This window comes from Phoxinus phoxinus, assembly GCF_949152265.1.
Source record: "Phoxinus phoxinus genome assembly, chromosome: 9".
NCBI classification, from domain to species: domain Eukaryota; kingdom Metazoa; phylum Chordata; class Actinopteri; order Cypriniformes; family Leuciscidae; genus Phoxinus; species Phoxinus phoxinus.
The window spans coordinates 34133341-34205429 of NC_136884.1; the positions used below are offsets into that span (position 1 = coordinate 34133341).

Consider the following 72089-nt stretch of genomic DNA (forward strand, 5'->3'; position numbering starts at 1 on the left):
TCTCATACAATACCCGCGGGCTGCGAGTAGGTCATACTGCTACTGATATATCAAAACGTTTGGTTGTGGATACATTGCTGGATGAATGTGACATTCTGAGTTTGCAAGAAACTTGGCTGGCGAAACAAGATCTGGATAAGCTGAACACTATACACACAAACTTTCATGGGGCTGGAGAGTCCACTACTGGGCGGCAGTGGCTCAGTGGTTAATGTAGATTGTCTACAAACCGGAAGGTTGGTGGTTCAATCCCCGGTTCCACCTGTCCATGAGCAAGACACCTAACCCCAGCTGCTCCCGACGAGCTGGATCGCCTTGCATGGCTGACACCGCCGTCGGTGTATGAATGATTGAGTGAATGGGTGAATGTGAGGCAATATTGTGAAGCGCTTTGGAGTCCATTGGGTCTGTGAAAGCGCTATATATATGCAGTCCATTTACTGACCTCAGTACAAAGCTGGTTCGAGGTAGGATAGCTGGTGGTGTAGCAATATTGTGGAACATCAAATATGACTCAATGGTGAATGTGGTGCGCTTAAAAGTTGACTGGGCCATAGGGCTAGAGTGTAATTTTAATGATAAGAAATGTATTGTCTTAAATGTTTATACACCGTATGAATCATATGAGCATGAGGATGAATTTTTGTACAGGTTAGCTTTTATTCAGTCATTCATAGAGGAGAATAGTTCATCTTGTGTCTATGTTATGGGTGATTTTAATGCTGACATGTCAGATAGCAAATCTTTATTTGCAACATACTTACAGCAGTTCTGTAATGAGTCTAATTTAATTTTATCGAGCAATGCTTTGTTGCCTGAATCAAGTTTTACCTATGTTAGTGATGCGTGGAACACAACATCTTGGTTAGATCATATTGTGACCACAGCTGATGCTCATGCCTCACTGTTAAAGGGCATATTGCAGGTTAGAGTACCCAGTGCGCCAATGTATAGAACAATAATGTAGGAACTAGATTTAAATATAAACATATACTTATAAAACGCTATTTAGGCTTCATTTTTGTGAGAAAATTTTACTTCCGCATTTGAAAACCGCCAAACCGGAAGTGACGTAGCATGAGGGAGAGCGGTCAAAGTAAACAATAGGAAAGCAATGGATCGCAATGACAGTTCGGACGCTGTGGAAATTGTAGCCTAAATGTTTACTCGTATGACGGACCTCAGCCATATAATAATGTGCCTGATATGAAGCCAAGAGAGTAAACAGGCCAGGATTAGACTGAACAACGGTCAGAGGAGACGCATTGAGCTGTGGTGTGAGGAGAACGGGGCAGGAGTCGGGTCTCGATGAGAGAACAGTGTTAGCTTATAGATGTATTCACGGTAGCCGACGATATGTATAACACTATGCTCAGATCACAATATTGTAATTATGTGTCAGGCAATAGCAAAGCTAGTATTTAGACCCTTACCTGCATGTGTGTGTCAGCCATTAGGAGACAGTTTCCAGAGAAAGAGGGACATTATAAAGGCTTTGAATAGCCCCACTTGGTGATAATGATTAAAAAATAGGGATGGCCCGATACCGATACCAGTATCGGGTATCGGCCCGATACTGAGCTCATGTACTTGTACTCGTAATCGTAAAAGCGCCCCGATACCAACAACCGATACCAGGCAGCGTGTGTATAGTGTTTGTGTCCAGACAAAGAAGCACTGACAACATAAAGTATAATGGGGATAAAAAAGAAGACTGTATGAAGTAAATGTATCATATTAGTGAAATATTAAACAAAATATAGTAACGCCTATATAGCTGTGGTGCACCAGCTGATAAGAGAAAAACGCGCAGTGGATTGAGCGCGCCGCGGCACCGAAGCGCGAGCTAGTTGAGCGCATCAGACGTCAGTGGAAAGTTTGTAGTTCAGTCGGATGTCAATGGCAAAGAAAGTAAAACGAGGCATGTAGCTTATTATTAACATTAACTGACCAGAGAGAGAGAGAGAGAGCGCGCGCGCGAGAGGGAGAGAGCGCGCGCGCGCGAGAGAGAGAGAGAGAGAGCGCACTTCCTGTTGAATGCTCTGGATTGCTGATCGTTCACTCGGCACGTATATTTGGATTACAACTAAATCGTATATGTAAGTAAAACATGAACTGTTACCTTATTTATGTTTAACGACATTATTACAGGACATTTGCAGGTCAAGAAGTTACATGAACTTCAAACATCCAAAGCGCGCGCCCCGAAAACCATCGCCTCAGCGCGCGAACACTGAGTGGAATTCTTTCACTATTGCGCTTGTACGGATGAATTCACACAAAACTATGTAAAAACGCCTGTCTTGGCGAGTATCCTAGTAAACAAAGTATATTATATGTCAAGTGAACGTAGACGGTATAATTCAAATGGGGTCCGTGCGTTCGGTCTTAAAGGGGCAGCAGTTGAATTAATCTGCTGCTGTGTTTTAATGTTAACCAGACAAAGGATTATCTCTTGACTAAATAGCCTACCTTTTTTTGTAACTTCACAAAAAGATCCATCTATATTTAATTTATACAGTAATGAATATGCAGTGCATTAAATATATTTGATGAACAAATTAAGTTTACATTTAATAAACAAATATGATTTGACATTCTTTTGGTTTCTCTACCAATACATTTAAAAATGACAAATGCATGAATTAAATTAATTGAAAATAAAAATACAGGTATCGGTTCCGGTACCAAAAATGAAAGTATCGGTATCGGACTCGGCCTGGAAAAAGTGGTATCGGGCCATCCCTATTAAAAAAATAATCACAATCACAACTTTCTTACTGTATAAAAAATTTATATGTAGAAACAGCCAACACAAACAGTAAAATTCAGAGTACAGATTGAAAATTAACATAATATATTATATAATAATAATAATAAGTGTCGGCTGCAGACTTGCAAGACATTACAAGTTTATGGAGGATACGTTAATTAATTAAATTAAGACAAGGCACATTTTGTAAAACAAATGTACAATAAGTGATCTCTGACGGATCCGTGAGCGTCATGTTTCCCACCGGTGGCCGACCCACATGCTGACGGCGGACCGGGCGACCCGATGAAGGAGCCGGGACAGTGTGCACATATCGCCGTCATCATATAACGTAACGTTAACTCATCATATCGCCGGGGTTATAATCATGCAGTCTATAGTGAACGCTAAAAGCAGACGCAGAAGCGAAGTCCCGTCTCTTACCCTGCACAAAACGCACACAAACACGGAAGATAGCACCGTCCTTTATCTTGTTCGGAAACCTGTGGACTCGATGTCCTGACAGGCCATAATTCACAGTCATTTATCACGATAATTATTAATTGAAATACAATAACCCCCGAAAACACACTGAATCACGACCGCTTCAACATAATACCAGCCTACTCTGCACTGAGCGAACGCAGAGCCGGCAAACGACTCCCCCATGTGACGTAATATGACGCGGTGGTGAAAAAAAAAAGTTTTTTCAACACGGTCAAGGAAACTGTCACGTTTTCTACTAAATTTGTGCCCTTATGTCTGGCAAAACAATTTTTAATCATGCATTTACTCTTCATATGGTATTTTCATACAAGGTTATATATTAATTCTGAAGAAAAAAAACCCCTGCAATATGCCCTTTAAATGTGGAGATTTGCTATGAACTTGCCACCTCAGATCATATACCTATTGCTGCTTTGTTAGATGTTGAAAAACTCCCCCTGTTGTCCAGGAATAATAATGCAGCTTCAAGTAAACTGGACTGGTCTAAGCTGAGTAAAGAGGAGGTGGGTGAATACTCATTGCGAACTGAAAGTTTTCTAAATAATATTCCTCTGCCTTATGAAGCCCTAAGGTGCTCAGACATTAATTGTAAGGATGTGCTACATGTTGAAAAACTCTGTGCCATGTATGATGATATTGTGAAATGTCTTAATGCCTCCAGTGAACCATTCTGTAAAAGAAAATGTAAGGTGCTTAACATTAGACCTGGGTGGAATGAGTTTGTGGCTGAGCAGTATGCTGAGGCAAGAGAGGCCTTTAGATTCTGGTCAGAGGCAGGAAGGCCAAGACATGGGGAATTGGTAGATAGAAAAAAACTGACAAATGCTAGAGTTAAGTATGCATTACGCTTTATTAAGAAAAATGAAAATTCAATGAGAGCAGACTCACTAGCCAGAAAGCTACAGAAAAACAACCCTACTGATTTTTGGCAAGAGGTCAAAATTATGAATAACAATAAAATATCCTTACCGGCTGATATTGAAGGTATTAGTAGCCCAGAAAAAATAGCTGAGCTCTGGCGAGAGCATTACTGTGACCTATTTAATTGTGTCAAAAGTAACTCAGTTAGAAACAATCATGAACATACGGATTTCTCAGCAGATATGATGGTTAGGGTAGCAGATATATATGATGCCATTAATACGTTGGAGAACAATAAAGCCTGCGGCATGGACTACATTAATGCAGAACATCTAAAATATGCCAGCCATAAGCTTAGTCCTTTGCTTTCTATGTGCTTTAATGGTTGTTTGGTCCATGGTGTCCTGCCTAATGCTATTATGTCTGTATTGTTACTACCTGTGCTTAAAGACAAGGCTGGTAAGATCAATAGTATTGACAATTATCGACCAATTGCACTAGGCAGTATCTTGTCTAAAGTATTGGAGAGAATATTGCTAACAAAGTTAGAAATGTATGTTCTTACGACTGACAATCAGTTTGGGTTTAAAAGAAAGCATGAAACCGATTTGTGTATCTATGCTCTTAAAGAGATTGTGTCCAGGTATAACAGCCTGAATTCGAATTTATGTTTTATTGATGTGTCAAAGGCATTTGATAGAATCAGTCATGAACGATTGTTTGTAAAATTGCTAGATAGAGGTGCCCCAACATTTTTAGTGAGAATTTAAGTGTTTTGGTATGCCCATCAAACGTTTCAGGTTAAATGGGATAATGTTGTATCTGCTCCATATCATGTCAGTAATAGAGCAGGACAAGATCGTCTGCATACATTAGATGATTAACAACATTGTTGCCCACAAGACAGCCAGTTTTTAACCTATTTAACTGGTGTGACAGTTCATCCATATAAACATTAAATAAAATAGGAGACATAATTCCTCCTTGTCTCACTCCGTCCATACAGCGTTGGGTTGCAGCAGATGCTGAAAGTCTGCTCGCAATATGGCCTTGACTATGATATTAAACATAACGCTAAGAAAAGTCACATAATGGTAGTTAGAAGCAATGAGGACAATAAATCAACTTTTGCGACTTTTTATTTGTCAGACAGCCCTCTTGCTGTGTGTGAGGAAGTTAAATATTTAGGTCATGTTCTAATGACTGGACGGATGACAAAGACCTGTACTGTCAGCGCTGTAAAATGTATGCTCAAGCCAATATGCTCATAAGGAAGTTTTATATGTGTTCTGACTCCGTGAAGTGCTCTTTGTTTAGAACCTACATCACACCGCTATATACTGCTCAACTATAGGAAAAAGAGTATGCAACGGCTAAAGGTAGCATACAATGATGCAATGAGGCTTATGCTTCGGGTCCCTAGGTGGCATAGTGCCAGTCATTTGTTTGTGTCTAATAGAGTGCCAACCTGTGAGGCACTCTTAAGGCAACTGATGTTTGGTTTTATATGTCGACTGGACAATTCAGTGAACCATATAATTGAAGCCCTAGTCAGTCCTCTGAAAAGCTGCTATAGATACACTTCAAGGCTTAGACGTCACTGGTGTAATAGCCTGTATATTCTATAGGCTATTATGAATTATTATTTTTTTAATGTATTTTTGTATCTCCATTTTTATGATGTGTGTTGTGCTATATGGACCTGTGTCTGCAATAAAGCTTTATATAAAGTAATCTTATTTAAATATCAAATATTAAATAAATAAATAAATAAAAATAACAAATAACTAGAATTAAGGGAGGGAAGGTTATTTAGTTTTAAGCTAATATGTATTCCTTTATTTTATGGAAAATTCTTTGATTTTAGAGTTGCACATATCTTTTCAAAATGTATACTTTTGCTCTTAATTTCATGTTATCCTCTTCATAATAAACTGTATAAACTAAATCTAAATCTAACCAAACCTTCTTGCTTTCTCCAAAAAAAAAAAGATTGCTTTAAAAGCTGTAATTCCTAGCATTCTAATTAAATAAGTATGGGCTTAGGTCCTAACCCCAAGACTATATTTTGTGTCTTTATTATATTTGGTTTCTTTAAAAAAAATTATTCCCTGAATTAGGCCTACTTCTGTTCAATTGTTTTATTATAGGCTAAGTATAAAATGAGTGTAATGAGATATAAGTTCACTGCAACTGATCCAACATCCTAAAGATAAATTATTATAATCAGAAGATATTTCTGGTGTTATAAAATATCGCATAGCCTATTAATTTTCCAAGCAAAATGTATATTAGTCAGAATTATTGCGCTCCTATTTGGTGCAATGCATTCGTTCAATGTGAAGTTTACAGGAAAATTGAACTATTTGCACGACTTTCTAAGATTTTCAGATGGAGAATATTCCTGTGAAATGTAAGTTTTGCAAACACCATGTCTCAAACGCATAAAACAGCACAAAATATATGCAGTTTGATGGTGACGTTTTGCTTGACCCCAAAGGAGTTTAGTAGATCTGTAAACGCAGCCCCTAATGCATAATTTGTGTTATCTACGTGTATGTTGAAATCGCCAACAATTATTGCCTTATCGACATTGACTAATAGATCTGAGAGAAAATCTGCAAACTCTTTTAGGAAATCCACATAGGGCCCTGGAGGTCTATATACAGTAGCCAAGGCTAGAGATAATAGGGATTTCTTTCTTACATCTAGGAGCGTAACATTTAGCAAAAGTACTTCAAACGAATTAAACCTGTTACCTGTTTTCTGAGTAACATTAAGAATATCTCTATAGATTGTTGCAACACCGCCGCCTAGGCTTGGGAATCGGTTCCAGGTTCCGGTTTGGAACCGGTTCCAAACATTCCGATCCATCAGAATCGTACACGTCCACAAGTTAACGATTCCACTAACGATTCCTAAAGTTCCTTTCCATTAGGGCTGGGCGATAATTTGATTTTATTGATTAACTCGAATGTGTAGTGTACGTCGATATGTTTGAATGAAAATCTGTTTTCTCTTTAACATCCGCCGACGCTCCCCTCTGGGCTCCCGTAGTTCCGAACGCGCTCAGCGCGTTTGCCATAGAGCTACACAAAGAACATAGCTGCTAGCAAATGAGCAAGACCGCGGCTGCACAAGCACACCCGCCAAAAACATTTACAAACTGAATCTGCAGGGCTGCCAACTCTCACAAATTCACCGTGAGACTCACGCAGTTGTCACTTTCCACGCGCTCGCACACACCCATTTTCTCACGCAGAGAAAATCCCGAAGCAAAGAGGACACTTACACCGACAGAGAAGGTTACGGTACTATTGATATAAAACAAATTCTCAGCTCTCAGATTCTGTCAATTTAATTACAAAATTCAAACAATAAACACCGCTTTGGCGCTTGTAAATGTGACGTGACAGATCTCAGTTTAAGCGGCACGTGAACCGATCATCTGTTACTACTAACTAATAGTAAATTAACTTCGAATGATCAATAGGTAATTTGAAAGATACAGTTCAACTTACCGAAATGTAATAAAATCGATCGATCAAGTGTTTTTCATCCGCAGAAAGAGGTCCATAAACAGCTCAGTCACGTAACGTTATGTTCACCTCAGGAAAGCCATTTAATAACCAAAGCACGTAGTTGGACTTAAACAATTGTCTGTAGAGAGTATTTTGCTAAATATTTATTTTGCTAAATATGATAACTATATTACATATTTATTATATTTTTACCAATATCATTAAAATATTATAAGTATTTATATATTATCATTATAAAAAAACGCATTTTATTATAATTGGAGGTGCTATTTTTTTTTTTTTTTTTTCAACTTCTGTATTGATATTGCACACTTGGTTTTCTTTCTCTAAAACCACTTTAAATTAGGCATTCAAAGCCAACAACTCTCAAAGCCACCCTGTAAGTGTTCAGCAAATGGTACAGGAATCGATATGGGAATCGATAAGGAATCGCATCGATAAGCAGACTTGACAATGGCATCGATATCGATAATTTCTTAACGATGCCCATCCCTACGGCGCCGCCACGACCTATCAGACGGGACTCGTCCTGGTGGAGTAGACTCATTAAGACCGAAATAATCATTCGATTTAAGCCAGGTTTCAGTAAGGCAAAGTAAATCAAAGCTATTATCTGTGGCCATTTCATTTATAATAACCGCCTTAGGTGTAAGCGATCTAATGTTTAGAAGACCTAGCTTTAGAAATAGTTTTTGTTCACTAATATTGAAATTTTCTGGTTTAATCACAATTAGATTTGTCCTAGATCCTACAGTAGATTTATTGTTTGGCCCCACTAAACGAGGAATAGACACAGTTTCTATATAGTATTCTACACTGGTACTTATATCAATTAATTTGGGACAAGGAATGTGATTTGGACTTTGACTTACTAGTCATATGGTGTGTAACGTCTTGGAGATGTTGTATTTACAAAGAGCAGTCTCTGTTCATTACACCATGACATTAACCATTCATTTAGTGCAAATAATCTACTGAACCTTTCTTGTCCTTGTCGGTACGTGGGAAGTGGTCCAGACACGATGATATTTGCTTCAGGCGATGTTCTGCATACCGTCTCGATCAGGCTCCTGTAGTCCCTCTTCAGAACCTCCGTCTGCCGCAGCCTGATGTTGTTCACTCGAGCGTGCAGCACAACAGCTCCGACGCGCTCGTCACCGTTCAGGATCTCGGGAACCTGCGCAGCGACATCGAGAACACGAGCACCAGGAAAGCAGTGAGTGCGCACCATACCTTTACCTAAGGTAGCGCATACATGCCGGACGATGGAACTGCCGATGATCACACAGTGTTTCTAGAGTTACTAGTGTTTTCGTCGCGTTCCGTCTCGCGAAGAGGGGAGAAGCGGTTACGGGTGGAGATCTCGAAGACTTGTGAGGATCGGCGCGTGATAGACAAACCTGCCTTCCCAGCAGATCACGGATCTGCTTCTCCACGGACTCCAGCTCCAACTGCACCGAATGCTGCTCGAACGTGTCCTCACCTGCACTCAGAGGTAGACACACATCCGATATATTCGCCATTATAACAGATGAACAATAAATTAGCAGTGATACTACCAATATCACTACTAATTTAGGACTGAAATCCTGGATAGAACCCGTATCCTTTCAGTGACACGAGTGTAAATAAGATGATCGATAGGCGAGACCACGCGTGCAATGCTAGCGGGCTAACGTTAAAGCTAGTAGTGGAAGTTCGGAAAGTTGGATATAACTAGCGATATCAAAGCAATCCGATTGTTTTTTATAAAGAATAGTATCGGAGATATGTTCACACGCTGGAAAAATAAAAAATGCTCGTTTATAAATGAGTGTAAAGAAGAAAATCAAGGATTTATGAATCAATTCGACGGAGCTCCAAACACAAACAACGCACTCAGTCGCGACCTCTGTACTACATACAAATACATGCATTGAGTGGGGGTGGGTACTGATAACAACAGCTCATGCAAACTACAGTTTCTAATGAGGGGTGTGAATAATGTTTTGACAAAATCTTACATTCACCTGTTATTATACGAACCTTGCCATTTATGCAGGCAAACTGATACGTAGGAGCAACATGCTGAATCCAGCCCCTACAGACCGCGTTGGCCCACAAGTTCCTCTCCTCAGCACTATGACAATGGTTGCACAATCCATCGCGAACCACCTGCCCACAAACAGGTCACAAAGGAAAGATGATGATGTTTAAAGTCTACTACACAAGACACGATTTAGCTGTGTGTGATACATCATTTTTTACTTCTGAGTAATGATGATGTTGGATGTGTAGTGACACTTGTGCTGCCTTCAGACTTGGTAAACAGGATTCCTTCAGGTCATCTTGCGGTTTAAAGGGGAACTGAAATAAAAATATATAATTCGATAACATGTTGGTTATTAAAATAGTAAACAAATTAATTCAAAAATAATATAAAAAACTAAACATATATGAAGTTTTTCCCATTACTGAAATTTACATTTGTTGATTAATCTTTTGACAGCCCTAATATATATATATATATATATGATGCAGTTTAACCAATGTTTGCGTTACGTACATGACCAACCAATGGTGGCGCGCGAGAATGCGGGACCTAAGCAATGAAAACGCACATCAACCCGATCACGTGTTTAGCGTTCATGTAAACAATACATTCAGATTCATCAATGTAATGAATTCAGTCCGATTGAAACAAAAGACGTGCATGAATTCCGACTGTAAAGCAAATTACAGTTTGGGTGATCTAGAAATACCGGCCGGACGAATTTTTTTTAGATGTCCAGGAAAAAGAGGACTAGTTCCGTGTGCGCGCGCGCGTTCCGCCGCGTCTCTCAATACAGTTCGATTGATATTGATATTGCTTACATTGGATATTACCTCGATGTCGTATTAATTTTGCAAAATGACCTACGGTGAAGGTGAACATCACGATTACAACTAAGAGGTGAGTGGAAATTGTTTACAGGACCTGCCATGGTCACATTTATGCCACAGTCATTTTGCAAGCAGGTTCGGTCCTTGGTATTATCGGATGTGTTATATTTGCTTGAGAGAGACAGATCATCATTTTTAACCTTGATTAGCCTAACCTAACCCTAACTAGTTTTTGACTTAATTTAGCATCATGGATTACAGCTAAACCTACCTCTCTGTTCTCCGCCTGACTTATGCATTTTAGCGCTCTTTCCCTGCGGCTAACAGTGCTAGATGTGATGGTGCCCTGTGACGGTCTGTCGGTTTGCCCTGCATTGTAGCTAGAGAAGTCAAAAACAGACGGTGTTGCCTCAGGCTTGAGTCTGTTCAACTTGGTCTTCGTCAGTCTACCACTCGAATCAAAAGTGAAGCTCTCCTCATAGTCAGATGTTTGGAAGTGGGCACTACAGACCCTAAACCCAGGGGCTGTAGGGGGGCTAGCCCGTTTTAAGGCTGCTAGCCAAGATTGTAGGACTGCCTTTCTCCTTAGAGGTAAACGATGGTAATGTATGTTTTGGCCTCCTGCCTTTGTCCTGTATAACTCATGGTGGCACCCAGGTGCAATGCAATACGACCCTCCTCTCGATCTGTGATCCTCTTGAGATGCCATTTTGCTGGAGCTGTCAAGGTAGCCTACCATTCCAGTGACGTCACGGATCGTCGAAAATCAAAATGGCCGCGCCCTAGTAACAAAACAACAAACTACGATATCTGTTTTCCCCCTTGTAACTACTTCAAAAGTTTTAATTGTCCTACCACAAATAATAATGATAACACGTGTGTTATATGACCCTAACTTCCTATTTCGTTTCAGTTCCCCTTTAAGGTGTTTAAGGGGTTCATGGATCTAGAGATTTCAGTTGCTGCGATATTCATCCTGCATGGAAAGAAAAAAGAGCTGCCAGCTGATACATAAACATTACAGGCTTAAGGAGCTCTACAATTATAACACCATTAACCACTATTATTTTAGATGAAAACATTGTACATCTTATAACAATAGACATAGGATTGTCAGTGTCAAATAGCATTCCTCATTTTGCATGTATTGAACTTATGTGCCACCCGGAGGGGCTTGTTCACTCTGTAGTGGTTAGAAAAAGGAGAATGAGAAAAAATATTCAAAATAAAGTTTACAAAATGATATAATTTTTGTATATGTGCTATGACAAAACCTAAACGTCTACTAAATACATGTTATTGAAGATACTGGATCCGTTTCTAGTTTTTGCTTTATAATCTAGACCATACATACAGTATGTCTTGTACTGAATGTCCACATTTGTACTCACATGTCATACTCTCCTTCTGTCTCTGTTACTGACAGTATCCCAGGCAGTCTTCAGTACCTTATACACCTCTACAGCTCATAGGTGTTTATTCTTATCTGGACGTCCTGAAAGAGAAAGGCTAGAAGAAAAGGTTGCATGAGTAAAGGAGACAAGTTCAGCTTCAGATACAATTTATAGCTCATTACTTCTAGCATCCCACAGCTGAAGCTAGACACACACCTGGATAGCCAGTTGTCTGTTAAGGGGCTGAGCTGGTCCTCCGGTACCTCAGCCAAGGCCAGCAGTGTCTCCAGGTACTGTCTAAAGTGACTCAGAGCTGCACTGTGGTACATGGCCATTCCTTCTGAACCTGTTTCAGACTCGCTCCATTAGAGACACCGTCTTCATCCAAAAACTAAAAAACTGTCCAATAGCGTTTTGCCGTCTGTACACCAAGGTGGACAAACACAGTCTTTGCCCACATGGAATGGAGCATAACCAAAGTACAGAAAAGCCAAGACAAGCTGGTTGCCTGTCCACCTGTGGCTTCGATTCTGCTGATGGTGGTTACGTCTGCAGTTCTTTTTGTACCAGCCACCACTACTTGACATAACAGTAAAATAAGATTTTTTGTCTTACGTGAAACACAAGAAATAAAGCAAGCTAGAGATTCGTCCCATCTCCTTCTCTGGGTTTGCATGAGTGTTCACTAATTCTGGTGTGGTGTTGAAAAGGGTCTTGGCATTATTGGTGAGTGGTTTTTTGGCAGAAACAAAGGGTGACATTCATGCAGTTGGCTACTGAAACACATTTGGGCGGATGATATTCCTCAGTGATACATACAAGTCAAGTGCTTGTGACATACTCTTTGGGAAGCCGAAGCCTGATTCTTCCATCATTATTGTAAGTAAGTGAGTAATAAGTAAGTAAAATTTATTTGTATAGCACATTTCACAGATAAAAATCACAAAGTTCTTCACAACAAAAGGAAGAGTTCACAATTCTTACAAATACATTACAGCACTTAATCAAAATAAACAGACGTACACATTAGACCAGCCTAACCACCCTACAGTCTAGATAAAAGCCTCTTTAAAAAGAAGAGTTTTCAACTGGGTTTTAAAATTTTCCACACAATCCAAGCAGCGTATGGAAGGAGGCAAAGCGTTCCACAACCTAGGTGCCACAACTTGAAATGAACGGTCCCCTCTAGTTTTAAAATGTGTAAGGGGGGCAACTAAAAATCTCTGGCCTGTTGATCTCAGATTACGTGAGGACGTACGCAGCTGTATCAGGTCAGAGATGTATGGTGGTGCCTGTCCTTGAAGGGCTCTAAAAGTTAGAACCAAAATTTTGAAGTGCATTTTAAATTTCACTGGTAGCCAATGAAGTGAATCTAAAACAGGAGTAATATGTGCCCTTTTACTCGTGTGGGTTAAAAGCCTAGCAGCAGAATTCTGGACAGTCTGGAGACGACAAAGATCCTTCTTATTCAGGCAAATAAAAAGACTGTTACAATAGTCTATACGAGACGAGATAAAAGCATTATCGTGCACATATCGAATATGTCCTCATCACATGGAACTGCACTAAGAAACTTGCAGCTCTCTTTGCAACTGGCTAAGTCATCAGTGAGTGGAAGAAGAAGATCCTCTGCGCCCCACATGTGAGGTGCCAGATACATGTAAGGAAACGTACTATGTATAATACGTTTGTAAGGGTCAATTTAGCTCAAAGGAATTATGTATTAATTTATAGGGAATCTTAAAATAATCATTTATACTGTCACAGTGTCAAGTTTGTGTTTCCCCGGGTATCCACTAGAGGTCCTCTTCCCCACGGTCTCATCCTATTCATAAACTGCATTCCCCACAATCCTTGTCTGTACCAATCACTGTTCATTTCACTCAGCTGTTCCCCATCATCATTGTTCACAGCTGTTCCCTGTTATTCATTGTTAGTTCTGTGTGTGTATATATACCCTGGTTGTTTCAGTGTTTGTCACGGAGTCCTTGCCTATTATCACGCCACTTCTGTTCCCTGTGTTTCCTTTTCCTATTTGTGTTCTTGTTTTTGCATTGCCCTATTTGGATTTTGAACCTTGCCTGGACTGGATTTAAGAGTACGGATTACCCCAAATAATTATTACTGCGACTGGATCTACTGTTTCGTCTGTGTGTGGATCGTGACAGAAGGACTCCGTCATGTCAAGGTCCAGCAGTACGGGGTTCCGTATCCCTCCCCCTACTAATGGGAGGAAAGGAATGCAACAGAGTGGGATTCCTTGAGCTGGAGAGGCGGAGCCACGTATGAACATTTTTCAATGTTTTGCGTTGTGGGCCCGTCTGACTGAGGAGACCATGGCGGTAAATTCTCCCGAGCCCCCTTCCACCGGACACGGACAGTCTTTTGAGGGAACCCATCTGGCCAGGTTTTCTGGGACCCGTGGTGGTCGCAGGAGAGGAGGTGCTAGAGGTGAATCCCGGCACCACTCTCCGCTCCGGTCTCACTTCAACCCTGGGCTGGGGATGCCCAACCCAGAGCTCCCTTCACCGCTGGTCTTGTCCAGCCCGGAGCCTGCACCTCACCATCAAAGACGGCGGAGGAGGAGGAAGACTTCCTGCCTCCCCAATGAACCAGAGGCCATCCCTGAGCAGCCCGCTGTCGTCCCAGAGGCCGTCCCCGAACAGCCTGCTGTCATCCCAGAGGCCGTCCCCTTAACAGCCTGCTGTCGTTCCGGAGGCCGTCCCCGACCCAGAGCTGCCCACCGTCAGTCCTGCCATGGCCAAGAGGGCTGTTTTCCTTTTTTATGCATTGGCAGTACTGCATGCATGGATGGGACACATGTCTGCTGACCCAGAGACTGTTCACGTCACGTCTGCCGAGCCTGAGCTTCACGTCACGTCTGCCCGTTCCTGAGCCGGTGTCTGTTCCTGAGCCCGAGCGGTCGGCTCCGCCCTGGCCGCCCGAGCGGTCGTCTCCGCCCTGGCCGCCCGAGGGGTCGTCTCCGCCCTGGCCGCCCGAGGGGTCGTCTCCGCCCTGGCCGCCCGAGGGGTCGTCTCCGCCCTGGCCGCCCGAGGGGTCGTCTCCGCCCTGGCCGCCCGAGGGGTCGTCTCCGCCCTGGCCGCCCGAGGGGTCGTCTCTTTTGGACTTTTGGATCGCTGTTTGTGTAGGCAGCTCTTAGTCATATAATTCTACGGGAATATCCGTCTATGCATCCATTAATGCAATATACCTTATGGCTTGGGTTTGTTGTAGGAATCTACATTCAATATGAAATTAGGCCCGTCAAAAATACTGCCTTCGTCTAAGACGTCGTCTCTGGCGAGGTTTAGCGTGCACTCTGCTTTGGGGAGAAAAGCTGCTCGATTGTGCATTCTCCTTTTATATACACTTAGCACGAGTTACTATCTTGAGGCCACAAGATAGTATCTTGAGGCCATGAGTTACTATCTTGAGGCCATGAGTTACTATCTTGAGGCCACGAGTTACTACAAGGGTGGGCAAACTACGGCCCGCGGGTCACATACGGCCCGCTAGGCTGTTTAATCCGGCCCGTCGAGTATTTAAAAAATTGTCTTAAAGATCGCATTAATTTAGGACAGTCAATGCCGAGTTTTTAATAAGGAGTGGACAGCTAAATATTTTTTCACCGAAGTCCGATCAAAGGCCGTATGTCTTATTTGCCAAGAAACCATTGCAGTTTTCAAAGAATACAATATCAGCCGCCACTTTTCCACCAAGCATGCTAACTATGTTAGCAACCAGTCAGAGCAAGAAAGGAAGGCTACTGCTCAGAGGTTAGCAGCCAATTTACAGGCTCAGCAAAATATTTTTCTTTGACAAGCTAATATTCAGGAGTCAAGTACCAAGGCAAGTTATTTGCTGGCATTCAAATTAGCAAAGGCCAGCAAGCCTTTCTCCGAAGGGGAGTTTTTGAAAGAATGTATGGTAGAGACTGCGAGTGAGGAGTGGACTTGTATGACAGTTTGACTGGTGTCATCGAGAGACTGAAGTTACCATGGTGTAAACTTGTGAATGTCACCACAGATGGATCACCAAATTTAACAGGAAAAAACGTCAGGCTGCTGAAAAGAATCCAGGATAAGGTGAAAGAGGAAAACCCTGAGTTGGATATAATTTTCCTGCACTGCATAATCCATCAGGATGTCTTGTGTAAGTCTGTATTGCAGCTTGATCATGTAGTGAAGGTGGTCGTAAAGCTCATTAACTTCATTCGAGCAAGAGGACTTAAGTCGAGACACTACAGGTGAATAGGGTAATATTTTTAACTAGCAGATATCACCATGAAACTTTCCCAGTTGATTACCTACATTAAGATGAGAAAAAAATTTATTACACGTTTTCTATAATTTAATGTTTAAATATGCAAATTAGGCATTATCTAATTAAATATGCGCTAATTTGCCTATATTTTAAAAAACGAAATCTCAGAATTGGATAAAGCCAGGTTCAAAATTCTTTTTTCATTGTGTTCACATATTAGATGGGAAAAAAATTACAGAGGGATTTATGGATATCTACTTTTGTTATCCTGTAAATCAGAATATACTGTCAATAGCCTTAAAAAAATTATTTTCGCCATGTTTTTTGGAATAAAATGTTATATAAATCAGGCTAGGAATAATATATTTACAAATCCCTCTGTAATTGTCTTCATAATATAACTAGGTACAAGACTGGAAAGTTTGGTGTGTATATGTGCTACTGAAGAGGAGATTTCGGACTTGGAGTATGAGAGAAAAGTCATTTTGAGAAAAAGGCATTTAAAGATTTGTAATGTAAAAAATCATACTTTTTTAGTGGAAACAACTATTTACTGACACAATATCTTATCAAATCATTAGCAACAACAATACAAACCACCTAAATCACATCAAAACTTATTAACACAGCATGTATGGCCTTTAACGGAGCAGAAAAACAGTCAAAAACACACATCTGAATGACAGAGCGCGTCACGCCATGCATCTGAACCAATCACGGTGTCAGAAATTGACATCAGCCAATGAGATTTCGCTTTTAGGGTTAAATGCCCATTTTACTTTCACGATTGGTTGCTGATTAAAAAGAAATGACCATATTTGGATCTGACAGCATTGTACAGAAGAGAGAGAGCTTTTCAGACATGTGCGTGATTAAAGGAAGAACACAGATCGCGGAGCAGCGCGTTGATTTAGAATGCCAACTTTTGTTGAATTTCGGAGAAATCTACAGACGCAAATAGACAAAGTGTAGTAAAATAAAGACCTAAATGTGTATTTGGACTTTTTTTCACCACAAGTCTGAAAGAAGACATGTTATTGAAGACAAATAGCCCAAAATCTCAAAATTGACCAGTGAAAAAAAAAAACGATGTTTTTGCCTGCCGTGTCTCGCCTTAACCACTGTCAATTCATTCAATTCCTTGAAGAAACTGATGCTGATCACCAGGTCTTACTGTACCACTCTAATGTCCGTTGGTTAAGTTTGGGTAAAGCATGTCAACGAGTGTGGGAGCTCAAAGGGGAGATAAGCTAATTTTTGTAGTTAATGGGGAAGACTCATGATTTTCCTGAGCTGGGCGACACAGACTGGCTTTGTGATTTTGCGTTCGCTGTGGACATATTGGCACACATGAATGTGCTGAACGAGAAGCTGCAAGGGAAAGATCAATTTGTGCATGAGATGCATACAAATGTGAAAGCCTTCAAAACCAAATTGACATTATTCTCAAGGCAAATTTCAAACAACGCATTCACTAATTTCCCCACACTAGCAATGCTGAAAGAGGCCTCTCAACATGCGAAGAAATATAGCAAATCACTGGATGTCCTGCACAGAGAATTCTGCCGTCGATTCTCTGATTTTGAAAAAATTGAGAAGTCACTTCAGCTGGTGTCATGTCCCCTGTCACTGGACTCTGAAACAGCGCCGCAGGAGTTGCAATTGGAATTGATAGATCTGTAGTGTGACTCCGTCTTAAAAGAGAGGTTCGACTCCTTGAACGTGGATGAGTTTTATGCTTCACCCAACAAAACCAAGTTTCCAAACATCTGACAGTTGGCACAGAAGATGCTGGTGTTGTTTGGCTCTACTTACCGTAAAACTTCAAGTAATAGCCGAGTCCCAAATAGACGCCTGTTTCTTTTACACGCCTGGTGTGGCTACAGGTTTGGATAAATAAAGGCCGGTCTCAAATAGAGGCCGGGTCTTTTTTTAGTTTCGGGTTGTATTTAATCTTCTAAAACCGGTCAGATCGTCTGTTTAAGCCAGTTATATGGTGTAGATTGGGCACGCAAGAGAGCCCTGCGCATTTGGGCGGGAGCTGTTAGCGCAAGCAAGGCAGGAGGTATCGCACACCGGACGAGATGCGCCGCGCCGCGTCTATGTATCGCACACCGGACGAGAAGCGCCGCGTCTATGTATCGCACACCGGACGAGAAGCGCTGCGTCTATGTATCGCACACCGGACGAGAAGCGCCGCGCCGCGTCTATGTATCGCACACCGGACGAGAAGTGCTGCGCCGCGTCTATGTATCGCACACCGGACGAGAAGCGCCGCGTCTATGACAACTTTATCACACACCGGACGAGAAGCGCCGCGCCTATGACAACTCGAGTTATCACACACCGGACGAGAAGCGTAATTGACATTTCACTCCTTGAACAGACAGCGACATAAGCGCATAGACTTGTTGCACGTTAATGTTTTTTCCTTTTTTGGAAACTCACAGAGAAAAATAATTTTTGGTAACTGTTTGCACACCTGTTTAATTTTTCCTTTGATTTGTCTGCTATTTAGTTTCTTTGCTGCTCTGGATTTGTGGATGTATCCTGACTGATTACTTTTACTGACATTTATCGCCCGGCTTTCGACTACGCTCCCCTGTCTGCCATGTAAATAACCCTGTTTTGTTCATTAAATGTTATTATACTTAAAATAAATTTGTATATTCGTTTATTTCGTTTTTTATCTCACAAATGTATGACTTTTGGAAGTGCAATTTGATTGCCATATGCAGTTTTTTTAATAAAGTTGAATTAACGTAACGTTCTGTAATTTTTACTCTTCAAAGTGTACACTTGCAGGTGTTTTGTTTCTAATTTACTGTCTGGTCCATTAAATAATAATAAACAATATTTAAAATGTATAGGCCAAGTATTCTAACATCTGACTAATAAAATTTTTTTTTAGAAACAAAACATGCTAAATGGGGGATATCTATAGCATAAAAAATGTTTTGTCAGAATCTCGTCTCTCAGTTGTTGAATTTCGCACAGACGACGATGACACACACACACACACACACACACACACACGTCCCCAGCACTTTTAGAAACAGGTGATTCTGTCTCCCGCATTTTTTTTTTGACCCAGCACCAATATTTCCGCCTGTGTTCTCGGATTTGTTACTTAGACTTGAGTGAACTAACATTCAGCCAATCATAGCGTGAATTATCTCTTGGGTGTGTCTGCCATGAGCTTCAAATCTTGCGGGAGATCAGCAGAAAAAAAAGAAAAGAAAAAACAGCTGTTACGTTACCACGGCGTTCAAGTGCGTGAAAGCGGTTAGCGCTCTGCCTTTATAAAGCGAGAAAGCGGCAATGAACGCCAATTACACTGAATCGTTCTTCTTCACACCGTTGGAACAAGCCAACATAGAAGTTGCTCGCCATAGAAAAACACCTCTTCAGTGGACCGAATCACAAGCTGCTATTGTGAACGTGGCACTCCGCTGCTGAAGATTTTTTTAAAGGTTTAAAGGGTGGTGCGACCAAAAACGTTTGAGAACCACTGGGCTATATGGATTTTACGTCATAGGAATAATTATATAAATCATTGTTATAGTAGTATAATAAATGTTTGGCATTCTAAAACACCAGTGATAATGTAATGTACAATGTGCACAGTTGATGGGTTGAAGCCGGTTCAAGCTCTTAATTTTGAGCTCTTAAAGTGCACCAGATTGATGCATTTAACCTTAAAATGTACAAAATTTTCTGGGGTTGGGGCCCTCGGAATTCTTAAGTCGGCCCTGCACATCCGTCCCCCGCACTTTTGAAAAGCTTGCTATACGCCCCTGAAGTGCGTATACCACGCATTGTATTTGTGGTGCTTATGATACGCAGTTTTCGCATGCATATGATACGCACTTTATGGCGTGTAATAGGCACGCACTTCACACCCCTAATCCTAACCAAGGGGTTTACAGTGCATAGCATATGCCCACAAAATTTTTTTTGTCTTTTAAATGGCATGAGAAATACATTTCGTGGAAGGCCTATAGGCACTTTCATGAGATCGTGTTGCATAGTCTGCTACTGGGCCAGCCCTCTTTCACATTTTAAAACCCAGTGTGGCCCTTGAGCCAAAAAGTTTGCCCATCCCTGAGTTACTATCTTGAGGCCACGAGTAGGGTTGGGAATCGTAAGAAATTTTCAGATTCCGGTTCCATTAAAATTATTTATTAACTAATAAACTTATGGCAAGGAAGAAAGTGTCACGGGGTGACAAAAACCTGAACGGGACTAAGAACTGGTGAAGGCACAGTGAATTTGTTGCCATGGCAGCGAGGCCAATTGCCTGAATGACAGCAGGTGTGGGGCAATCACAGGGAACGCTGTGAGAGAGACACATATTCAGATGGGGCTTTAAAAGCAGAGAGGAAACAGACTGTGGTGGTTCTCCTCCCCGCCTGGGGTGGTTCTCCTCCCGTGTAGTACTGTGTTTGTCAGCGGGTCGTTCTTTTTATTATAGCTGGGCTGTGGAGTGCTGGAGATCGAAGCTAAGGAAGAGAAAGGAAGTAGTGAAGGATTTGTCAGCGAAAACCTAAGGAATATCGTCAGCAGTGGGAAAGACGCAAGTGATGAGTATTGGATCCGTTGTTTATGTGCACTAACACTGAAGTGGTGTTGCAAGTTTGTAAGTGTGTGGCACGAGTGAATTATTACACCGAGTGAATTGTTGATCTGTCTCCAACTTCAGTCTTCTCTTTGCCGAATGTAACGACAGCTGCAACATCCTTCTGCTTTTCCTGGAGCGAAGTCGAGGCCTGGCCAAAGACTAGATTCGATCTGGTGGGAGAAAGACCAGTGGGTGAGTGCTGGCCCTAACGCACGGTGTGTGAGTGGAATTACAGTGCCTGAAGTGACGATTCACCCGGTTTGTGCTGTGAATTGAAATTGTTGTGTGGAGAAATATTAGAAGTCTGCCGTGCACTCTTCCCATTCAGTCTTCCACCCGCTGTCTCCAGGGGAAGGTGTCTACAAATCAAGAGCCCCACTTTCTCCGTGAGAAGATCCGGCCCTGTTAAAGCTGAGTGTTTTATATATCGCTGGACTGTTAGAACTGTGCTGTGTTTGTTCCAGTGTCCAACGAAGTGGAGCGTGTCGCTCAAGTGTCCTCCCAGCCTGGTGGTCTCCACACGCCCCTATTGGAAGCCTTTGCTCTGTTCAGACGAAGAGAGAGGTATATCAGTTGAAGTTTTCATGTACTATTGGAACCGTTAAGACCTTCCTGTACTGTTTCAGTGTTCAACGAAGCGGAGCGTTTCCGCCCAAGTGTCCTCCCAGCCTGGTGGTCTCCACACGCCCCTATTGGAAGCCTTTGCTCTGTTCAGACGAAGAGAGAGGTATATCAGTTGAAGTTTCATGTACTATTGGAACCGTTAAGACCTTCCTGTACTGTTTCAGTGTTCAACGAAGCGGAGCGTTTCCGTCCAAGTGCCCTCCCAGCCTGGTGGTCCCCACACGCCCCTATTGGAAGCCGGTTACCCTGTACAGAAGAAGAGAGAGGTATATCAGGAGAGAGCTCCATGTGCTGTTGAACAGCGAACCTTACTGTATCGTTCCAGTGCCCAACCAAGTGGAGCGTTTCATTTCAAGTGTCCTCCCCGTCTGGTGGTCCCCACACGTCCTCCATTGGAAGCATCTGCCCGAAACGGAAGGAGAAGGTACCTCAGCTGAGTGTTCACATACCGACGAACGGTTAAACCCCGCCATAACGTTCCAGTGACTCGCTCGCCCCCACACTTGTGTACTTACCTGGTGACCTACCTGGACGGCGTGAGGATTTCTCCGGATCCCCATTCAACGAGCCCCGGCCCGCTACGATCGTTCCTCCCCTCCCATCCCAGGAGGTCCAGAGACGCGTGAACTGCCCTGGCGGCAGAAGAAGTTTTAATTAGTGCTTATTCAATTGTCCAATTTTAATATAATAAAGTACTGTCATTATTTTTATCCCCTTGTCTGTCTGGTCCTTGACCCGTTCCTCGAGGTGGTTCCCGGTTTTCAGGAGTGGGTGCAGTCTGGCTTGGCCCGCCCCGACCTGTGACAAAAGCACAATACTTAACTGAAGTACTTATCCTTTTTGTGTTTATTACTTACTGTTAAATTAATTTACAGGTTGTCAATGTAAAAAATAATAATAATAATAATTAACATATTTTATTTTATTATTCAATTTTGTTGAATTGTTTAATTCGAACACCTCTGAACCTGTATTATACATTTTCTCTCTCTGTCTCTGCATAAAAGCTAGTTGTAAATTATATTTGAGTTATTGTTATAGTATATTCTTTACAAGTTATAAATAGTAATTCAGTTAACTTTATAATAAATGGTAGTTTAGCTGCATGCATGTGCCTAAACACTTACCTAAACCATGGGGACACAACGGTGGAAAAAGGATGTAAACCTTTCACTATAAACCGTGTAACAGCACTGTGGCACTCATTCATTTTCTCTGTCGTCATTTTTCCTTTACTCGCTAAAGTAAACGGAGTTACTGTCTCTGACGTTCCAGGAGCGGTTGTGGGTGTGGCGCATTGCGTGGTATCCGCGCTTGGCGCGCTATGTTCAACATCTGGGAAAAATCGTACATAATATTGATATGGTATAATAATAATAATAATAATACATAGGTTTTTTATAGCGCTTTACAGGGAAACTCAAAGACGCTTTACAAATAATCAAGCAACATAAAAAAAAATAAAAAAAAATAAGGATAAATAAAGATGGGAGAGTATAGTTTTTATGTGTTGTAGGTTAGCTGAAACAAATGGGTCTTGAGCAGTTTTTTGTAGGTGGTCAGTGAGTCCGAGTTTCTAATATGGATGGGAAGTGAGTTTCCAGAGGGTAGGGGCAGCGATGGCGAATGCTCGGTCCCCCAAAGTTCGGTGTGTTGATTTAGTGATAGGTTTGAGAAAGTTCAAGTCAGCAGAGCGGAGGCGTCGGGAGGGTCGATGCTGTTGTAAGAGGTCTGTGAGGTATGGAGGTGCCAAGTTATTGAGGGCTTTGAAGGTGATGAGCAGAACTTTGTAGTAAATGCGTTGTTGTACGGGGAGCCAGTGAAGATGTTGAAGGAAAGGGGTGATGTGGTGTCTTGAACGGGTGTGAGTGAGGAGGCGAGCAGCTGAATTTTGAACGTATTGGAGTTTTTGTAAAACAGAGGAAGGGAGACCATATAAGAGGCTATTGCAGTAAACAAGTATTGATGTGATGAATGCATGGATGAGGGTTTCAGCAGCAGATGTGGTGAGGGCGGGGCGTAGGCGGGCAATATTTCGTAAGTGGAAAAATGCATTTTTGGTAATATGACATATGAGGCTTGAAGGTGAGTGTGGGATCAAGAATAACACCAAGGTTTCGGATCTGAGGAGAAGTGGTAACTGTGTGGCCATCAACGGAGAGAGTGAAGTCTTGGGAGGCGGGTAGTAATGATTTGGGACCGATGATGATGATTTCCGATTTATTTCCGTTGAGTTTAAGGAAGTTTGCATTCATCCAAGTTTTTATTGCAGAGAGGCAGTTTGTGATGGTTAATACTGTGGTAGGGGTGATGGATCTGGTGCTGAGGTATAATTGAGTGTCATCAGCATAACTGTGAAATTTTAGTCCATGATTTTGAATAATGAGTCCGAGGGGAAGCATGTAGAGGATAAACAGAAGGGGGCCTAGCACTGAGCCTTGAGGGACTCCATGTTTGACCAGTGTGGTGTGAGATGTACAGTTGTTAATGGATATGAATTGAGATCTGTTAGTGAGGTAGGAGGTGAACCAGGAGAGAGCTGAACCAGCGATGCCGAGGTGTTGTAGGCGTTGTAGGATGATGGAGTGGTCAATGGTGTCAAAGGCAGCAGAGAGGTCAAGTAGGAGGAGAATGGAGAGGGAACTAGAGTCAGTTAAATACATAGATAGATTATAGATACATATTATATATCTAAATACATAGATAGATTGTAGATACATATTATATATCTAAATACATAGATAGATTGTAGATACATATTATATATCTAATTACATAGATAGATTGTAGATACATATCTAGATAGATTTGGATAGATAGATAAAATGGAGGCTCCCCAGAAGAGATGCCGTACATCTGTGGTGTGGGAGCATTTCCATTTAGAAACCCCAAATAAAGTGAGATGTGTGTATTGTGATCGGCAGCTTGCCTACTGCAACAATACATCATCCATGATGCGCCATTTGAGGAGCTGATGCCACAGTGGAAGTGAAAAAATACATCAACGATGCGTATTTGCCCAGAACTCATGATCCACTAACTTACTGGAAAGAGAGAGCAGTCTTTCCTCATTTGTATGTCCTGGCTAAAAAATGTCTTTGCATACCAGCAACAAGTGTCTCTTGTGAGGATTTTTTCAAAGGCTGGAGAAATTATCTGTAAAAAAAGAAGTAGGCTAAGTCCTTCCACAGCAGAGAAATTAATATTTTTGAATAAAAATATCTAAAAAAGTGAGACATTGTGGCTTGATTTATTTTATTAATATTCATTTTGCAGGACCAAAATAGCATTATGCACAGTGAGGAGCCTAGGTTACAAGCTTCACATATTAGAAAAATACAATAATAAAAAAACAACACATTTTTTTTAATGGCTTGTCAAGGTTGTTTCAGGATCAACACCTGCAAGTGACCACTAGGTGTCACCGTGGAGACGGGTGTCGGATTGATTCGAAGCCTCGAAACAATATGAACCATTTGGTTCAACTGTTTCATTGCTTCACGAAGCCTCGATCTGCCCATCACTAGTTGTAATTGCAAGCAAGCACTCCTTCACTGTATCTTAGCGAACACATATGGCAAGCGGTTCAGTATTGCCATCTTTGGCTTCAGCTGCCATAACTAAAAACATTCCACTATGGTATAGGGGGCGATTTCGGACACAGCCAAGATTAAATAGCTAACTGAAACAATGATAACAAGGAACACCTGGAACTAATTACAAAGAGGAAAATAACTGCAAAGACCACGGACAGAACTACAAATTAACAGACACATGAATGGCAAATTTCAAAATAAAAGACATAACACAGATAACAGGATCCTGACTCTGATGCACAAAAGCGGATATGTTCTTTAGTATATAGAAAGAATAAACTAGTCTTATCAACTCCTTGATTTTAATAATATTTAATTTAATAGTCATAATAAGCATATTTCCAGTACTCAGGCTTACATAAGTATTGTCAACTCACTCAACGGCTCATTCGGTTCTACTTGAGTCTGATGTGTTACTTCGGCTGTGCGTCGTGCGTCATTAACCTGGAACTACAGTTCGACTCAGTTGTTGTGTTTCTGTGTGTGTTTAGATGAGCAGCTCGTTCGTCACGCCCTATATCTCATTACTAAGCCTGAAAACCAGTTGCACCTGTTTTGTTCTTTTCTTGTTTTATGTATGTGGTGGTGAAGTGCGAAGCATCAAGTGGATCTGAGACCGTTCGAGGGATCTGGCAAGTACCTTTTATCATTACATTTAAAGCAATAATTTATGAAAATGAAAAAAAAAAAGGTTAATTTATAACTAAAAAGCAAAATCATCTGATTCTCAATAGCAAATTTACTATTTTATTTCTTCATTGGATGAACTGGCTGGTGAAATTATGGAATTTTAACCTCCACCAATAAAGAAACAATAACACAATTTTTTTTTTCTGAAGTAACAATTGGTGAGTCTAAAAATAATATTTTTGATATACACAAATTAATAAGTCTTTGTATACACAAGGAAGCTTTTCCACAATGCAAATTGTGATTAAAATGATGTAATCGGTCTGCCTCAGACCTACATGGATCATCTAACATTACATACAGGTGATGGTGACGAACATGAAGCAGGGGAAAAACTTTTTTTTCTCATATTTATGAGATATATTTAAGCAATATCACAAGTGCTGTTTTTGTCCTGAAAAGCACGAGTGCGCATGTAATCTTATTTATTTGAAAGAATTAGTGCATCACCTTAAGGGAATGTAGATACTTTTAGCTTCTGGTCTCCATTTTTGCCATCTTGCTAAAGAAACTTTAGAATTCGGTTAGGCAGACATATAATTTGAAAAATGTAGAAATGTATTTTCAAATGTAATGCTGTTGTCGTGTATTTGCTCTAACCTGGGGGTGGGTGTGTATGTATGCATACTGCAGATTATTGTAACGAGGACGCTGAGGCCAAGTGAGAATCAATGTACAGCAGTTTATTAAAGACCGTTACCACAAACAAATACGAGAAGGCAGGCAGAGGCTCAAAAGCAAAGTAGCAGTCAGATCTGTCAACATCCAAAGGGGAATACTAAAAGGCAAAAGTCAGTAGGCAGGCAATAGGTCTAATCAAAAGCATCAGTCCGACCAGGAAACGAAAACAATGGGGATAATCCAGATAATTGAAAAACAGAGAACCAGGCAGAATCATACACAGTAGACAGGCAGGAAAACCAGGAAATAACGCTCGGTAAGGCAGGTATACTGGCAATACTTTGCACTCATTTCCTGTTTGACTACTTTTTAGCCAGAGACCATGCTTGTACTCATTCATTGCAGAGGGAGTGGAGCACAGTCATTACTCAGGTAATGCCACACTCTGCTGGTTTGGCATTACAATTACATGTAACTTGAGTAATACATTTTAAAAAATTATTATTTTTGAAATGTTATTTTTTCTTTCCTGTTAAAAACCAATAAACATTCAATTAAAAAAAAAATCCATGTTGAGTCAAATAGAAAATTACTTTTCAAAACTTTTGTAATGTCTATTTTTATGCTTTTCTCATTTAACACAATAATACTTTGAAAGTATCTTGTTGTGGGTAATTAATCAGTTAAAATAACATTATTTACCAATTAGCATAACTACTCATGAGGGGCTTTCGCACCAAAGGAACCTATAATAGTTCCTTGAACTATTATTGGCTGAAGTAACCAGATTTTGGCGTGGACTAGGAACTTCCTGGAACTAGGAACTATTTTAGTTCCAGGAACTCCTTTTTAGGAGGAACAAATTCAGCTCCTACTTCAGAGTTGGGTTTAAACCAGAACTGTAGAAACTATCTGTGACATTAGTGTACATGGATTGGCCGAACGCACGCGAAACACCAGCACCTGCCATTTTTAAAAAGCAGATTAAATATATTTTACTCCACAAACTAACTCTACGAACATGTAAAACGGTGATAGATGGTCCTCTTATCCATTATGCTAAGAAAAAAATCAAAAGCAACTTTGAGGGGACCCAAGGGAAACGGGGACAAGACAAAAGGGAAACATGATTATGTATTTCTGCTCAGCAACATCGGACATCATCCACACGACATACACTAATACCTTTTCATATATGTCTACGACCATCTAATAATGTATTAGACAGGACTGTTAGACACATCGAAAGCTAATTTGCAGGGGAATTTGCAGAATGTGTTCAAGCTCAGGAACAGGAAATAAAGCTCGGTTTACTGGCAATACTTACTGGCTGGTGTTCTCAGAATAAATGTCTGCCGCGCTGTCATAATAAAAGTCAACAAGCGACTTACATCACTTCAGAGTTCCTACTGGTGATGTGAATCCAACCAGGAAATGTTCCTAAGACAGGGATAGGGACAGGGATACAATTCACCTTCAAACACAGAACAGGTCCACAATATCTTCCATGGATTTATAAAAATAAAACTCACTCATCACTCTTGGTTTTACCAAATTTGAGTAGCACTCACGTCACTCTTTTTTCAGAGTGGCTTTGACCTTGAACCTCTTATAATGATGTCATTGGAATTGCGTGCTCATCAGAGGCTACAATTAGATGTGCAACAGGTGCGCCTTCCAGGTTTCTTTGTCTTCCCAGTTTCAAGAACACTTCGACATCGAGATCGATCCTCGCTCATCTTGTCTCTCTGGGGTTGAGAGACTCAACGCCAAGAAAAGTGCTCTCTCTCCCGCCCAGAGGACAACGTAATTGGGGTTAAATGGGACTCTGTTAGCATCATGTGGGCACAACTGTCACCCACTCATGTCGAGACCATTTTAAACACCAAAAACAGCACCAGGCTAGTTCAGGACATTACTGTTAATCAGTTTCAAAAAGTCCTAGGTATCATGGCAGTTGCGTTCATGGTTATCCCTATGGGCCTTTTGCACATGATATGCTTCAGTTGTGGCTCAAAACCCAGGGGATTTCATCCAAGGGCAATCCCCAAAGGCAAATAAGGGCAAGGGCACGCGGTGAGAGCTTCGTACCTTTTCTAAAAATCCATGTTTATGGTAAGTCAGGCGCTGAACACTTCGTGCGTGTGTCTAAAATTCATGTTTATGGTAAAGGTCCTTGCACACGAGTCCGATATTCTGGTCCTAAATTTTCGCACGTCAAAAAATAAATACGACAATTTTAGGATTGGATGGACCCAATTGTAACGAGTTAGCTCAAAGGGGAAATATTAATAATAACTCATAGCGTGCTATGATTAGCTATATTTGGGTCAGTTATTGGATTAACTTAATGTAGCTAAATTAATATTAAAATCAATGAATCAGTTCGTCCAACAAACTCTTTTGATTATTCATTTATTCTAAGAAAAGGAAGTTTTTGATGGCCACAGAAAAGACATGCATAGGTAAAAAGGTGAGTGACAGAAGGCAATTGGAAGCAGGAAATGGAACTATGGGAAAGATCCGTCTAACTATGAAAAGAACCATCAGCATATAATTTTCAGAGCACCTCATTAAATTGATACTTGCATGGGTTGTGCAGTGACACAATTCTTTTTCAAAGTTGTTGAAAATGTAAGTTGTTGATGGTTCCGAGAGTGTCAAACATGGAAGTTGCAATCGTTTTCCGTTGAAGGAAGTTCCGTTGATGAACTTGCCTGGTTAGTTCGACTCTGTTCTGGTTGAAAGTTCTCTCTCTCCATGAGCACATAGCTGAGCACATGCAGATTGGTGGCCGTAGAGGCCATGCTGGCATCCAAGGAGTGAGGAAGTCGGAAGAGTAGATGGCTGCCCATTCAGTAATGGAAAAGTTGCAGTTTTCCTCTGAGTTGGATTGAAGAAAATTCAGTCTGACTCTGTTGGGAGAGTGAAGGCCTAGCAGGCTGTGTTTGGTGGGGGGTCCCCACAGACATTAACCTGAAGAAGCAGCAGAAGAGTCCAGAAACAAGAGAGCAAAGGTGAGAGTTGTGATGGACTTCTTCTGCATTGAAATGAAGACGTTGTGCCAAACTCCTGAGATTGTCCTGGATTCTGTTGTGGTTGAGAGAGTCCTCTCTCTCCTGAATGAGCACATGGCTGGTTGTGAGTCAGGGCCTGCTGTGGCCAGCACAGCACCCTAAACATATTGAAAAGAGCAAGAGAGAGGGAAGAGCTAGTGGATAGGCTATTTAAAGCTTGACAAAGGCTCCACCCTGCTGCAGGGTTGGCTCAACCAATAAGAAAGGAGGCATTTTTAAGCGGGAGATATATCTGTGGGGAGGATTTATGACTCGGTCTCAAGTGTGCTCACTTGCATGTGCAGTTGGATTGGTTTCTGATGAAGAAACTAAGAAAGATTCTTGTAATACAAATATGTTGCGCAGCTATCGGCATATCATGTCCACAAACAATCATTTCGATTTTCGAAATACCAATTTATAGGGACCAAATATGATTCTATTATAAAATACACAGCATCAACAAAATAATAGTATTAGAAGACATTACACAAGACAGTAAATCATTCACAAACATTTCTGGGATGTATGTTCATTTTTTAACACCCATAAAACCAACTTATCTGATCGTGGTCATGGTAACCAAGACCTTCTTGCACTCACTGGGGGATGGGGCCACAGATCCCAGAGTGAGTTTTAAAGATTGTTTGGTACATATACCAAATAATTATGTCTGATTTGTCTCAGTCGTTACACAATATTTCCAACAACAAAGTACAACAAAATCATGCTTGAAGATGGTATTTTGTATTGTTTTGTGGATTTTTTCACAACCAATTAATTAATAAACATCAGACTCAGAGTGCAAGGTTTCTGTGAGTGACAATTTTTTAGGATGACGAATACAAAAAAATGCACAGGAAAATTTCAGACTCAGTGTGCAAAGCCCTACTTGGGTTATGCTCTGTGGCTTAATTTCCTTTCTATGTGGCTCAGACCCCGGTTCCTCACCTTGGGTGCGTGTTGTCATTGTAAGATGCTAACGACAGACACTTCCCGTATGGGATAGGGAGCGGTCTTAGGTGGCCGTCCAGCCCAGGGGATCTGGTGAGGTCATCTCGATTTGGCAAATCAACTGCCTCGAATCGATGGCTGTATTTCTGGCCCTGTAGTACTTCCTCCAGCAGTTAAGGGGCTACCATGTCCTAGTGCGGGTGAACAACACTACGGTTGCGTAAAATCATCAGGCGGACTGCGTTCTGTCTGAACAGGGGTGCATTTTCTAAAAGCATCATTAGTCAACTATGGGCACAAGTTCCGTCGTTACCAATAGAGTTCAATGGAACTTGCGACCATAGTTGACTAATGATGCTTAGGCTTGGGCAGTAGGTTTTGCTTGATGTTCAGGACAAGTTCCTGTCCCTTAGGGCAATTTATACCCTTGGGAGCAGATTTTGGAAATATTTTATGAAGCAGAGGTGCCTTCCCTTTGCCTCTCAAGGGAAACTGCAATGTCCCCTCTGGTTCTCTCTGAATCACCCATCACCGGTTAATAGAATTGCCTATAAAATTTGAATGTAATTTTTTTTTTTAACTGATCCCAATCCATCCCAATCTTTGTCCACCTGCCCAAACCACTTTGTCTCACACAATCAAATTCAAAACCGCAAAAATCCGGCAACAGTACTCTGAAAGGGACAACTGTGGGAATTATGTGGAGCTTGTTAACTTGTTTCGAAAATATGATAACAAACTAGCACAACACTTTAAGACTGGCACAGATTTTTCTGGGCTGTCAAGTCAGATTCAAAATAAGCTTGATAACTGAAATGCCAGTTATATTGCTCTAACTGACTCTGTAATTAACAGGTGGGAATGGTGGAATATTTGCAAGATGCAGACCACTCAAACATCGTGGAAGTTTTGTGCCTTTGGGACGAGACAACAACATGCGAGACTTTCGCCATGGTTTCAGGCCTCATTGAAACAGAGTCTTTGTTGAACACTGTTTGTTTTTAAGGCTTTCATTGTCTTTCTGCCTGGGAGTTTCTCCAGCAAATGTTTTATATTGATACAATCTGTAATGTAAAAAGTGCTATATGAATAAAGGTGACTTGACTATTGACGGAGATAGTTCTCATCCCTTAAGTTTTTTCAGCCAACATTTTACATGTTATTAAAGTTTGTTAGGACATTTGTTGAAGGACCATCTGTAGCAGGATTCCTTGTTCTTCTTGAAGATAATTATTTATGACTCTGTGACACAATACCTCCCTACTATATAGTAAGTGAAAAGCAGTATGTGAAATGAGTAGTATGTCTGAATTCATAGTATTCATAAAACATATAAAAAAAGGTCCTGGTCAGTAAAGAATTCAACATATAGACTTTAATTAACTGATACTCGGGAGAATACAGACAAAACACGCAACAGTATTTTCAACTAAAAGTGTAAAACTTTTTATGTGTTTTGGCCATTTGTTAACATGACAACAATGTTTTGTGTGCCTGAAAACTAAAACTTTTGAAACGGCTTCAAAGTGCAGGTTTTTGAAAATGGTCTCCGTGTAAACAACAAAAACACCAATCTCTGATGATGTCATGTACATGCACAGAAAGGTGGTAAAGACATCGTTAAAATAGACCATGTGACTACAGTGGTTCAACCTTAATGTTATGAAACAATGAGAATACTTTTTGTTCGCAAAACCCCCCCAAAATAACGACTTTATTCAACAATCTCTTATCTTTCACGTCATTCTCCTACGCTGTTGATGTAGTAAATGCAGTGCAGTGCTTCCAGGTTTTAAATTAGAACGCTGGCTCACTATTGGCCGACGCTGGTCAAGTGAGCATCACGACACATGCGTGTGATGCTGACGCAGGAGATAGCTGATAATGAGCCGGCGTTCTGACGTAAAACCTGGAAGCACTGTGAACAGTGTAGGAGAATGGGCCTTGAAAGTTACAATGACATTGCTGGCTATGTGGGGTCAGAAACCTCTTGGATTTCATCATAAATATCTTCATTTGTGTTCCGAAGATGAACGAAGCTCTTACGGGTTTGGACCGACATGAGGGTGAGTAATTAATGACAGAAATTTCATTTGTGGGTAAATAACACTTGAAGGTTCAGATTAGAATTTACTTTATATATAATATATTCTTTTTTTAGAACAATAGAGTGAAATTATAGGCATTTATAATAGTCACTCTAGAAAGAGATTTTGCAAGAATATCCACAGTGGCCTCAGAAACCTGATATACCAATACAAATGTAGATTATAGTACAGTGAATATTATATTACTGGAAGAGGTGTTAGTGAGGCCAGAAGGGGGCGCTCACCCTGTGGTCTGTGTGGGTCCTAACGCCCCAGTATAGTGACGGGGACACTATACTGCCAATGAGCACCGTCCTTCAGATGAGATGTAAAACCGAGAACCGAAACTCTGTGGTCACAAGAAATCCCAGGATGTCCTTCGAAAAAGAGTAGGGGTGTAACCCCGGTATCCTGGCCAAATTTGCCCGGTGGCCTCTGTCCATCATGGCCTCCTAATCATCCCCATATACTGATTGGCTTCATCACTCTGTCTCCTCTCCACCAGTAAGCCGGTGCCGGTGTGTGTGTGTGTGTGTGTGATGGGCGTTCTGGTGCAATATGGCTGCTGTCGCATCATCCAGGTGGAGCTGCACATTAGTGGTGGTTGAGGAGATTCCCCCTTCTATGTAAAGCACTTTGAGTGCAGAGAAAAAGCGCTATATACATGTAATGAATTATTATAACACTCATGATTACATGTGCCATGACTGTAATGTAGCCCTCGAAGTCAACATGCCAGTTGTTACCGCTACTGTAACAGAAACCCAACAGGATAATGTGATAATTGAAACCATGAAGCCCCATAGACACTGTCTGTCCAATTTTACTTACATCTATGAATGAGTGTCTTCTAGAGAAAAAAGCACATGTTTGTGGATTTTTTTTTAATGTTTTATTATTCATAATTCATAACTCAGATTCATCGCCACAGTAACAGCTATCCTGATCTAACAGCTATCCTTCTTTTGTATGTTGCTTAAAGCATCCGAGATCAAATGAGACATCCAAGATGATGATATCGGCCTAATCATGATCTGGCTAATTAGTAGGGATTGGACGGTATGAAAATTTCATATCACGATTATAGTGACCAAAATTATCGTGATTATCAATATTATCACGGTTTTGTTAAAACGAGATGAAAGTGTTCAAAAAGAACTGATGCTCACACTGAAAACATTTTAACAAGTTTTATATTTGAAAATCAACAAAAAACAAATAAAACAAGCAGCTCCATGCACTTCTTTAAGCAAGATTCTATTATGTGGCATTTCCTTTCTTATAATGACCGTCGTCATAGCAACGTATTATAAGCGCACTTCCATGTATTACAACGGACGCGCTCTCGTTTTATTCAAGTAGGCTACATCTTGCCGTCTTGCGTCTCCGTTTTTGATTGTATTGAAAATGAAATCAGAGTTGATTTATTGTTTACAGAGATTGATAATATTGTTGTGATCATCTTGTCTGGACGATTGTTTTGTAACGTTACGCGGTACAACATGGATTTATAAACGGGTAAGATTTGAAACATTAATCTCAATTCAATATGTCCCCATAATTATATGGTAAAAAAAAAAGAATCGGTGTAATAAGTGTACAATGTATCTATACATTATTATCCCATAAATGGCACTCTTAATAATAGTCTTGTTTGCACTTGTTCGTTCGTCTTTGGCTCAAAGCCACTTACTGCAAACTTTTCTTCGCGGAAGCTTCACGTTTATTTCAAGCGAGTGAGATAAAATATTTCAACTCAAAATAACATTTCGTGCCCAATTATTTCCCAGACGTAGTTTTGGTATTGAAGTCATTAACTTGCATTGCGTTCGCTATACAACAGTGGGTGATGGTCACACAAGACGACTCGGCAGATCTGAAGTGTTTCTATTGCAGCGACTTTTTGTCCTGCAGACAGGGTGACCATCCTCGACTAAGTTTCCCTCAGGACTTTTGTCAAAGCCAAAATATGACCACACCTCAGATTTGGTCCTCTTAAAAGGCTGAAATATCTCCCGAACACGGTCACTACCTACCGCCACTCCTTCTAAAAAAAAACAACAACAAAAAAACAACATTCCGCGCAGCGCCTGCGTCAGACTGTTGCTGGCTGGACAGGATTTACAGTGAGTTATTAAAATCACGATAATCAAACACGGTTTTAATGATAATTAAATTTTAAACGATAATACTAACCGTCAGTACATTTTATCGTGGCTTATCGTGAAACCGGTAATCGTCCCATCCCTACTAATTAGGTTCTTCGAACACACCTGCCGGTTATGATTAGTATAGCTGGATTGAGTTGTCTGAGATAACTGCGCGTTCATGCGCTGGATTAAAAGGGGATATGTATCGATAGTAGAAACATTGATCAGCAACGCTGCTATTGGCTGCTCACCGTGGCCGAAGAGCGCTCAGTGTTTCTCCGCAGTAGAACAAGAGCTACACTTATTACAGTATATATTTTTGAATTTTAATAATTTCATAATTACTGTGTTAATTTTTAATTGTCAGAGCCACCATCCAATAGAACATGGGAAGTATTATTGAAATACAATAATATTCTACAAAATAGTAATCTTTACTGGGTACTGTTCCTAGTCTCTTTAAAAAAACACTGGTAAATTATGTGTTTGTCTGCTTATAACAGCAACCAAGAAAAAGGCAGAGCAAAAAATAAATAAAAAATTGTAGACCACCGGCCCTCCAAAAAAATTTTGGGGTACAAAATATACATTCTAGCGCAAAAATTATTATTTTTTAAATCAAGTGATCAAAGAAGTGCTCGTTGCCGGTACGATCAGTGGCATGGATACAGTGTTCTCAATGTGCAGTCTTGATCGGACGCGCGCTTCAATCAACAACAGTCCCTTAAGCTTAAACCTGCTCGGGAGCAGGCTTATTTCATGTAAACAAGATTAGATTGCAGCTTGGTTGCTGTATGTGTGAGTAGTAAGTTACTGTGGCGATGAATCTGAGTTATGAATTATGAATAATAAAATATTCCACAAACATGTGCTTTCTTCTCTAGAAGATACTCTTTCATAGATGTAAGTACAATTAGACAAACAGTGTCTATGGGGCTTCATAGTTTGAATTATCGCATTATCCTGTTGGGTTTCTGTTACAGTAGCGATAACTACTGACATGTTGACTTCGAGGGCTACATTACAGTCATGTACGACTCTAGGGGTCGCTGTTTGATAAAACGGAAAACTGCATAGTATGCCTTTAACTTGCACAGATATAGCAAGATTTTTTTCTTTTAGTTGTCCTATTTCATAAACATCTCTTTTCTTCTTGTTATGTAAATTTGTTTAAATTCATACTATTTTTCAATCTCAATCAGTATATTCTGTAGAAGACAGAAGTGAATAGCAGTTTCTCAGCATGTGATTGGCTGTTTGCTCCTGATGTCACACCTAAAAATAAAGATTTTAAAAATAAAGCCTGAGTTGACAGAGAAAGCTGATGATCAGCATCATGGTACCAACAAAGCCTGATTGGATTGGCTTGGTTTTGTAAACTCGAAACTAATCCTGTAATCATGGGTTTGTTCAACTGCCATCACGGTATGGTTTCAAGGTCTAATTCTAGTTGATGATAATAATTTAACCAAAGTTAATAACTACTAGTGTTTCAACAACATGAAGATTTAATAAATAAACTGGATTTTTTTTAACACATAATCTATTTTATAATCATATCTAGTCTGGATTTATTATGATTTTGTACATGTCAATTTCAGATTCAGAAACAAGAATGTCGCAGACTGTCATACCCATGAACCCCTCAACGTTTGTCATCCAGTTTCAACCACCGACACAAACACCAGCAGCTGGAACTGGGACAAATGTTCCTGTGTCTGTTTATGGACAACAGCTAGCAGGAGCTTCACCTCTTCATAGACTTCAGCCTTTTCTGAAAGGCCAACCAAAAGCCCTTGGGGTGAGAAATTGTTCATAAACCCAAATAATTGTTATGTGTTTATGTCAGTCTAAGGCTATGTTTACACGGAAACGATCTGAAGAGAAAACGCAAAAAGTGGCGTTGCGTTATCACTTTTTATTCTGCGTTTAGACGAGCGTTATGGTGGGGAAATCTGCGTGCATATGGTGACGCAAAAGTGTGTGAAATTCGATGTAGTGTGCACTCCAGACGGCTAGGTGGCGATGTGAAGCACTGAAAGTGAAAGAGACACTGACACAGTTTCATGTTTAATACGGTAAAGCTGCTGCTTTAACCCTCCGTGCTCTTCCAATGTCGCTCAAACCTGACAGAATTGTTTTTTTTGTTTTGTTTTTGTCAATGAAATTAATGCAATATCTTAGTTTGATAATGTTTTGTTATTTTCCTATACTGGCGCATGCCTGTGACGTAAACGCGACGCCTTCACAGTCTAGTAGACTTTTGCGTTTTTACCCTTTTAGTCGGGAACGCGATGGTGGAGCGTTTTTCAGATTTCCACTCTGGAGGGTGTGGTGTGGAGGGGTGTCCACACTTTTTTGCGTTTTTAAGCCCCAAAAACGCTGTCGCCGTGTAAACGAAAGGCACATCCGATACAATATTTTTACGTTTTCACCCGCGAGCGTTCTCGTGTAAACAGGGCCTCAGTGTTATGATTTGATGATATTGGTTGTTGTGGTCAGCAACAACAATTGAAAATAAAGTGCAGTTTATTAAAGGATAATTCCGGTATTTAACACCTTGAGTCTATATTGTAGTTTGTTTTGGATGAACAAGAGTGGTGGCCAAATTTTTTTTGACAATGGTTCCTCTCTCGAGTTTTTGACTATAAAAGAATTGGCCATGGACCCATTTAACATTGGAGTCAATGTGCATGTCCGAAAATGTAATTAAAACAGCCAATGATGTTCGTTTACAAATCTGTTAAACTCACCGAGTGGTTAGTGGTGTTCGTTGATGATTATAAACAATATATCGTCGCAATATATGATTCCAATCCGTTTATTTTGCTATAGTGGAACTATTTTTTCAACAATGGGATTTTACAAAATGACGAATAAAACACGACAGAAACTGTATTTCGCAACACTTTTTGTTTCTGGAACATCAACTAACATCACTAATCACTCGGTGAGTTGCACAGTTTTGAAAAATAATGTTAAAGGTTGTTTTAATGACATTTTCGGACATGCACATTGACTCCAATGTTAAATGGGTCCATGGCCAATTCTTTTATAGTCAAAAACTCGAGAGAGGAACCATTGTCAAAAAAATGTTGTCCACCACTCTTGTTCATCCAAAACAAACTACAATATAGACTCAAGGTGTTAAATACCGGAATTATCCTTTAACAGTGTTGGTCAAGTTACTTGGAAATAGTAATTAGTTACTGATTACTTCTCCAAGAAAGTAATCCAGTTACTTTACTGATTACTTATTTTCAAAAGTAATCAGTTACTTTACTAGTTACTTTACTTCAAAAACATGATGCACGACCTGAATACAAAGCAGACCTTTCAGCCTAATTATATTCTTTCTGCATATTCCATCATCTAAAATTGAATTAAACATTCTCTTTTTTAAAACTTGTTTTATTAGTTTCAATATTTTAACTTTATGCACATTGCATCAACCAAAAATTAAATTAAATGCAACAGTCTCAGACTTGAAGAAAATTGTTGAACATTTAACCAATTTCTGCACATTCCACCATATTTTAACGAAATACACAAAGTCCTTCTTCTGTTAATATTATATTATATAACTTATATTTCTGCATATTCCAGCATTTAAAATGCACATATTTTTTTGTAAAATCCTATTGGATTAGATGTAAATAAAATACAGCAATAAAATAATTAAAATGAAAGTCTCTCATGAATGTATTCCAAATTATTAACATTTATGTCTTTTAACATTAAAGTGCAGATTAGTTTTGTTTTTGTAAATCGTCAGACATGTTTTTACCATTTCATTAAGTTTTGCTTTGTAGAAAACCTTTCCTTAAAGTGAATTTCGTTTTGTATAAATTGCATCTTAATTTTAATAAATGTTTCATTAACCAATTGCATGTATTTAATAAATAAAAAGCAAATATAGCAGACAATATAATAACCGTGCATTGAGGCGCTAGTGCGCCGCGTTCACTTGCATTGCATTGTTAAAAGCCTTTCTTTAAAGTGAATTTCGTTTTGTATAAATTCAATTGCATCTTATTTTAATAAATGTTTCATCAACCATTTGCATGTATTTAACAAATACAAGGCAAATATAGCAGAGAATATAATAACCGTGACATGGAGGAGCCGGCGTGCCGCTTTCACTTTCACTGTTAACTAGAGCACGCACCTCATAAATGAATGAAACTCAGCGTAGGCCGATGTCTCATTAGCATTAAATATCTTTGCTGCATCCTTTCTAGAACAGACAAGGGCTTTCTTGCGGCTCGCATCAGCATTTACGGATGATGAGTTTTGTGATGCAGTTGCGGATGAAATAATACCCCATTTGTGCAGCTCTATCGATAACAACATTGAACACTATAGGCTACACAAATAGTATTTTTTATTTATTTTATTTAGGCGATTCATTTTCCATAGTGACATAGTGCCGGATCCAATAAAAAAAGGTTCCGTATCCAACGTCGGGCGTGTTCCGGCTCAAATTAAGCCACGACTCACGAGATAGTCTAACGAAACAAAATCACAGTAACGCAGTAACGCAGCCTCCTTACGGGAAAGTAACAGTAATCTAATTACTGTTTTTGCAATTGCAATCCCTTACTTTACTCGTTACTTGAAAAAAAGTAATGGGATTACAGTAACGCGTTACTTCTAACACGTTACTGCCCATCAGTGCTTATTAATAACAAACCAAAGTCGTAATCCATTAGGCAGGCAGAAGCTCAGAGCACAGTAAATCAGTCCAAACAAAAAATACGATAAGATGCGGGATCAACGGGCATAGTTACAATGACTCTGAACGCAATTGGATAGTTCTTCAACCAATCAGACCAACGATCCAGGTGACATACTTTAGAGCAGCGTGTCCCAACCGGGGTGCCATCTGGGGAGAGCAGGGGTGCCGTGTAAAAACTCTTATCAAACATTTGAAAATTGCTAAAATGTGTAAAATAAAAAAAATACCATCAATCTCGGATTGTCAGGTGTCTCTAAATAACAACAAATAATATACACAAATTAATAATAACGTGCTACTGTCAACAGTAACGCGTGAGATTAATGTTTTTCAGTTTAAAGCGTTACAAATATTTAATTTCTGTCATCCTTTGGCTAGCGTTACATTATATAATCACGTTCTTCTTCATGCAAATGCTTTTAAACCATGTAAGCGTGAAAAGACAAAAGAGTCTTTGAATGTCCTTCTGACACACACGCGCAGGACGCACAGAACGACGCGCGCGCAGAATCGACTTCTCTTTCACGCTTGAACAAATAATAGCACACAGTCATGCCAAAGTGTCCGTTTTGTTGAGTATCGTCATGAGAGCAGTCTTAAATTGTGGATTCTGTAAAGCACTTTGGTCAACTCGTGTTGTGTTTAAATGTGCTGAAGAAATACATTTTTATTATTATTATTATTAAATTAGTTAAAGTCGTAAATGAACGTAAAGAGTTGTGAGAGAATGGGACATGTGCAGCAGTGACAGCAGAATCAAATAACTCAGGGAACGGAAAATGACTCACTGCTCTCGACTAAAGAACGCTTGTAGCTTTAATAAGGATTAATCTTTATTTAATTTATACTTGATGCAGTGAAGACTGTAAAGTGTTTGATAACTTTATTCAATTTATGTGTATTGCCTACCTGTAGACAGGTGGGCACAGGTCAATATGACATTTATTATGGGCTTATGTGAAGATTGTTTTAAGTTCACTTAAATAAAAGTTATATTTTTTGGAGCCTAATACATTTTAGAATTGATAGCTTTTTAAAAATATTTTTGTAAAAAAATAAATAATTGAAGACCTCAGTAGCAGTATTGGTATCAGTGATACTGGCCTTCATTCATAAAAATATACCATTAAACAACTTTTTTTAAATATACTGTCCTAATGTTGTTTCTACATTGATTTGGAGATTAACTGTGAAATTATTACATTATAAAATATATTAAAAACAAGCTATCTTGTGCAATTATAACACAATGATCCCAATGTAAAAACACAAATACACTGCGTGAGCAAACATTTAGATGAGATTTGCAATAGTAATTGAGCAAAGTTTATATATGAATAAAAGCCTTAATTAAATATGTCATCATGTAAATTGATCTTTTTCTTAGACTTTAAATGGATGGACAAAAAAACAGATAATACTAAACATATCTATATGACCGTAGGCCTATATATGGCGGTTCTTCCCAGTGGTATTGAAAATCGATACATTTCAAGGTATAGTATCAAAGTAGTATCGTGGCAACATAATGTAGGGTGCCAAAAAAAAAGACATTTTCAAAGGGTGCCTTGACTGAAAAAAGGTTGGGAAACACTGCTTTAGAGAAACTTCTCTATCATCATCGTGTTAAACCAGCCTATATCGCGCCATGTGGATACAACAGTTTGTGATTGGTTCCCGCAAAATTGTAACGGAAGCAGGAGAAAATAATGTACAGGTTTCCAGACTGAGCTGCAGGGCGAAAATCAAATCGCTGCCAGATCAGGATCTGGGTAAACCCAGTCTACCTAACTACAGTTGTTATAAATGTATATTGTGCTTGTAATATTGTTCTTCTCTTGTACTTCACAGACTGTCCAGATAATGATTGGTCTGTGGACTGTCCTGTTGGGAATCGTGTCTACAGTTTATCCAGATTCCATCTTTGTCTTTAGTTTTATTCCTTACTGGGGATCTCTCATCGTAAGAAACAATTATACAAAAAAAGTGTTGTGTATTTTATAACACAAGTTACATATTCCAACAGAAGTCTTGATTTGTGTCTTTCTCTCTGCTCTCAGTACATCATCGCAGGCTCACTCTGCATTGCTGCAGAAAACAGACCGAATTCACCCTCCAGTTTGTGTTTGGTATGTACACAACACGTCTTGTTTCTCAGGGGTTAAGCACCAGAGCTACAGGAACACTATTGTGTTTGTACTGATTTGTGTAGTGATTTCTTCTTCCTTATTTTTCTGCCAAAAAAGTGTATGGGCATCAGTGACCATAATCTGTAGAGTCCCCAAACTTGTCTTGAGTAATGGCGAGAAACAAAATATTTTTTTTCCCCATAAATCCTTAAATGTATATCTCTGATTTTATTTCCGTCTATAAACATTTCTGCCATTTTGTTGGATGTCAAAACAAAACTTTTAATATGACTTGGCTAAAATAAAGGCTTAACCTGTCTGTGAAACTAAGGGAATGTTCAATACTTGCTTATACAGATGTTAAGCAAATGTTGACCTGCAAATGATCCACAATCACTTGAAATTGACCTATGACATGCAATTCATCTAAATTTCAAGTTTTTTTTTAAATGTTTTCCTCTCGTTTCAACATTCATACTGTTGTTGGGTGTGGTAGAATACCTTTTTACCTATGTTAACAAGCTAAAGTTCTTGTTAATTTTTTAATCCATTTTATGTTTTGTTTTTTCTACCTATAGGTGAAAGGTTCACTTGGAATGAACATTTTCAGTGCTCTATTTGCTGGCACTTCCTTTATCATACTTTCATTTGATATGATTCTAGGGCCGAGTATGCACAGTTTCTGCACGTTTGTTGATTGTCCTCGTGTTGATGTAAAGTACAGGGTATGTTGCCAACTTTTATCTTCACATTTATTTAGTAATCACAATAAGATCACTGTGTGGTCAGTACTTGTTAAAAGTCAAGCTATAACCTGTCCAATCTTTTTTCCAACATTTTAGAAGTAGTTTATAGATCTCTTACTATTACTGATCATTTACGATTAAAGAAAACCTTGACAAAGACATTATACATTAATTGTTAACTCAGTCCAGTTTGACCTTTAAATATGTTGTATTACTATATGAACCTCAAGGATGGTAGATTCTGAACTGCTGAGCAGCCTGTGTACTGATGTGAGTGCTATTATCAATTATTTCTTCATAATTATTTGTGCTTATGTTGAATTCTCTCTCAGACTCTCTTCTTGGGAATCAGTGGTGTATTGTTGACATTCACCTTGCTTCAGTTCATCATCTCCATCTCTCTGTCAGCATTTGCCTGTAAAGTCTGTTGCTGTTCTCCACAGGTGAGTACTGCGTCAAGTCAAGGGTTTTTAAACGTGTTTTTCAGCTGAACTCCTCAGATATGCATATAGAATGGAAATAGGTGTTCACACTTGGGTTCACGTATTTATTCATTAAATTTCTCTTTTAAATGTTCAAATCTACAAACTTTTAACCCTCTGGGGTCTGAGGGGTTTTCTGGGTCCTGAAGGTGTTCTGACATGCTCTAACATTTGCACTTATTTCTGTTACTTGTGACATTTTCATGGCTAAAGTCTTATTACACTGCATTCAGCACAAACTCTGCTACAATAATATGTCAGCAGCATGTATGTAAAAGTTTGTAGTTTTGAGATAATAACATTTATGCGTGGTTTGTGAAAATGACCCAAAAAAAAGTCACTGAAATGAGGTCATGAATCTAAAACTGATTATTTCTTCACAAGACTTTAGAAAATTGTATCACGTAGCCTCGAATATTTGCTCCAAAACTATGTGAAAATCACCTTGACTACTCATTCAGATCAGACAATATATTGATTTAAAATTTGTAAGACATGTCTTGTGTAAGAAAGCTTTATGCGAGTAGGCGTAAACCACCCATGAATATTGAGTGTTTCACACTTATATATATATATGCATAAAAAAATAATAAATAATAACAATAGTAGGCTATAGCAGGCATCGTTAAAAAGGAACACTTCAGTAACACTACACTAGAGAAAAATATATTTATTATCATGTTACTTCAAATGTTTACATCGATGTGACATTCCATCGATATGACGTTATGAAATTAGATTGGAGTAAAAACATGAAGCCTATGTTTGGTGCATTTTTTCTCATACTAATTACACAAGTAGGTTTGTTTGTGTGGAAAGCATTCGGAAATGTCAACAGATGAGCGCATAAGCGCGCAGAGCAACAAGGCTCTTAAAGCAGCCCTCAGTAAGATCGGGATTTCTTTGTTGTATCCTCGCGTTTTGCTCGGAGGTTTCTCTCTAGAGCTCCCCCCGCAGCTTCGGAATAGATATTTGACAACAACTGTTAAAAACTCGCTGGCTATTCTCAGACACTAGAGGCTTAGTAGATCAACGACATCAAAGCAGATGGAAAACTCTTTGCAACGTCGTCTTCATTCGGGTTCCAACAGCGTGAGGGAGCGCAATAATGACAGCATTATAGCAGATTTATTTTTGCAGTAAAGCAATTCTTTACCTCGCGAGACTTGGGATCACACGATACTTCCAGACGAAGAGGCCGGCGGGCCGCCGGCCCAAAGTTGCAAACGCTGTTTTTCCGCTCACGGGCACCAGGGGGGTGCGAAACCACCACCATTCAACCCAAAATAAGTAATATAACCATTCCAGTGACTCCGAAGTTGATCAGGTAAGGTAAAAAAGTTACTTAGTTCACCTTTAATGCCTAGTTCACACTACAGGATTTTAAGCCCGATTTAAGCCCGATTTGCAAATCGTTGAGCTCGCCGAGTGCAGGTCGTGTTGTTATCGCGGGGGATTAGCGGCCGATGAACGCTCGCCAATCTGTTAGTATGAAAGAGCCAACAATGCATCAAAGACGCTCGCAGATGCCTCGCGGACGCGTCGCCGAGCCCAGAAAAATATCTAGCATGCTAGATATCTGGAGCTGTCGCACGACTCAACCACATGTGATGCCATGAGCTACAGCCAATCAGAGCAAGGCATGGGTTGAGGTCACTGGGAAAATACCGTTTATATACTGTCTATGGGAGAATTTTTTTTTTTCCAGAGCAAATCATCGCGCAAACAGTTTGCAGCACTTATTTCTGTCTGACGTCCATATTCAAACAAAGACTCGCGTGTTGTGCACTTGTGTTCTTCTTCGCTGGGTAGTGGCGCGCGTGCTGTATTCCGTCATTTCCGGTTCGTTTTATCGCGTGATTTCTTCGTGATAAAACATGGTTTGTAGACAAGATAGAATCGTTGGCTGACAGAGTTGTTGTAACCTCGTGTAGTGAGTTACCTCCTGTTGCGGATCAATGAACAGCTCAACAACTTGAACACTCCTGATTTCACAGAGAGCAAGTCATGTAGTGTGAACTGCACAGTTCAGCCTGACGTTTTAAAATCCTGTAGTGTGAACTTGCCTTAACACAGGCGCGCATGCACGTGTTTCGTTGTCACGGCTACATAAACAAATTTCCGCACACAGGAAGACAGATGTTATGGTAATATTTTACATGTATTTTAATCACAAAAAAACGAACGTTTGCATCAAGTGAAAGCATCAGGCACATTGGCTAATAAGCTGTTTTAAATGTAAAACGTTCAATGCCGCGCTGATGTGGACTCGGGTATCCATTCTCTATTTCAAACACACAGCGCGACTGAGAACATTCACTGAAGCATCGAGCAACAGTTCGACTGCAATGTGAAGTTTATGCAACAATACTAACTAATATAATTCAGAATTATTCCTTACCTTAAAATCTTTCTTGTCTTCAAATCGCGTTCTTCTTCTTCTGATGTAAATCCAATAATCTCACAGCGTGTCTTCCAAACTCGACGAACAGCAGAGGACTGATAAAGTTTGGCGGCGCTTTGTTGTGGAGGTAATGGGCGCGTTTGCGCGACGCATGGACGATTTGCATCTCTATATGTTGTGCGCGTGTGGGTGTGGTCACATTAAAACTAATGAGCAAGGGTTAGAGAACCTGGATATCTTGTTGGTTTTATACAAATTACTTTAAACAGAATATTTGTTTTCGTTTTGAATCAGACCATTGAAAACTACACACTTAAATGATTATAAAGATACAGAGCTCACAAATGTGTGACAAGTATTCGCTGAGTTTTTTAAATGTTTAGAGACGTGCTCAAGAAAAAAAAAGTTCACGAGACGGAGAGGCAGAAAGCACACCCTGTTTAATTTCTTTATTTTACAAAAGCACAACGTTTTGTTTTGATTGTAAGTGGACACATACAAAAGTAGACATCTCACAGATTCTTTTTTCATATTTATTAAGTCTGTATGACCATATATGACGGAGTATTTTACGTTTATTTAGCTGCTATGTAAAAAAAATTGCGCAAATCATGCCGGCGTGATTGCCGACCCCAGAGGGTTAATATGTAAAATTCTCAAGTTTTACAGTTCTCTCCACAAAAATGTCGGAAATTATGTGAATGTAAATTAAGGCGTTGAACGACCTCAGATTGTGCAAGCTACGAGCAAGATGTACCGGGCTGTTCTTGTTATTCTCAAAAGCAGCCATATCTGTCATCTCATTACATACGTTTCAAGTCATAAATTCCTTGTGGAAAAATGTGTACCCTTTATTGATTTTTTTCTTTTTGGTGACAGAGTTTTCCTCCACAATTCTTGTAACCATCGGCAAATTAAATATTTGACAAAATCCGTTAGCGAAGTTGTGTAAACTGTGATACATTTTTTATTGCCCGGGTATATTTTTCTGATGTGTTGAAGCTTGACAGGAACTCCGCTTCCACAACGATTACGTATTTTCAGTTATTGTGTGAAAGGTCTATAGGGGGCGGAACAGGATAAGATATCTTTGAAGTCCACTTTTGCGGCCTGCTCCTAGAGCTTTAAAACTACAATGCCCCTCAGAGTAGTCACATATGCAATCTCAGAGGTTTAACTAGTATATGTGCTTTAAGCCAATATAATAGTTCAATGGAGTCAAATTTTCCATACTTAGAAACGTTCAAATATTTTCTTTCAATACATTTGTCAGGTTTTTGACCTGAAAGCAAAATTTCTTGCAACTAATCTCTTATACATCCCTTATTCAAAACATGATTTTAGTATTGAGGTTTGAGCCATTGAAATTCAGAGATAAATTAAGCGTGTAGAAAGAAGAATTCGCGAAGAATACATTTTTGGGTAAACTATCCCTTTAATTGCTTCAAAAACTAAAACATTAGAATATACGGGGGAAATGTCATGTGTTTTTTTTTTAGGTTTTTTTCTTCAGTTGTATAATTATTATTATTTTTAAATCCAGATGAAGGTGTAAGGTTCCACATTAGGACATTACAGTCCTGATTTCATTTCAGGATTTCTGTATTTTGCTTTTTTCTACTCCATTCGAAGTATGTTGACACCTGTAATACTGAAACTGTCTGCCAGTGTCATTGCACGTGTGGCATCTCACAGTAAGAAGACAAACTCTACATGTGTATTTTTCCAAAGGTGTCGTCTGTTCCACAAGTTATAACCGCACCACCCTGTGATTTTAGGCCCAATCACTTCCAAGATCCTTACTACTCAGAGGTAAGAGAAGCTTTTAACCCTACTTCCAAAACAATTCCACAAAACAATGTATTATTTCAATTTAGTGTCACTATATATGAACTGGAAGTGTGTAAAGCACTACGTAATGGGTGCATTAATTGTTTAATAATATCAATAAATAAGTATTATTTACGCTAGGAAGCTGAACATATATATAATTTTTCTTTTAGATACCTGTGGTCAGCAACCCTGCCATGCATCACCATCCTGCAGAAATTCCTCCACAATACATTGAATTTAAATAAATATGAATATTAAAAGTAGACAGAGTTGAGATGGGACACAAGGGTTTTCCCAGTGATTTCCTGTCCATTATCTCTTATGTCTTTCATTCAAAAGAGAACAATAAAGCAAAAAAAAAGAAATCACTTGATCAGATATTAATTACGTGTTACAAATGTGTAAACAATAACTATTAGACTAGATAATATTTTATATATATTTTTTTTATATGTTATGTCAAGGAAGTTGCTTAATCATTATTGAAACTGGATAGATTGTTTTGAACAACTAATTAACAACTACAGTATAATCTGTAAGAATAAAGTATAAAAAATGGCTTATTCATGTCTCTTTTTTGTTACCTTTCACCTACGTTTAACCCTCTGGGGTCTAAGATGTTTTTGGGGTCCTTGAGATGTTCTGACATGCCCTGGCATTTGTGCTTTTTTCAGTTGCTTATAAACATATTAATGGAAAAGGTGTAATTACACTCTATTTATTACAAACAGGGCTACCATAATATGTGAGCAACATGCATGTACATGTTTGTATTTTTGAGAGAATAATGTTTATGCGTGGTTATTCAAAAAACAAAAAAAATTAAGTGTCTGAAATAACGCCACAAAACAGATAGTAAATATGTTTTCACAATACTTTTGAGTAATGGAGTTGTCGCCTAGAGTTTTTCCTTCAAAATGATCTGAAAATCATCCTGCCTAATCATTCACATAAAACAATGCATTGATTTACATTTTGTAAAACACTTTTTGTTTGGAAAGGCAATATGCGCAGGGGCGTGGACGATCCAACACCATCATGAATAGTAAGTGGTTCACACCTGAGAAGACAATGGACCGCTTAATGAGCCTTTCATTCAGGTGAGTCACACAAGAAAGAATGTGAGGACAAAATAAATAAATTATATATATATATATATATATATATATATATATATATATAAAATCCAAAGTCAAAAGCTAATTTTAAGTACATAGTCATACCTGTAAACAAATCCTGTTCAAATAGGCTATATGAGCCATTCTACAGAATTGGTTCAAATTTAGATTTGGAAACCTTTCTCTTTTTTTCTCAATTTTTTTATACATGCAAATTGTATAATATCCAAGGCAAACATTTCTAGTAATTGTGCTGTTAATTCTCATACTGTATTTTCAGAAAGTTTTGGAATACATCCTCTGCCCAAATGTGTCACTAATAAACAACAATAATAAATAATTTAATGAGAAGGCTTATATTGACCTATAAAGATTATTTTACATCTACCTTGTAAATTTATTTTTTTGCTATTTTATTAAAAAGTGTTCACATGTAAATCAACAACAATTACAATTTGAACAATATTTCAAGTGTAATCTTTCTTTTTTTAAAGTATACATTTTATCATACATATTTCAAAGTTAAGGAGTCATTAGTTTGCTAAAGCCTAACGTTACATTGGAACAAACACTGTAACATATTAGTTGATGAGTTTATTTTTGACAAAACATACTATATATTTACTGCGGTCAAGTGGGCCGCGCGTTGAAAATACACGGTCAAGCCAGCCACACATATTTTTTAGTATGCGCAGAGCCCGTCTACGGAGAGCCTGTTCACTCCCTATTAAGTCCTATTGTACCGAATTTTGGTTGTAGTTCCACCAGAGTTCCACTGGGGGCGATCACCCCCGAGTGCAAAATGAATGGGAGTCTATGGGGCTAGACGGCTAAATTTGTCCCTTTCAGCCGATTGCCGTTGAGAAATCTCAGATTTGATTGTAGGTTTGGCAAGTTCAACATGGGTTATAGGTCGAAAATTGAATGAACGAGTACTTATGTCCTTTCGATTTCTTACAGGTTGAGTTGTTGTTGCCCATAACACGCTAGCATTCTGCTAATTAACGCTGATTGGTCAGTGAAGGGCTGGTTACGACCAGAGATACCGCTTGATGGCATCGTGGTATCTGAAGCGGGAACAGAATGTCTTCTAGCAGAAACTCTTCTAGCACGTGTGTTTACCTGTGTCCACTGTGCTGGCGATGCCTCGAGAGAAAAGAAAGTGCAGAGCGCGAAAACACCACAGTGACTGAAGGATTGCCGTAAAGCAGTATCTCTGGTCGTACGATGTGTATGACGTCATTGACATTTTGAAAGACTTTTTAAAGCAAATAAGTGACTCTAAAAAATCTAACACCCAGCAATGTGGAATTTCTTTGCATCTCCTTTCGAATACAACATTCAAATTACTAGACAAAAAATTATATCTTGAGAAAAGTGGATTTTGAGGGGTATAGCTCCATAGACCTCCATTCATTCTGCACTCGTCCTGTGAGCGCCCTCATATGGAATCAGAGTGGAACTGCAACCAGTCAGAAGCCGGAAGTGTAGCGAGAGTGAACCTTCTCCCCTTATTAGACATTCTCTGGTATGCGCGTCTAATCGTGTACTTACGGTATGGGTGCTGGAAGAGGTCAAAATTGATTTAAGACTCTATTTTCCATCTTGTTTGGACACAAATAATACAGTTTCATGAATTTTTTTAAAAGCATGATTTATTTTTTATAATTTTGTTTTATTATTTTAATGTTTGTAAGCCTATATATGATTTACATGAATTATTAAATTATTCATGTACATATTAATGTTAATTATCATACATCATTTGTTTACATTTTTATTGTTAATCGTAATGTTTTATATATATATATATATATATATATATAATATAATATTATATTATAATTTACTTATTGTTAATTACATTTAATATGAATGTTAATTATCATACATAAATGTTTTTTTTCTTTGCATTTTTTATTGTTGGTATATATAAAGTACATTCATTATTATACATTTATTAATGTTTATTTATTTATTTAATTACATATTTCATGTTAATGTAAATTACAAATATGACACAACTTTTAATCTGTCAATTATTGAATTGCATATATGAGCTATAAAAACCTGATCTATGAAATATACCTGATGTATGAAATATGATTCTCAAAACACACACACACACACACACACACACACACACACACACACACACACACACACACACACACACACACACACACGACTATTACTGTATTTATTTCCAAGTAATTTTACTGTATAGTTTTGGAGAAAATTAAAGCCAAACTCACCTTAAACATCTAAGTGCATTCTAGTACTTACAGCATGTCACATATTCAAACACTCATAAAAAGTGTTCCTTTATAGGTTTGCTCATTCTTTCATTTGATTCCTGTTCAGAGTGACCCTGGCTATTACTGTTATCATTTTCATATCATTTTACTGTACAGTTTTGGAGAGAAATAAAGGCAAACTCACCTTAAACATCAAAGTGCATTCTATCACTTACACCATGTCCCATTTTCAAACACTCATAAAAAGTGTTCCTTCATAGGTTTGCTCATTCTTTAAATTGAGTCCAGTTCAGAGTGACCCTGGCTATTATTGTTATCATTTTCATATAATTTTACTGTACAGTTTTGGAGAGAAATAAAGGGAACTTAACAATACGTCATCAACGCTTTGGGGAACGCCTCAGGCGTGACAGGTCTCTGAAATCAAGTATCAACAAATCATCCTGACCGGCTACAGCCCGTGCATCATCAGCTTGAATGATGAGCATGCAACCTGGATGTATAAAAGGGGCGCCTTGAAACCGTAACATCATCCTTTTCGTCTTCAGGGACTGTTTTGTCTGTCTAAAGAGTGTCTTTTTCGAGCAAAAGAAAATGAAACGTACAGAGAAGAGGGATTCTTTCTGCAAGTGTGCCGACCCGTGTCCGAGATATCTGACACCGGAGGATTCACACGATCTGTACGTTTTTTGCCTGGGAGAAGAGCACGCGCGGGAAGTTCTCAAGGGAGATTCCTGCGCGAACTGTGACCGTTTTTCTCTAAAAACGCTCCGCTCTCGTCTGTCCCACTTCTCGAGGGAAGTGGGCACGACATCTGAACCCCGCGGTTTCGGTCCCGCTCGGGCTGAGGCTCAGCGACGCTTGAGATCGTGGGGCTCTCAGAGGGAGCTGGCAGATCAGCTGGAGAGGGGCGTTAACATCACGGATGATCTGTCAGCTGACGAGGGTGAGTTGCAGGTTGATGTAGATGTTCTGTCTCTTTCTGACAGATCTACAACTGGTTCTCTTCGGGCCGGGCAGGAGTCGGCTGCTTATGATGTTAGTTTTATTGAGACTGAACCATCTCAGCCCTCTTGCCCAGTGTACGCTGAGTTGGTGGACGTTATGGGGCGCGCCAGATTGCAAAAAAAAAAAAAAAGATGATTTCAAGAATTTTCTGATGGCCCGCTTCAGCTTGGTTGATAGGAGTGGCTGAGTCCTGGCATGCTTCATTCCGCACGCTGCAGTTGTTGTGTTGAGGGAAAATGTTTTGTGCACTATAAAAAAAACGTTCTCTTCTTTTTCAGAACCCGTCTCCCGTACAGAGCCTGGGACATGTTTTGTAACCAAACAAGAGGTATGTAAAAATTGTAAAGCTGAGCTGAGCTTCCCCCACACACTGCTGTCGCCAGGTTGCAGGCCTCACCAGGCTTTCCTGGTTATGAGCCTCCACATGTCAGGTTACAGGCCTCACCCGGCCTTCCTGAATGTGGGCTCCCACATATTGTGGTTATCAGGTTACAGGCCTCATCCGGCCTGTATAAGCTCCCACACACCTGCCTCTAGGTGGCGCTTTTAAAGGCAGCAGCATGAATTGAGTTGCTCAGCAACCTATCCTTTTTAGCTTTTTAAACAATGTTTACTTAATATAATCTGGTTATGTTGTGATTCATCTATTTTTCTCTACTTCATCTATTTTTCTTAAACCCATGCTTATGGTAAGTAACACGACTGAACATCTTGTGTACTTTCTAAAAAACATTTTTATGGTAAGGGTCATGCGCTGTACGCTTCGGTCCCTTCCTATGTGGCTCAGGCCCTGGTCTTTCACTTTGGGTCCCACTCTAGATGCGTCCTGTTGTCAAAGTATGCTACAATGGACGCCTTTCTCTAGCCAACTTCCACATTCTGTGGTTATCAGGTTAGACTCTCCAGGCCTTCCTGAGCATGAGCTCCCACATTCGGTGGCCGCCAGGTTAGAGGCTTCACCAGGCCTTCCTGGATTCAGAATGGCTAAGCACACGCACTTTCATTTCGTGTACTTTCTAAAATCCATATTTATGGTAAGGGTTATGCGCTGTCCGCTTCGTTCCCTTTTTACATGACTCAGACTCCGGTTCTTCGCCTTGGGTCCCACTCTAGATGCGTCTTCTGTCACAATGCATTATGACAGGCGCCTCCCTTTCAAGCTATCTCCCACATTCTGTGGTTACAGGCCTCATTAGGCCTTTCTGAAGGTAGCCCCACATTGTGTGACTGTCAGGTTACAGGCCTCTCCGGCCTTCCTGAATACGAGCTCCCGCTTACTGTGGTCGCCAGGTTGCAGGCCTTACAGGTCTTCCTGAGTATGCGCTCCCACATGCTGTGGTCGCCAGGTTACAGGCCGCACGGGCCTTCCTGATATGAGCTCTCACATACTGGAGCTCCCCACATGAGGGGATCATCAGGTCTTAGGCCTCAGTAGACGTTCCTGGTTTGAACCCTCTCTTACTTCCCCAGTGTTCGGAGCGGGCACTGGGTAGACCCGTGGATTGAGTGGACAACGTTCGTCGTTTCTTGTAGTCACACTCTCCGTGAGATCCCGTCTCTGTGATCCGGGACTCTGATCCGGGACTCTGCCAGCTTCGCAGGCCTTCGGTTTTTGTATGCCTTATACAAGGCAACTTCCAGAGGTTCTGTCTCGGACAGACAGGCAATGGCCAGACTGTGTGTCTTAGTATAGATCACCAGGCCAGCCTGGAGGCATTTCAGGAGGCATGCTCTCCTGAATAGTGACTGGCTGGGAGTCCCTTGGGTCCCCTAGCCACACTCCCTAGAAATGACCCCTTCTATTAGGAAGTTGTGGTCCTAAGCCTTTGAGCTGGCCCAGATATACCCCACATTAACTATGTTCTGGCAGTTTTCTTGGTTCATTAGCTTGGGCTATGACCGGTAGGGAGTGCTGTCACTGACAGCCCGATATGACCTAAGGGTGAGTGGTCCCAGTGTTCTCTGAACTTTTGGTTCTGACAGTTGTCACTGCCTTTGAGCATGCACTCCCCTCAGCATGGCGGAGTGGGTATTTCGTTCCCCAAAGCGTCGATGACGTATTGTTGAGTTCCCTTCGAAAGGGAACGTCTCAGGTTACGACTGTAACCTATGTTCCCTGAGAATAGGGAACGAGACTATGCATCTCCCTGCCATGCCTCGGGGCCTGCCTGCAACAGTCCCTGAAGACATTAGGATGTTGTTACGGTTTCAAGGCGCCCCTTTTATACATCCAGGTTGTGCGCTCATCATTCAAGCTGATGATGCACGGGCTGTCGCCGGTCAGGATGATTTGCTGTGAGTTGATACTTGATTTCAGACACCTGTCACGCCTGAGGCGTTCCCCAAAGCGTCAATGACGTATTGTCTCGTTCCCTATTCTCAGGGAACATAGGTTACAGTCGTAACCTGAGACGTTTTCTTTGTGTTGCTGATAATGTCTATTTATAGGGGTCCTGGGAGATTTTGAAAACAGCTTTAAATGTTGACAGTCCTCCTGCTGAGTTCAGGTTTTCATCTTCAGGTGAAAAGTTGTATATATTTTTACAAAACAGCTCGGTTTCTGCTTCAGTATTAATGACAAAGTTAAGAGTTAAAGAATTTCTAAACTCTTTAATGTACTTTAAAGTTTTTATGCATATACTTTCTAAAATGTAAAATAACAATATTTTAGTCATTGTAGAATAACACATTTATTAAATGTTTAATTTAGGAAACTGCAAAAGTGAAGAGACTAAATGTTTAGATCAGCTGCAAAACTTCCAGCAAGAGAGTCCGGTCAGTCCTGTTTTCTGTATTTGTTAGATTACAGATTACTGGCTCCTGGAGCTCCTGTTTCAGCAAGAGAATCCTGCCAGCCCTGTTCTCGCGTCTCAGCATTTGAATAGTTATGCTAACTGGGTCTAGGGCAGGTTCCAAAACCTGTAATACTTCATTTCTCATCACAATGTAAATCCTTGCCCCTAAATGTACATAAATTGAAAGTACACTGTTATAGTTCAGATTGTTTTGGACAACCTGCAGACACGCTCAATAAAGAATAACTTCAGCTTGAACGTGATTCCAACGTCTCCTGGTCTTTGCTTAGAAGAAGGAAAAAGTTTCCTACATCATGATAATGTTGAAAAGTTACCATGAAGTTACTTTTAACTTTTTTTTAATCAGGAAACTTCAGTGATCAAGAGCGGCTCAAAAGTGAGATATGATGATGATGATGATGTTGAGGAGATACCTTGTGGAGAGCACAATTCCTCTTTGGTAATTTATCTGTCAGTTCATTCAGGCCACATTTACACATAGCCGGGTATTTAGAGAAACGAATATTCCCCCCCCTCCATTTTCAATAATAATATCATGCACACAACCCGCATAAATCATATTTATAGCTCCATCATAACTATGCCAAACCTATGGGCGGCAGTGTAGGGTGAAGGATAAAGCCATGCAAGCCAAGCAGAATCCTCAGAATCGACAAGGGAGAACCTAAAACCCTGTTTCTCCCAGTTGACACGACAACACATAACCGGCGTTTTCAGAAATCTCCACTATGGCCAGAGTTTTTAGAAATAATCGGTTTCTGTGATAAAAAAGGGGTTTTCGTGTAAATGAGAGGCCAAACCGCAGGGAAATATCTGTGTCTTCCCTTCGTGTAAACGGGGCCTCAGAAGGTTTTGCTATAGTGACTGTGCCATATCATCTATGATGTGAATAAATACAAATGATTGTTAAAGGATGCACTGTACAATTATCCAGGTAGTGTGCATTATGTAACATGACACCCACATGTTAACTTACAGATTTCAGATCCAGTCTTCTCATTGAAAAATATGTCAAAGACAATAACTGCATATTTATTCATATTTAATAATAAATTAATATTTAAAATGTTTTAAATGATTATTATTAATAAAATAATATAAATTAATAAAATCGGATTATTACTTCTTTTTTTTTACACTGTCTCAGTGGAGCTAGCTCAGATGTGTTAAGTTATATAGAAGCAGTTTAGTTTTGAATGGATGGAGACAGTTACTTAAAATCAGCTCCGTTCCAGAGGTTTCTTCTAGAGTGCACAAAAACAGAGCGTCGCCTCTCGGGCTCCTCCACACTGGGTGGCGGTCGTAGTCGAAACCGGTTAGAAGCAGGCAAGATCTGAGGACTGTCATCGTCTCTAAGCGTGCTTTGACTAAGAAGAAGTCCTGACGCCAAGGCTATCAGGCTTCTGAGGGTGGTCCCCTCCGGGGAGGAACTGTTTCGAGGAATCGAGGGGTGCCCTCTGGGGGGCGAATTTCTGAGGGCAGTCAGTTCAGTTGGTCCCTGCCAGTCATCCGTTTCAGGGCACCGAAGTGTCAGCGCCTAGACGATCCTCCGAGGAGGGTCGTAGAACGGTCAGTTCGGTTGTTCCCTGCTTGTTCGCCGTATCAGGGCACCGAAGTGACTGTTCGACTAAATCCAGAGGCCAGTCTCGAGGGACTGGTACCCTTAGTAGAATTTCTGGCAGCGTGGAAACTACTGCCAAATATATCTCATTGGGTCCTGCACACAATAGAAGAGGGTTACAGAATTCCGTTTGGTTCTCGTCCGCCCAGTTTTCTAGGGGTCCTTCCCACTCTGGTGGACCCCGAGCAGGCTCTGGTTATGGAGCAAGAGGTTCAGACTCTTTTACAAAAGGAGGCTATAGAGAGGGTTCCTCCTCCCAGCAGAGAGTCAGGATTTTACAACGATACTTCATTGTTCCATAAAAGGATTGCGTCTGATTCTAGACCTGGGCCTATTAAACCGGAGGGTTCAGAAACTCAACTTCAAGATGCTTACTCTCAAACAGATAGTATTCACAGATTTAGTCTGAGGACTGGTTTGTCACAATAGATTTGAAGGACGCTTATTTCCACATATCTATCCATCCTCACCAAAGGATGTTCCTGAGGTTCGCTTTCGGGGGCGAAGCTTACCAATATCGGGTTCTTCCGTTCGGCCTAGGTCTTTCACCCCGCACTTTCACGAAATGCATGGACTCCAGGGCATCCGTGTGTTAAATTACATCAACGATTGGTTGATTTTAGCTCAGTCAGAGCAGATGGCAGTTCGGCATCGAGATGCCGTTCTGTCCCATATAAAGCGCCTAGGGCTGAGGCTCAACGCCAAGAAGAGTGTACTCCTTCCATCACAGAGGACCACTTTTCTGGGCATGATCTGGGATTCGACAACGATGCGGGCACAATTGTCACCAGCACGTATTTCATCGATTCTCTCAGCCGTGAAAGGGGTGAAACTAGGCCAGTCACTCACTGTGAAACAGTTTCAGAGACTGTTGGGTCTCATGGCAGCTGCGTCCAACATTATCACTTTTGGCCATCTGTACATGAGACCCCTGCAGTGGTGACTCAGGACCAAGGGGTTTTCTCCGAGGGGAAATCCGTTTCACATGATCAAGGTCACGCGGCGATGCCTACATGCCTTGGTCATGTGGAACAAGCCTGGGTTCCTTGCCCAAGGCCCAGTGCTGGGGGCTTCTTGTCGACGTGTAACGCTATTGACGGATGCTTTCCTCACAGGTTGGGGGGCGATCATGAGTGGTCGCTCGGCGAAAGGTCTGTGGCAGGACCATCTACTTTCTTGGCAGATAAATCGGCTAGAAATAATGCTTCCGGGAGTTCTAGAGAGGGTTCGCCGGGAAGGGGCTTATCTATTATTAGTAGCCCCGTACTGGCCGGCCCGAGTCTGGTTCTCAGACCTAGTGTCTCTTCTGGACGGCTCTCCAATGGAGATTCCGATCAGGAGGGAACTTCTGTCCCAAGCAAGGGGGCACCATTTATCACCCTCGTCCGGAGTTGTGGAAACTTTGGGCTTGGCCCCTGAGGGGGCCCAGCTCTTAGAATCGGGTCTTTTGACTGAGGTCGTTGAGACTATACTCCAGTCTAGAGCTATGCATTGAAATGGAAACTATTCTCTACCTGGTGTGGAGAATGCAATTTTAATCCTGTTATCTGCCCTGGTGGTTCAGTACTCGATTTTCTGCAAGAATGTTTCTCTGATGGATTGTCCCCCTCCACTTGAAGATGTACGTGGCGACTATTTCTGCCTACCACTCTCCTCTGGGTGGTATATCTTTGGGGAGAGATCCTCTCATTGTTCGTTTTCTCTGTGGCACACTGAGTCTTAGGCCTGCACTGCACACTAGAGCACCGCCTTGGGATTTGGCCATGGTATTGGAAGGCCTGGCTTTAGCTCCCTTCGAGCCTTTTGAAGAGGTTTCAGAGAAGTTCCTTACTCTAAAAACTTTATTTCTCATCGCCAGTTCATCTATCAAGAGAATTGGAGATCTACAAGCTCTGTCGGTTGCTCCGTCGTGCCTGGATTTGGCTCTGGGCATGGTGAAAGCATTTCTTCACCCTAGGCCGGGGTATATCCCTAAGGTCCCCACCAATGTGTTGGGTCCTATCATGCTGCAGGCCTTTTGTCCTCCACCTTTTATTACACCTGATCAGGAAAAGCTAAATCTGCTGTGCCCTGTTCGGGCTTTAGATACCTACGTTCACAGAGCTGCCCTGTGGCGTAAGTCAGATCAGTTGTTTGTCTGTTTCGGGTCACCCAGAAAAGGGTGCCCTGCCTCCAAGCAGATAATGAGCAAGTGGGTAGTCGAGGCTATTTCACTTGCTTATGAAGCGGCTGGTCAGCCTTCACCTTTGGCTGTCCGGGCCCATTCTACCAGGAGTATGGCTGCCTCCAAGGCTTTAATTTCAGGAGTTTCTCTTCATGATATCTGTAATGCAGCAGGCAGGGTTTCCGCGGAGTCATAAAACGTCTTAAATTTAATAAGAAGAATTTTAGGCCATAAAAAGTCATAAAATCGTCCGGATTTTCCATAAAAGGTCATAAATTACATTTAGCCACGTATTAAATTGATATGCTCGTTCATTCATTGGTTCTACCATTGCCTTTTCCTCCCCGAAAATGCGTTGGCGGCATAAATTTAAATGCGCCAAAGGTGGAACAAAAAAACTAATTTGAACCGCGCGCCACACGGACCGTTTATCCGCTCGGCTTAAAGTCCAAACGGCAGCGCAGCGCGAGCTCACTAGAGCAGATGCGTTTACTCTGATCGGTCTCAGTCACGAGATCCAGTGGGAAGCGCTTGAATTCAGCGAAGAACACAAATGTCTCAGTGATTTAAACCAGTTTAACCCTCTGGAGTCTAAGGTGTTTTTGGGGTCCTTGAGATGTTTTGACATGACCTGATATTTGTATTTTTTTCAGTTGCTTATAAACATATTAATGGCAAAGGTGTAATTACACTATATTTAACACGAACATGACTATCATAATATGTGAGCAACATGTATGTACATGTTTGCATTTTTGAGAGAATATTATTTATGCGTGGTTATTCAAAAAACTCAAACTTAAATGTTCTGATATAAGACCACAAACGACCAACTTCACATATTCCCACAATACTTTTGACTAATGGATCTTGTCGGCTAGAGTATTTACTTCAAAATGATCTGAAAATCATCCGGGCTAATCGTTCACATTAAACAATAGATTGATTTAAATTTTGTAAGACACTTTTTGTTTGGAAAGGCAATATGCAGGGGGGCGTGAATGATCCAACAAGGTCATGAATAATGTCCTCATTCACACCTGGAGACAAAGAAGACCTGCTAATGCTGCATACTAATGAGCCTTAGGTGTCACTGTGGCTACAAGAAAAAATGCAAAGACAACACACACACATATATACATACATACACACACACACACACACACAGACACACACACACACACACATATATATATATATAACTACAGAATTGGTTCAGAGTTGGAAACATCTTGAAAAAAAAGTGTATTTTTCCACAAACTGTGTATGCTTGCAAATTGTATAATATCCAAGGTAAACATTTCTAGTAATTGAGCAGTTAATTCTCATTCGTATTTTCAGAAAGTTTTGGATTATGTAGGCTATCCTCTCCCCAAATTTGTCACTAATAAAACACAAAAATAAATTTATAGAGAAGGCTTATATTGACCTTTTAAGATTTTGTTTGCACCTTGTAAATTAGGTTTTGATGTGGCAGTAAAAGCTTTATAAATAATCTATCCAAAACGAAATGTTGTCTTTCATATTTCGTCTGTAACATATGGTCTTTTATAATATATATTAGGGCATAAATGTTAATTTGCAGTTTAATATGTTGCTTATACAAATACATTTTATTTAAACGTATTCAGTCGATTTTTACTCATCTCAGTAGGCAATATAGATAGTTTGCTAAAAGCGAAACTCGCGCGAGCTGTAGTAAACAACATGCATGCGCCGTTCATTCATTCAAACACAGAAACGCGATTCAAATTTAAACAGTCTTTTGCGGTTTACAGACACCATTTCATATCGCGATTAGAACAAAGCACTTACTGATGATCTGCAGCTGGATCCGTTGTTCGGCTACTCCAGCACGTTTGAGGTAACATTTCCAGGATTATCACAATATTATTATTCCTCACAGCGAGCGTGTTGTCCAGCTGTTGTGGGCGTTGACTGGTTTGCGTGTGTTGCTTCAGATAATCTGCGTTTGAATAGCAGCGCGCTCTCGATGGGCGTGTCACATTAGCAGAGTAATGAGCTGGCAGAAAGATAATGAGGACGGCTGATCTCTCGCTCTTTATATATAGATTACATAAACAGAGAATATTTATTTTAGTTTTGAATTAGATAATTTAAAACTACACACTTAAATGATTATAGAGATATATATCTCATGTCTGAGTGAATAGTATTCGCTGAGTTTTATTTGAGTTTAGAGAAGTGCTTTAGAAAAAAAGTTCACGGAGACGGAGAGGCAGAAAGCACTCCCTGTTTACTTTCTTTATTTTACAAAAGCACAATGTTTTATTTCGATTGTAAGTGGACACATAAAAAAGTAGACATTTAACAGCTTATTTTTTCATATTTCTTAAAGGTGGGGTATGTGATTTGCAAAATGGCTGTTAGATTTTGAAAATACACAACTCAAATGGTCCTACCTTCTTTCCTTTGACTCCACCCATTCAAAGAACATGGACATGGATGGGGGGAGGGGGGATGGTACGACCGATTGATTGACGCACTTACTGTCCAATGATTCTAGGTGGTCTTGGAAATGATTGGCTGGAGTTTTTCGAGTCCTGCCTGTTCCACAGATGATTAAATTGCTTAATTTTTATTTCAGTGCTTCTAACTCAGTGGCTGTAAGTGGGTTAGGAATAGGATTTTAAGTGATTTTGAAAAAATGGCCAAAAAAGAGAATTACATACCCCACCTTTAAGGCTGTATGACCAAAACTGACTGAGTATTTTAGGTCTATTTTGCTGCTATGTAAAAAAAAACATACGCGCCCGCGCGTTTTGCTCGTTTTTTTTTACATAGCAGCAAAATAGACCTAAAATACTCAGTCAGTTTTGGTCATACAGCCTTAAGAAATATGAGAAAATAAGCTGTTAAATGTCTACTTTTTTATGTGTCCACTTACAATCGAAATAAAACATTGTGCTTTTGTAAAATAAAGAAAGTAAACAGGGAGTGCTTTATGCCTCTCCGTCTCCGTGAACTTTTTTTCTGAAGCACGTTTCTAAATTTAAACAAATCTCAGCGAATACTATTCACTCAGACATGAGCTATATATCTCTATAATCATTTAAGTGTGTAGTTTTAAATTATCTAATTCAAAACTAAAACAAATATTCTCTGTTTATGTAATCTATATAAAAAGAGCGAGAGATCAGCTGTGCTCATTATCCTTCTGGCACCTCATTACTCCGCTAATGTGACACGCCCATCGAGAGCGCGCGCTATTCAAACACAGATGATCTGAAGCAACACATGCAAACCAGTCAACGCCCACAACAGCTGGACAACACGCTCGCTGTGAGGAATAATAATATCGTGATAATTCTGGAAATTTTACCTCAAACGTGCTGGAGTAGCCGAACAACGGATCCAGCTGCAGATCATCAGTAAGTGCTTTGTTCTAATCGCGATATGAAATGGTGTCTGTAAACCGCAAAAGATTGTTTAAATTTGAATCGCGTTTCTGTGTTTGAATGAATGCACTGCACATGCATGTTGTTTACTACAGCTCGCGCGAGTTTCGCTTTTAGCAAACTATCTATATTGCCTACTGAGATGAGTAAAAATCGACTGAATACGTTGAAATAAAATGTATTTGTATAAGCAACATATTAAACTGCAAATTAACATTTATGCCCTAATATATATTATAAAAGACCATATGTTACAGACGAAATATGAAAGACAAAATTTCGTTTTGGATAGATTATTTATAAAGCTTTTACTGCCACATCAAAACCTAATTTACAAGGTGCAAACAAAATCTTAAAAGGTCAATATAAGCCTTCTCTATAAATTATTTTTGTGTTTTATTAGTGACAAATTTGGGGAGAGGATAGCCTACATAATCCAAAACTTTCTGAAAATACGAATGAGAATTAACTGCACAATTACTAGAAATGTTTACCTTGGATATTATACAATTTGCAAGCATACAGTTTGTGGAAAAATACACTTTTTTTCAAGATGTTTCCAACTCTGAACCAATTCTGTAGTAATATATATGTATATATATATATATATATATATATATATATATACCGGTATATATATATGTATGTATGTATATATGTATGTATATATGTGTGTGTGTTGTCTTTGCATTTTTTCTTGTAGCCACAGTGACACCTAAGGCTCATTAGTATGCACTGCAGCATTAGCAGGTCTTTGTCTTCAGGTGTGAATGAGGACATTATTCATGACCTTGTTGGATCATTCACGCCCACCTGCATATTGCCTTTCCAAACAAAAAGTGTCTTACAAAATTTAAATCAATCTATTGTTTAATGTGAACGATTAGCCCGGATGATTTTCAGATCATTTTGAAGTAAATACTCTAGCCGACAAGATCCATTAGTCAAAAGTATTGTGGGAATATGTGAAGTTGGTCGTTTGTGGTCTTATATCAGACAATTTAAGTTTGAGTTTTTTGAATAACCACGCATAAATAATATTCTCTCAAAAATGCAAACATGTACATATATGTTGCTCACATATTATGATAGCCATGTTCGTGCTAAATAGAGTGTAATTACACCTTTGCCATTAATATGTTTATAAGCAACTGAAAAAAATACAAATATCAGGGCATTTCAAAACATCCCAAGGGCCCCAAAAACACCTTAGACTCCAGAGGGTTAAAGAGAACCGACAAACACTAAGGGAGAACACAGGGTGTACATACACATGTGGCAAACAAAGAGAACTAATGAGATAATAAACGACACACAGCTGAACCCAATGAACTAATGAAGACGGTGGAGATGGAAACAAGGATTGGCGGGAAACTGAAGTGTAACATTATTTTAAAGTATGACCGCTAGAGGGCAGTAAAAATGTTGTGCCTCCATCTTGAAACTACATTAGTCTAAGAGGGACATACCTGGAAATTCAAGCTTCGCCTTTCGCGCTTTGACACTCACAGTGACGAATGTGAGGAGGAGATTACTCACGACTGCCGACAGATTTGAAAGCCTGTTGAAGACGAAAGAATGAGGATCACGCCTATTCTTGCACCTCCGTCGCATCAACTGATCTGTTTCACACACACTCCGTGTGCGGTGTGTGTTGCGGTGCGCATGCGGCGCAGGAGCCGCACGCGCTGGTGTGCTTTCACATATGCTGCGTTTGTAGTGCGCAACTGATCCACGACTGTACCACAAAAAACATTTATTCACAATTGTTTATTTTAAATCACTATTTTTATAATCAGCATCTTTTATAAAATAATATATAATATAAATAATAATAAAAATAGTTACAGCATTTTGATTCTATTTGTACACAGTTAGTTATAGGTCTAGTTTAAAGGTCCCATATTGTCAATTGACAAATTTCCTTTTCTCAGTATAAAACCTGAAGGGTCAGTATAAAACTGGTTCTGTTAAGAAGCTGCTCCTGAAAAAAGGATTGTTACCAACTATTTGTGAACAACTTTCTCAATTAAATGCATAATCCCACGTTTATAATGAACAACGCGCCATGGTTGTTATTATAGCGTTCATATCTCACTACTCTACCCTGCCAGTACATACAAAGTACTGTTGTCACAATACTAGAATTTCTAACTTCAATACGATAAGTTGAAAAATAATGATTTTCGATAAAACGGAGAAAAAAACTGCCACAATATTTAAATATTTTTATTTAAAGCTAAATATAACAAGTCGAGAACATGACAATGAGGTATATTTTACATGAACAAAAATGTCCTGAGTTCTATGTTAATATTTTTTCATTGGACCAGAGCTAACATGATTCGTTGTATGTTTATTACCAACTGTTATCAAAGATTGAAATATACTGTAACAAATGCATTAATGCTGGTTAATACATTAAAGCAGCACTAGGTTACTTTTCTTTTTTTTTGCTCTCGGGGTCCCCCTACAGTTGGGAAACAGTATTGTCCTCTACTACTGTCGTAAACTCTGTCATACACGTGCATTTGTGACCCGCCACGGAAACCAGGGACACAAGTCGGCAGCACAACTTACGAGCAAAATGAGAAAGAAGCGTTCCCTATCAAGGGAACTCCCGCTGCGTTTACGCTGTGGGAACACTTCCAAGTGTCTCGTCATGAAGCAAATGTATAATCAGTCCAATGAATGAGCGGGACGTCAGGTGACGTCATAGACCAGGAAACTATAAATCACCCCTGAACGCAGAGCGTGACAGCTTCTGTTTCTTCAGCGAAGCGCTCTCTGTGTGAATCGGTCTGATTCTGTCTGTCTTATTTATTGTTGTCTGTCAAGTTGCAATATATATTTTATGGCAAAAAAAAAAAAAAAAAAAAAAGAGCAAACAAGCGTTGTGTTGTTCCCTGCCCACGTTATTTTACGAGCGGGGACACACACACATCAGCTTGTTTGGGAGTGGAGCATGTTAACAGTCAGTTCTCGAGGGGACTGCCTGTGAGCATTGCTAGAAGCTGTCCGTGAGGACGCTCTGCTCCCGCCGGCCGTTCTTCGAGGATGACGGTTCGGTTCGCGTTCCTCGAGGCGCGGGTCCCGCTGTTGCCGAGGCGCGGCGGGGACTCGTTTCGTGGGGTTCGCAAACGGATCTGACAGCGGGGGTTGAGACGGGCGCGCCCTATCTCGGCTCTCATCTGCCAGATCCAGTGGCTTTTCTCGGGGAGAAGCACGCGCTGCGTTTCTCCTCCCCGCGATGAGACACTCATGCTGCGATTTCCAGTTCCGAGGAACTGGTATCGTTTATGTTTTGTTAAGAAAGAGAGAACAAAACAATAAAGAATATATATAAAGAATATTATATATATATATATATAAGGCAGATGTTTATGAGTTTCTATAATAAATAAGTTTGCTCATAACTCTGTTGAATAAAGAGGAGCTTATAAAAGGAGGTTTTATCTAGTGCTGTTGCTAAGTTAAATAAATATTTACTGGCCAGCCAACATGAGAGTAAAAAGAGAATATAATGATAAAAAATCTGAGAGTGAGGATATAATGAATTTATATAAACTCTATATCTCAGCCTCCTCGTCGGGGATTGCCGTTTTAAAAAAAGCGCCCTATCTGCACACTGAGGTGTCGAGATCGTGGAATAAACCGGTTTCTATTTATGTGTTTTAAATCCCCAAACTTCTACTATAGTTATGGGTATTTAGTATCATGGTATGACAGAGCCTCGGGTTAAGAGACGCTTGCAAGCTATCTCTCTCCTGAGTCGGCGTCATTATAACCCCGACGCTACCCACCAGCCATCATAAATAATAGATCAATATTATTAAGCAGCGCTGGTGGGTAAAGTATATATATTTATATATAAGGGCATGGATGAATGTGAGGATGTCAGCGCTGACGCTATTCCAGAATTGCGTCGCGCAACAGACAAAACTGTACCGGGGAGGGACGGTTTTGAGAAATCGTTTTTCCTCGGCGTCCTCTGGAGGGCGACTCTCTGAGGAGGGTTGCAGCGCTGCCAGTTCGGTTGTTTCCTGCTGGTGGCCACGGAGTGATATATATATTAAGTTTTCTGATGTAAAGAAAAATAATATAAAACATGTCTGTTCTTCTGAACTCTGCGCTTTCAAATAAACAAAGGAATAAACTATTCAGCGGCGTTCCAGAGGATTCTTCCTCACCGATCTAATGTTCCTGAGACTGCTGGGAAGCAGTCTCAACCTACTAAAGCTCCTCGCAGCATAAAGTGCTGCAAAAAGAAAGAAAATAAGCCTGACGCCGAGGCTGCAGGCTTCTGAGGATGGTCCCCTCCGGGGTAGGACGGTTTTGAGAAATCGTTTCTCCTCGGCGCCCTCTGGGGTGCAACTCTCTGAGGAGGGTCGCAGCGCTGCCAGTTCGGTTGTTCCCTGCCGGTCCTCCGTTCAGGGCACCGAGGTGTCAGCGTCCCCAAACGATCCTCCGAGGAGGGTCGTAGAGCGGTCAGTTCGGTTTCCCTGCCGGTTCGCCGTTTCAGGGTACCGAGGTGCCTGCTTTTTCCAACGATCCTCCGAGGAGGGTCGTTGGAACTAGGAGTTAGAGGTAGGCAAGATCTGAGGACTGTCGTTATCTCTAATAAAACTTGGACAAGAAGTCCTGACGCTGAGGCTATCAGGCTTCTGAAGGTTCCTCCGGGGCAGGGACGGTTTTGAGAAATCGTTTCTCCTCGGCGACCTCTGGGGTGCGACTCTTTGAGGAGGGTCGCAGCGCTGCCAGTTCGGTTGTTCCCTGCCGGTTCGCCGTTCAGGGCACCGAGGTGTCAGCGTCCCCATACGATCCTCCGAGGAGGGTCGTAGAACGGTCAGTTTGGTTGTTTCCTGCCGGTTCGCCGCTTCAGGGCACCGAAGTGACTGTTCAACCAAATCCAGAGGCCAGACTCCAGAGACTGGTGCCCTTAGCAGAATTTCTGGCAGCGTGGTTACTACTGCCACATATTTCTCAGTGGGTCCTGCTCACTATAGAAGGGTTTCAGAATTCAGTTCGGTTCTCGTCCGCCCAGATTTCTAGGGGTCCTCCCCACAGTGGTGGACCTCGAGCAGGCTCTGGTTATGGAGCAGGAAGTGCTGACACTTCTGCAAAAGGAGCTATAGAAGGGGTTCCTCCTCCCAGCAGACAGTCAGGGTTTTTCAGCCGTTACTTCATTGTTCTGAAAGAGGATGAAGGGTTGCGTCCTATTCTAGATCTGCGTCAATTAAACGGCAGGTTTCAGAATCTCAAGTTCACAGTATGCTTACGCTAATATGATTGTGCACAGATTCAGTCCGAGGACCGGTTTGTCACAATAGACTTGAAGGACGCTTACTTATCTATCCATCCTCATCACAGGAGGTTCCTGAGGTTTGCTTTCAGGGGCGAAGCATACCAGTATTGGGTTATTCCATTCGGCCTATGTTTATCACCCCGCATCTTTACAATATGCGTGGATGCAGCTCTGGCTCCTCTGAGACCCCAGGGCATTCACGTATTATATTATATAGACGGTTGGTTGATCCTAGCTCAATCTGAGCATATGGCAGTTCGGTATCGAGATGTCGTCCTGTTTTATTTAAGATGTTGGGGTTGCAACACAACACCAAGAAGAGTGTGCTCCTCCCAGCTCAGAGGACCACTTTTCTAGGTGTGCTATAACGATTCGCCGTAAATGGGGTAAAACTAGGCCAGTCACTCACTGTGAAGCAGTTTCAGACTGTTGGGTCTCATGGCAGCTGCGTCCAACGTAATTACTTTTGGCCTTCTGTACATGAGACCCCTGCAGTGGTGGCTCAGGACCAAGGGGTTTTCTCCGAGGGGAAATCCGTTTTCACATGATCAAGGTCACGCGGCTATGCCTACGTGCCTCGGTCATGTGGAAGAACCTTGGTTCCTCGCCCAGGCCCAGTGTTGGGGGCTTCTTGTCGACGCATAATGCTATCGACAGATGTTTCCCTCACAAGTGGGGGGTGATCATGAGTGGTCACTCGGCGAAGGGTCTTTGGCAGGACCATCTTCCTTTTTGCACATAAATGGCTAGAAGTGATGGCGGTATTCCGATTATCTCAATACTTCCTGTCAGACCCGAGAGGTCACCATGTGCCTGTCCTTTCGGACAACACACTGATGGTCTCGTATATCAGAGCAGATATCCTGTTGAGGCAGGGGCTGAGGCCCGGGGAATGGACACTTCACCCTGAGGTGGTGGAGCTCCTTTGGGAGAACTTCGGTAAACTCAGTCTACCTTTTTGCATCGTTTATACTACGCATTGCCCTTTGTGGTTCTCCCTGATGCATCCAGCTCCGATTGGACTGGATACGATGTACTAGGTGTGGTTGAGGCTACACCTGTACGCATTTCCCGATATCTTTGCTCCCGGGAGTTCTGGAGAGGGTTTGCCTGGTAGGGGCTCATCTATTATTAGTAGCCCAATTCCGGCCGGCCCGAGAGTGTTTCTCAGACCTACTGTCCCTTCTAGATGGCTCTCCCATGGAGATTCCGTTCAGGAGGGACTTAGCGTCCCAATCAGGGACACAATATTTCACCCTCTTCCGGAGTTATGGATACTGTGGGCTCGGCCTCTGAGGGGGCCCAGCTCATAGATTCAGGTCTCTCGACCGAGGTCGTGGAGACCATACTCCAGTCTAGAGCTCCCTCCACGAGAATACTGAATATGCATTGAAATAGAAACTGTTCTCTGCCTGGTGCGGAGAACACCTTCTGAATCTTGTTATCTGCCCTGATGGTACAATACTTGATTTCTGCAATTAATGTTTCTTTGCTGGGTTATCTCTGAGGAGAGATCCTTAATTTCGATTTCTCCGTGGTACATGAGGCTGAGGCCTGCACATACTTGGATTTGCACCTGGTAGGGTGATAGTCTTTCTTCACCCCAGGCCGGGTTGTATTCCTAGGTCCCTTCTAAAATTGCGGGTCATTTGTGCTGCAGGCCTTCTGTCCTCCACCTAATACCCCAGATCAGGAAAAACTTAATCTGTTATGCCCTTTCCGGGCTTTGGATGCTTATGTCCACAGAGCTGCCCTGTGGCGTATATAAGAGCAATTATTTGTTTGCTTTGGGTTAACTAGTTAGGTTGCCCTGCATCTAAACAGATAATGAGCAAGCAAGTAGTTGAGGCTATTTCACTTGCTTATGAAGCGGCCGGACAGCCTTCACCTTGGCTGTCCGGGCCCATTCTACGAGGAGTATGGCTGCCTCTATGGCTCTAATTTCGGGAGTTTCCCTTCACGACATTTGTGATGCGGCAGGCTGGCCCTCGCCGCATGCATTTGTCAAATTTTATGACTTTGACCTCTCCACTCCTGGGGCGAGGTTGCTTGCTTCTAGTGTGCGCAAGGTCTTCACACAGAACGGGCACTTGTCATTATGGCGTAGTGGGTATTGGGGTTCCCACAGCGTAAACGCAGCGGGAGTTCCCTTGATAGGGAACGTCTCTGGTTACGTATGTAACCTTAGTTCCCTGAGAGGGAACGAAACGCTGCGTTCGCCTGCCATACTTCCTGCATGCCCTGATCGACTTGCTTCAGGCTTTTCAGAAGCTGTCACGCTCTGCGTTCAGGGGTGATTTATAGTTTCCTGGTCTATGACGTCACCTGACGTCCCGCTCATTCATTGGACTGATTATACATTTGCTTCATGACGAGACACTTGGAAGTGTTCCCACAGCGTAAACGCAGCGTTTCGTTCCCTCTCAGGGAACTAAGGTTACATACGTAACCAGAGACGTTTTTTTTCAAAACTGGTGATTTTCGCTTTTTTGCAGAATCTGTTAGTTGAGATCACGAAGAAGCCTCTCCATGTTTTAGATATCAATATTGGTATATTTAAAATCGTACATTTTTAGGTTGAAATCGGCTTGTTTTGTGAGATTCTAGCTCGCAGTAGGGCGTGTCATTGTCTGTGTGTATTTCCATACTGGATAAGCCGGCTTTTGTTTCTTTTGTTATTGCCCCCGCCCTCCAAGGGAACAGCATGTTACGACTGGGCGATATATTGATATATTTTTTAAATGGGATATGGAATTAGACCATATCGCATCGATATAGTTCAAAGTTGCGCTGTGATTCTTGCTACAAGCAGTCTGAGTGCTTTTGTAGCAGTCTGCGTCTCAACAGCCCAGTGTACAACGTGACAAATACTCACATTAAATGTTTACGCAGAGGAACAGGACACTGCAGTTCTCAAAAGTTCATTATTTGCATGTGCTTTAAAGCCTTGCCGGTTAAACATGTCATTCGCTGCTGAAGCGCTGTTCTAATGCGCTTTTCTGCGCACAAACAGCCGACGCGCGCGTGCACTAAAAGCCTGTCTAACAGCGCCTGTATACTGGACTAAGTTATCTTTCGAGTCTTTTTGAGCTAATACTGTCAAATACACTCAAGGTTTACATACAGAAAGTTGGTTATGTCTAAACTGAAAGCAAACCGAGAAAATTGAGAGAAATCTGCGTGTCATATTATGCGTACATATTAGACGCGTTGCTTTCAGGTCTTAAAGAGACAGTAGCCCTAATAGTAACACGCTGCCGCTTGTCCTTAAAGGGATTGTTCACCCAAAAATAAACATTTTGTCATTCTTTACTCACTCTAATGTTGTTCCAAACCTGTATTTATTTATTTATTGTGCTGAACACAAAAGAAGATATTTGGAAGAATGTGGGTAACCAGACAGTTGCTGGTCCCCATTGACTACCATAGGAAATACATTTAGAAGTCACTGGGGAACATCAACTGTTTGGTTACCCACATTCTTCCAAATAACTTCAACAGAAGAAAGAAACTTATTCAGGTTTAAAACAACTTGAGAGAGTAAATGATGACAATTAAACATTTGGGGAGAACTATCCATTTAATGTTAATAAAACAACATCACACACTGCTCTTGACTGAGAACTTTAATAGTAACTTTAATAAGAATCAATGTATAATTTATACAGTGAAGTCCGTATTTGGCTTTGACTTTCACTGAACATTTGCTCTCACTTTGAGTAAAAAATATCGGTATATATATCATATATCGATTATTCAGCCTAAATATATCGGGATAAGACTTTTGGTCCATATCGCCCAGCCCTACAGCGTGGTTACTTATTATGCAGCGCTCTAGCCGGCTCTATCTGATATCAAAAGAGTTGCCTATACAGTTTTATCGGTAGATGCTAAGAGACATTTATTTATATATTACCTGTTTGCAAACTTTTTTTTTTTCTTTGATGGCACATTTTCCTGACCTTTTTGCTCCCCCATGTGCTTTACAGGGGGTATGGCTTATCTAAATGAGATGTAAATGAGCCCTATTGTCACTCCCAGCAGCAGAGAGGTGAGAACTGCTCAATCTTTAGAGGCAGATTTCTCCACTTTTAATTTTTTTGAGTGCCTACCTTCAAATGGCCACAACTTCTCCAAATATTATCAGATTTCCATGTGTTACACATCGTTGGAAAGCTTGGAGACTACACTTTCAGAATCTGTGAATAACTCAAAATGCCCCAGAACCGACATGTGTCCCTACTTTCCGTGACCGGTCACATTTGTTGACAACCATGATAGCCCTGAACACTGTAGGAGGAGTTCACATGCAGGTGTTCTGCTTGCGTCGCGTGTGAAATGTCTTCATCACAGGTACAGTGGCATATATTTCAGCATGTCATATGAATATAATTTCATGGGTTTATTTTTTTTTTCAAACGAGAAACGATCGCGATGCTCACGTTTACAAGCCAGCGTCATTATAGTAGCCTAGTGCAGGGTTGAAATTCGTCATCTGAAAAAATTGAGACAAGAAACCTGTTTGCCTCTGTAGCTATAAATAATCGGAAATAACACAATCAATAATCGGAAATAACACAACAAAGTAACTTTACACATGTAACAAATGAGAAGCTATGAACACAATGATAATATTAATAATCTTCCTCCTTTCTTTGTAACGTTACATGTTGAGTAGACTACACTTTTTAGGTCAAACATTTGCTATTTACATTTCATCGATTGCAAAGTTCAAATCAGAACGAGAATGCTAGCGATAGCTAACCATCAAAAACTAGAATATCGTTTAACTTACTAACGTTAGCTACCAGATTGATAATTCGCTACTCTACTATCATATCATCTATTACTTGATTCATGAAGATAAACGGAGGATAAGATAGCTTCCGTAACATAGTCAGGCAGACAAAAACAACAAAGACATAGTAGCAAACAATATTACTTACTAGTCCAAAAGCATGACAGCCAAGTCCGCATCGGTCGGGCACCCCTCCTCCTCCTTCAGCTCACGCCAGCGAGAAAACGCTGCCCCAATGTTGATCCTCGTTCTGCCTTTAACGCGATCACTTTCTCTTTTTCTCTTCTTGCTTTGCTCCGATAAAACCTTTGGTTTCTTCTTGTTTTTCTGTGCTGCTTCGGCCATGACTACAACATTTGGCGCGCACGTCCGATTTGAAGGAAGTGGGGGTGGTGGTGGAAGTGACGTATATGCCGTAAAGCAGTCGAATTTTGTAGTTCTCTTTGTTCGCCGGTTACTACCCGAAACCCGAAGTTTAAAAGTACGATTAAAAACGCTACAGACCACGTCAGGCTATGGCAGACGTGTCATTCAACCTATTACAAGTCGATGTACCATCACAAGAGACTTGGAAATATATTATGAAGGTTGAAATGTTACCTAGTGCTGCTTTAACGTAATTTGATGAACAGATTTAAACGCAAACGTTCGTGCATCACACACGAAAACA

The 72089-nt window shown here is 40.6% G+C and overlaps 1 protein-coding gene across 1 annotated transcript; it reads left to right on the forward strand.

Annotated features, from left to right (window-relative positions):
- Positions 1-25515: 25515 nt before the first annotated feature.
- Positions 25516-47474, forward strand: LOC307004189 (membrane-spanning 4-domains subfamily A member 4A-like). Its single transcript, XM_079623278.1, has 8 exons — positions 25516-25654; positions 36182-36381; positions 41170-41280; positions 41379-41447; positions 42026-42172; positions 42526-42636; positions 46811-46891; positions 47083-47474. The coding sequence occupies exons 2-8, from the start codon at positions 36196-36198 to the stop codon at positions 47155-47157; spliced, it is 780 nt and encodes a 259-aa protein (XP_079479404.1). The 5' UTR covers positions 25516-25654; positions 36182-36195; the 3' UTR covers positions 47158-47474.
- Positions 47475-72089: the final 24615 nt, after the last annotated feature.

Bases quoted from the DNA above. Each gene is read 5' to 3' on its own strand.
- LOC307004189 (XM_079623278.1), top strand. From the start codon at position 36,196: ATGTCGCAGACTGTCATACCCATGAACCCCTCAACGTTTGTCATCCAG. The intron at 36,382-41,169 runs GTGAGAAATTGT...TGTACTTCACAG, and splicing joins GCCAACCAAAAGCCCTTGGG to ACTGTCCAGATAATGATTGG. The intron at 41,448-42,025 runs GTATGTACACAA...TTCTACCTATAG, and splicing joins CACCCTCCAGTTTGTGTTTG to GTGAAAGGTTCACTTGGAAT.